This window comes from Balaenoptera physalus (genome assembly GCF_965194825.1).
Source record: "Balaenoptera physalus genome assembly, chromosome: 2".
Taxonomy (NCBI): Eukaryota; Metazoa; Chordata; class Mammalia; order Artiodactyla; family Balaenopteridae; genus Balaenoptera; species Balaenoptera physalus.
This window is the reverse complement of record NC_138883.1, coordinates 10,486,881-10,558,303: the sequence shown is the minus strand read 5'-3', so window position 1 is coordinate 10,558,303 and position 71,423 is coordinate 10,486,881. Positions and strand designations below refer to the sequence as shown.

The 71,423-nt window shown below is 45.5% G+C and overlaps 2 protein-coding genes and 1 pseudogene across 5 annotated transcripts in view; all 3 read right to left on the bottom strand.

Annotated features, from left to right (window-relative positions):
• Positions 1-415, bottom strand: part of SERPINA6 (serpin family A member 6) — a 21,161-nt gene extending 20,746 nt beyond the window's left edge. For 2 of the 3 annotated variants that reach the window (XM_082449211.1, XM_082449210.1), the window contains exon 1: positions 1-414. This exon is cut by the window's left edge and continues 10 nt beyond it. The gene's annotated coding sequence lies outside the window, so the exon portion shown is untranslated. The other variant, XM_082449214.1, reaches the window with a different exon arrangement.
• Positions 416-26,265: 25,850 nt separating this feature from the next.
• On the bottom strand, positions 26,266-51,857 carry LOC309656000 (alpha-1-antitrypsin pseudogene; annotated as a pseudogene). The gene is made up of 5 exons (XR_014268819.1): positions 51,801-51,857; positions 30,609-31,211; positions 28,924-29,101; positions 26,977-27,734; positions 26,266-26,913 (listed from the first exon to the last, which is right to left on the bottom strand). The product of XR_014268819.1 is annotated as an alpha-1-antitrypsin pseudogene (transcript).
• LOC309654778 (alpha-1-antitrypsin-like) lies at positions 40,951-49,905 on the bottom strand. The gene is made up of 5 exons (XM_082449209.1): positions 49,797-49,905; positions 44,138-44,796; positions 43,203-43,473; positions 42,094-42,241; positions 40,951-41,222 (listed from the first exon to the last, which is right to left on the bottom strand). The coding sequence occupies exons 2-5, from the start codon at positions 44,790-44,792 to the stop codon at positions 41,031-41,033; spliced, it is 1,266 nt and encodes a 421-aa protein (XP_082305335.1). The 5' UTR covers positions 44,793-44,796; positions 49,797-49,905; the 3' UTR covers positions 40,951-41,030.
• Positions 51,858-71,423: the final 19,566 nt, after the last annotated feature.

Here is a 71,423-nt window from a genome sequence, read left to right as displayed (position 1 = left end):
GGGCTCAGGCTGCAACTGCTGGCTTGGTCCTGCTGTCCTGGATCCTGTCATGTGTACAGTAAGCCGGCGGGGCAGCTGCTGCTAAGTCTTGTTTGCCAGCTTTCCTGCTGGTTAATGGTTAGAGGGGGGCCAGTGGCCTTCACCATTTGGTGGTCTCCTCCCCCCAGTCAGGAACCAATGGGAGCCTTTTCCAGGAAATTTGAGTAAACACAGCAATACTGCGAATTAACTTTCTTCGGCATATAGTTCCCTGAGGTTTTATTTTTTGATATCAAAATGTGGCTGGAGTTGCGTCAGTGTTTGTGGTTGCCCAGGGGCAGCTGGCACAGGAGCCACAGGTGCCCTTAATTAGCACGATGGTGCTGACAGCTGTGAAGAAGCAGGTGCTGAGCTTGGGCGGGGAATGAGACCAGCAAGGTCCTGCCTTCAGGGGGGGCAATGGTCTGATGGGAAAGACAGACATGGAATAAAAGCAGCCCGGTGCTTCCCATGGATTATCTCATTTAGTCTTCACAACGACTCTATGAAGTGGATACTATTATTATTATCACTCTTCTCTAGATGAGGAAACTGAGGCACATGACGCTTAAGTGAGCTGCTCTCGACATTCGAATCCAAGACCATTTAACTCTGAAATCTAGCACCTTCACTTCCCTCTTCCCCACATTTTTATTCATCAGTTCTCTTTTGATTGCAGGTGACAGACGAAATTCAAACAGCTTTAAAGCAAAAAAGAACATTTATTGGATCTCCTGAAGGAGAGTTCTGAAGTGTGGAGGGGGGCGCTTCAGGCCTGGCTGGATCCAGAGGTCCCAAGATGGTCATCAAATCTCTGTCTCTTTAAAAAAAAAAAAAAATTCTTTCTTAGTTCTGCTTTCCTGCTTTAGTCTCTCTGTGGTGGAGACAAAGGCGGCCACTGCAGCTACAGGTTATTTGGGTCTAACTGGTTATTTGATATCAGAAGGAGAGAGACTCACTTTTTTTCAGTGTTCATATCAGCCCCCCCAAAGGACATGATTGCCCATCCTTGGACTGATACAGTGTGCAGAAGAATAGGGCATTGTGAATGGCCAGCTAGGGTCCCGTGCCCTCTGCTGGGTTGATGGTGCCATTACTACCTTGCAGGTATGAGGGGAGATGTTCCCATGAGGCCCACAACTGTGTCAAGAGTTTTGGGGGCACTTCAGTTTTATTAATAGTTATTGGTCTTTTCAAGTTTTTTATGCCTTAAGCCAATTATAGAATTTATAACTAGGAATTTACTATTTTTCAAATCTCTGTCATATCTGTGATTATTTTTAATTTTTGTTGGTTCTATGTTTTATTTATGTATTTCCTCTCTCTCTCTTTTTTTTTTCTTGATGAGTCTTGTTAGTCTATCTAGCTAATTAATCTTTTCAGAGGTCCAGATTTTAGTTTTGTTAATCTTTATTGGTTTTTTAAAATCTATATTTCATTGATTTGTGCTTTTATTTTTATTTTTTACCATCCTTTCACATTCTCTGAATTTTCCTGTTTGCTCTTTTTCTATTTTCTTGAGTTAAATGCTTAGCTTTCTTACTTTTTAACATTTCTGCTATCCATATAAATATATTTAAAGTTTTCATCTAAAAACTGACTTAACTATGTCCCACAAATATTCTCATTGTTATTTTTTTCTAAATATTTCTTAATTTCCCTTATGGTTTCACTTTTAACCCAGGGATAGTTTAATAATATGTCATTTTGTGTATTTAGAATTTTAGGCTACTCTCCTGTTATTAACTTTTATTTATATTTCATTATGATAAAAAATATCATGTATATGATATTGAACATTTGGAATTTATTGAGGTTTTTTTGCATATGGTCTCTTTTTGTAAATATTCCATATTTTCTTATGAAGTATCGGGCGTTAACTGTTTGATATGCATATATATGTATATGCATAATGCTTAAGCTTATTATTTTATTCAACTCTTTCATATCTATGTGGATTCCTTATTTACTTGAGCTTTCAGGTTCTCAATAGGGAATGTTAAAATCTCCAATCACAATTGTTCATTTATTTATCTGTCAGTTGTTGGTTGATATACTTTGCAATGGTCACATTGTGACAGAGTGACTCCTGTCACTCTTTGTTCTGGCAATATTCACCCTTTGAGTTTATCTTGTTCTTTGTCCTTGGAGCACACCACACAATTCTTAAAAGTCGTCAGCAAGAAGCTCCTCACAGGGTTTGGGGTGGTCCCTGAAAGACCAGCAAATCATTATCCATGACTTAATGCAGTGCCGAGGTCCTTAACTGGAGGAAACGTGCTATGAGGGACATTATTGGGACAATTGACAAAACTGGAATATGGATGGTAGGTTAGAGAAAAATATTGTACCAGTGCTAGATTTCCTGAAGTTAATAGCTTTACTAAGAAAATATATCCCAAATTCTTAGGAAATGTACATGGAAGTATTTAAGGGTAAATGGTCATGATGTATAAAATTTACTCTCAAATGATTCTTTAAAACAAATATGTACACACACACACACACACATACATACATGCATATACACACATGGGGTTGCTGTGAAGGCTGGACTGTACCGTGAGCCTAGCACAGCAGAGGGCACGTGGCAAGGCCTCATTCAAGAAAAGTGTTGCTAGAATTGTTATTTTATCTCCCCCCGTCCCCATGGAGTGTGGGATTCTGTTTAGATAGTGCCTGACTAGAAGTCCTTTTCTTTAATCATCAACCCTTAGCCCCTTAAAATAGAAAAATAATTTAAAAAAATAGAAGAACATTTTTCAGAAGCACTGTTGAGTCAAACGTCCGTGTGTTCCCAGTTCCCTGCTGGTCTGTACCCACCAGGCCCTAGCCAGTGGCCTCCAGGTGAGTGGGACCTGCTCCCTGCTTACCAGGAGGCCCACTTCAGTTGTTCCCTCTGGGTTAGTCACTGCTGCATCTGGGTGTCATTTGGGAAAGATGTATCTTTCAGGGTTCACCCCAAATCCAGGGAGAAGCTTCTGGCTGAAGCCCTCTTTGAACGAGCATCTCCTCCTCTGAAATTACCCCATTACAGACGTGTTGCTCTTGGTTCCTCTTTCCCAGTTCTGCCAGCCACAGAAGTGGTGACTGGGAGGCTTGCTCAGGGCCTCCTAACTTTTTCAGCTGTGTGGATAAGTGCTATTTGGGATCCTGCCTCCAGGAAAACAGGGCCCTGCCTGGCGTGTGACAGGTCCCATCAAGCCAGAGACCTGCAGTGATGGGACTTGCCAGGCAGGAGCCTTGGATGGCCTTTGCTGAGCCTTGGCCGGCTGTTTACCTGAGGGATCATGAATTGTGTTGGCAAAAAAGGATGCCAACCTGTACTTGTGGCCAGCATGGAGGTGGCGTGGGTAGGTTGGGTTAAATCTTGGGGTTCAGAGGCTGGACTTGAGGCGATCCTCGCTGGTCCTAGGGCCTGTCTCTGTTGTAGATCAAGGGAACTGTGCGGCTCCCTTTCCTGCAGCCCTGCAGGCCCTCATCACTGGGGCCACCTGTCCCGCCCGTAGGCTTAGCCTTCAGACAATTCCTGGACCAAGCAGGACTCTAACACCCCCTGGGCCGTCCTCCTCCTGGACAGGCAGGAACACAGCCCAGAGGCACCGTTACTTTGCTGATAAGGTTCTGCATTGGCTGGCTCACCCCTTTTGTCTCCCTTCTCACTTCCCCGCCACTTCCTGCTCTGCTCTGGTATCACAGCCCTATGTAAAGCACTGGGCATGGGGTCTGGCTCCTGGTGAGGGTAGTAGCTGGTATTTATTGCGCCGTCGCTGGGTACCAACTCTGGTGTTTCATGGATATTTACCGATTTGATTCTCACAAGAACCCAACCAGGCAGGTATTATTATCATCTCGGATAGGATAGCTGTCAAGAGCGTGGAATCTGCGTTTGATTCTAGACCTTAGGAGTGTGACACCAGGCAAATTACTAAGCTCTCTATGCCTCAGCTGAGAAATGGAGATTCTAGTATCTAGAATCTCTCTAGGTTGTTGTGAAGATGGCATATGTCGAAAGAGCATAGAACAGTGCCTGCTCTATTCTAAGTGCTGTATGAATGCTAATGATTACACGCATACCTCGTTTTATCGCGCTTTGCTTTATTGCACTTCGCAGGTATTGTGATTTTTACAAATTGAAGTTTTGTGCGTCCTGGAAGTCTCATCAGCGCCATTTTCCCAACAGCATTTGCTCACTTCATGTCTCTGTGTCACATTTTGGTAATTCTGGCAATATTTCAAATTTTTCATTATTATTATATTTGTTATGGGGATTTGTGATCAGTGATCTTTGATATTACTATTGCAAAAAGATTTTGACTTGCTGAAGGCTCAGATGATGGTTAGTATTTTTTAGCAATAAAGTATTTTTTAATTTACGGTATGTACATTGTTCTTTTAGATGTAATGCTATTGCACACTTAATAGACTACAGTATAGTGCAAGCATAGATTTTATATGCCCTGGAAACCCAAAAAAATTTGTGTGACTGGCTTTATTGCAATATTTGCCTTATTGCAGTGGTCCGGAACTGAACCCGCAATATCTCCGATGTATGCCTGTATTGCTATTCTCATTTGGCAGACTGGGAAACTGTGGCAGAGAGAGGTTAGAATGTTGCTGAGTCCAAGCTCATACTGCTTGCCATACCACAGGCCAATGAATGGACAGACAAGATGCTGGGGCAAGGAACAGAGACTTTATTTGGAAAGCTAGCAGACTGAGAAGATGGTCCCAAGGAACCATCTTCCTAGAGTCAATTCAGGCTTCTTTCTTACTAAAAGGGGAGGGTGTGACTTCTTACTGCAAACTTCTTGGTCCTGGTTGGACTCCCTGAGGGGAGGTGATAATCCTTTGTTTTTGCCGCTGTCCATGTAGGTCTACTCATCATGTTCCTGTAAACCTCCAACAAGACAAATGTTATTTTCTGTAAAAGCGTTACACCTTTAAAGGTCAAGCCTGGGAGGCAGAGCCTTGAGCATGGGCTATCATGTACATTTCAGGCTATAAGCAACATTCTTTTACAAAAGGTGCAAAGCCAGCATGACTAAGCACAGGCAACAGAGCACAAAGTTGAGAGCTAAAGGAATAGCTCCAGTATGGAGTCAGGTTTGTTCTCTGTTGCAAGAAGACTTACCTAAAGTTACACTACTAAGGAGAGGAATAAGAATGGCAACCCACATACCTTAGCTAAAGCCCTTATCAGAGTTCCACTGCCTCCGTCTTCCCTCATTCCTTCCCTGCCTCATCCCACATCAAAGGAGAAGTTATGGGCCCTCTTGTCTTAACACTGAGCAATTCCACAGGGCAGTTCTGGGTCCCAGGGGGCCAATGCAGGTGATGGTGATACGGATGCCCCTGTTGGTCCAGGTGTGGCCTATGGATTCACAAGTGGGCGGTAGCCTGAAAAAGTTTGAGAAACATGGGGTAGGACAGGCATGTTGTGAAGGTACCCTCAGGAGAAGCTTGTAGGGGCCGGGGCTGAGCCCCAGCTCTGCCTCTTGCTCTGTCACCAACTTGTCCTGTGACCTTGGACAAGTCGCTGGACTTTGCTGAGGCTCAGCTTCCTAACTTCCTGCCTTCCCTGAGGGCAGAGGAGGCAGGAGATTAGAAATAAAACACTGCAAGAGAAACTGTCACAGGCTTTGCGTCTGTCAGACCTGTCTCCAGTATCTCTCCAGCTGATTGCTGACTGTGTGATTTAGGCAAATCCTCTACTCTCTGCAAACCTCAGTTTTTTGATTCATTAAGTGAGGAGAAAGGATCGTGCACACCTAAGAACATTACTGTGGTGATGAGTGGTGGTCAGTAGTCGGTGAGTTTCTTTTGTCAACGAAAAATTAATTAATAGTCAATCCAAGAAAGAAATTGAAAATTTTATTTGAGCCAACCTGAGGATTATAAGTCGGGAGACAGTCTTTCAGAAATCTCTGAGGACTGTTCCACCTCAGAGGTCAAGGCACAGTTATATGTTTTTTTTTTTTAATTGGAGCATAATTGCTTTACAATGTTGTGTTAGTTTCTGCTGTAGAACAAAGTGAATCAGCTATACATATACATATATCCCCTCCCTCTTGAGCCTCCCTTACAGCCCCCCACCCCTCTAGGTCATCACAGAGCACCGAGCTGAGATCCCTGTGCTATACAGCAGGGTTATACATCAAAGTGACATACTGACAGTTTACACAGTCCAAGGCAAGTAGTGCGTCATCATGACTCCTTACAGGACTGAGAAAGGAATGTCATCTCCTAAGGAGTTACCTTGCTGGTGCCTGGAGGAAACTGCTTGTTGTTTTGTTTTTGTGAGTAGGAAATCCTGTGTCTTCTAAGGGGATCCAGTTAATGTGTAATGCAGATGCACAACGCACACTAAAGGGAAGGGGGGTAGTGGCTCAAATGGGCAGAGAGAAAATTTTATGTTTAAAAGTTTTCTTGTCCTGCCTTAAAATAATTTTATTTCATCACCTTTTTACTACTGCTCTTGCCAGGTTTGCGTGTCAGTGTCATGCTGGCCTCATTTAACAAGTTGAGGAGTATAGTCTGTTACTCTAAAATGTGGAAAAGTGCATAAGCCTGACATTATTTTTTTCCTTAAATGTTCGGCAGTATGTGCCAGAGAAATCATTTGAGCTTGGAGTTATCTTTAGGAGAAATTTTTTATTTATGGATTTAATTTCTCTCATAGAGAACTATTCAGATTTTCTACTTCTTCAAGCAGTATTTTTTTAAGAAGAAAATTTGCCCATTTAATCTAGCTTTTAAAATTTATGTATATAAAGTTTTCATAACATTCTTTTATTACCGTTTAACATGTTCCAGATCCATAGTAATGGCCCATTTTTCATTTCTTTTTCTTTTAATTGAAGTATAGTTGATTTACAATATTATGTTAGTTTCAGGTATACAACATAGTGATTCAAACTTTTTATAGATTATACTCCATTTAAAATTACTATAAAAATTGGCTATATTCCCTGTGCTATACAATATATCCTTGTAGCTTACTGATTTTATACATAGTAGTTTGTACCTCTTAATCCTCTACCCCTATCTTGCCACTCTCCCCCTTTCCCTCTTGCCACTGGTAACCACTAGTTTGATTTCTTTATCTGTGAGTCTGCTTCTGTTTTCTTGTATTTATTTATTTTTTTAGTGATGGCATACAGTATTTGTCTTTCTCTGTCTGACTTATTTCACTAAGCATAATACCTTCCAAGTCCATCCATGTTGCTGCAAATGGAAGAATTCCATTCTTTTTTATTGTTGAGTAATATTTATATATATACTTATCTCTCTCTCTCTCTCTCTCTCTCTATATATATATATATATATATATCACATCTTCTTTATCCATTCAACTGTTGATGGACACTTAGGTTGCTTCCATATCTTGGCAATTATAAATAATGCTGCTATGAACATTGGGGTGCATGTAACTTTTCAAAATAGTGCTTTTGTTTTCCTCAACTATATACCCAGCAGTGGAATTGTTAGATCATGTGGTAGTTCTACGTTTAGTTTTTAGAGGAAACTCCATGCTGTTTTCCATATTGGCTGCATCTATTTACATTCCCACCAACAGTATACTAGGGTTCCCTTTTCTCCACATCCCTGCCAAAATTTGTTGTTTGTAGACTTTTTGATGATAGCCATTCTGACAGGTGTGAGGTGATATCTCATTGTGGTTTTGTTCTGCATTTTTCTGTTGTTAGTGATGTTGAACATCTTTTCATGTGCCTGTTGACCATCTGTAAATCTTCTTTGGAAAAATGTCTATTCAGGTCTTCAGCCCATTTTAAAATCAGGTTGTTTGCTTTTTTGATATTGATTTGTATGAGCTGTTTATATATTAATAGCTTCGATATTAACCCCTTATTGATCATATCATTTGAAAATATTTTCTCCTGGTCAGTAGCTTGTCTTTTCATTTTGTCGATGGTTTCCTTTGCTGTGCAAAAGCGTTTAAGTTTAATTAAGTTCCATCTGTTTATTTTTGCTTTTGTTTTCTTTGCCTTAGATCCAAAAAAGAAAAATTGTTACATTTTATGTCACAGAGTGTTCTGCCTATGTTTTCTTCTAAGATTATTATGGTTTCTGGTCTTACATTTAAGTCTTTAATCCACTTTGAGTTTATTTTTGTATATGGTATGAGAAAATGTTTTAATTTCATTCTTTTACATTTAACTGTCCAGTTTTCCTAGCACCACTTACTGAGGAGATAGTCTTTACTCCATTGTATATTTTTGTCTCTTTTGTCGTAGATTAATTGACTATAGGTGGGTGGATTTATTTCTAGGCTCTCTGTTTTGTTTCATTGATCTATGTGTCTGCTTTTGGGCCAGTACCATACTGTTTTGATTACTGTAGCTTTGTAGTATAGTCTGAAGCCAGGGAGTGTGATACCTCCAGCTTTTTGGTTTTTTCTCAAGATTGCTTTGGCAATTTAGGGTCCCATTTTTCTTTCTTTTTTAAAAATAAATTTATTTATTTATCTTTTTATTTTTGACTGCATTGGGTCTTCGTTGGGTCTTTGTTGCTCACATGGGCTTTCTCTAGTTGCGACGAGCGGGGGCTACTCTTTGTTGCGGTGGCTTCTCTTGTTGTGGAGCACGGGCTGTAGGCGTGCAGGCTCAGTAGTTGTGGCACACGGGCTTAGTTGCTCCGTGGCATGTGGGATCTTCCTGGACCAGGACTTGAACCTGTGTCCCCTGCATTGGCAGGTGGATTCTTAACCACTGCGCCACCAGAGAAGCCCCCAAAGTTTTTTTTTAAACAGCTTTATTGAGATATAATTTATATACCATACAACTCATGCATTCAGTGTATGATTCAATAATTTTTAGTAAATTTACAGAGTTGTACCAACATCACCACAATTCAATCTTGGAACATATTTATTATTGCAAAAAAAAAAAATACCATGAACCTTTTGCAGTCAATTCCTACTTTTATCATTAACCCTAGGCAACCATTGACCTGCATTATGGCTCTATTCATGTGCCTTTTATGGATAATTCATATAAGCAGTGGAATCATATAATATGCAGTCTTTTTGGTCTGCTTCTTTCACTTAACATATTATTTTTGAGGTTTATCCATGTCATAGTATGTATCAACAAATTATTCCTTTTTTTTTTTTTTTGGATAGTATTCTACTGTATGGATAAGCCACATTTTGTTTATCCACTCACCAGTTGATGGAAATTTGGATTATTTCCAGTTTGGGGCTATTAGTTATAGAAGCATTCATGTACAAGTCTGTTTTTGTATGATATATGTTTTCATTTCTCTTTGGTAGATTCCTAGGAGTATAATTGGTGGGTCATATGGTAAGTTTATATTTGACTTTCTAAGAAAGTGCCAAAGTGTTTTACAAAGTGGCAGCACCACTGTGCTACCCCATCAACATCGTGTGAGAATTCCAGGTTCTCCAAATCTTTGCCAACACTTGGTATTGTCTGCTTTTTTGATTATAGGCATCTTTTCTATATTAGTGAGCTATAGTTATATCTCATTGTGGCTTTAATTTGCATTTTGCTAATGACTAAAAAGGGCACATTTTCATATGCTTATTAACCATCCATATGTCTTCTAGGTGAATGTCTATTAAAGTCTTCTGTGATTTCTAAATTGGGGTAACTTGTTTTAAGAGTTAAGTTGTTATAAGTGTTCTTTATATTCTGGATACAAATCCTTTGCCAGATATATGACTTGAAATTATTTTTTTCCTATCTGTACCTTGCCTTTTTTCCAATACATTTTAAATTTTAGAACAGTTTGAGATTGACAGAAAAATTGCAAAGATATTGCAGAGAAGTCCCATAAACCCTACATCCAGTTTCCTATGCTATTAACAGTTTTATTAGTATAATACATTTGTTACAATTAATAAAACAATTTGATACATTATTTTTAACTAAAGTCCATACTTTTTGCACATTTCAATATGAGTCTTTTCTACTTTTATCCTTTTTATGTTCCAGGATCCCATCCAGGATACCACATTACATTTGGTTATCATGTCTCCTTAGGCTGCTCTTGGCTGTGACAGTTTCTCACACTTTCCTTGTTTTTCATGACCTTGCCTTTTGGAAGTATAATGGTCAAGCAATTTATAGGATGCCCCTCTTATGGAATTTGTCTGATGTTTTTCTCATGATTATACTGGGGTTGTAGGTTTTTGAGAGGAAGACCAAAGAGTTATGATTTTCATTACATCATATCAAGGGTGTGTACTGTCAGCATGTTTTTTTTTTATTTATTTTTTTTCTTTTTTTAAAAAAATTAATTAATTTATTTATTTTGGGCTGTGTTGGGTCTTTGTTTCTGTGTGAGGGCTTTCTCTAGTTGCGGCAAGCGGGGACCACTCTTCATCGCGGTGCACGGGCCTCTCACTATCGCGGCCTCTCTTGTTGCGGAGCACAGGCTCCAGACGCGCAGGCTCAGTAGTTGTGGCTCACGGGCCCGGTTGCTCCGCGGCATGTGGGATCCTCCCAGACCAGGGCTCGAACCCGTGTCCCCTGCATTGGCAGGCAGATTCTCAACCACTGCGCCACCAGGGAAGCCCAGCCTGTTTTATTATTTATCACTGTTGATATTGACCTTGATCACCTGGCTGAACTAACGCTTGTCAGATTTCTCCACTGTAAAGTTACTCTTCCCCTGCCTTTCCAGACTGTCCTCTTTGGAAGGAAGTCACTGCACAATCCACATTTGAGGAGTGGAGAGATATGCTCCACCTCCTTGAGGGCAGAGTAGCTACATAAATAATTTGGAATTCTTCTGCACGGAAGATTTGTCTCTTCTCCCTATTTATTTATATAATCATTTATTTATATCAGTATGGATTTATGGATATTTATTTTATACTTTGGGTTATAATCTACCATATATACCTATACTATTAAAATCTACGATGATACTTTATTTCTTTTTGTTCAAATTAGTCCAACTTTGGCCATTGGGAGCATCTTCCATTGGCTCCTGTGTTGCTTTGACATACCCCCCCACCCATCACTGTGGATTTTTTTTTAAAGCACTTGCTCACTTTCTGGCAACACAGGATGCTCTGGGCTCATCTGGTATATATCCTGTCCTAGTCTTAGAATCAGCCATTTCTTCAAGGAGTCCTGGTTCCTTTCATTGGAGAATGGTGTTAGAAACCAAGATTTGGGCACTATGCCTGCTTGTTGCTGCTGGGGTTCGTTCCTTCTAGAGCCTCTCAGCTGACAGAGCAAGGGAATATACATATGTACATTAACCTCTGTATATATACATATCTATAAACATTTCTATGTGTAACCATCTGTGTCTATATTAAGCTAAACATGAGTTCAGACTGATGTCTCCAACTCCAGTGCATAGATCATTTTAGTTCCCTCCTGCTTATCTATAACCTCCTACTCCAACCCGGCTCCCAATATCCACCATCCATTTACTTCATGTAGTTAATTGTTGAGTTCCTGCATACATGTAGGACAGTTTCAGAATTGTTAACCTGCACGCTTCTGGAAAACAACTTTACTAACTATAATACAGAGCTTATGTACAATTTCTTTTGCCTTTAGTCTTACATACTTCACTCACTTCTAAAGTTACTTAGGTCAGCTTTCCCCCTGCCCCTACTCACTCACCCATGCTCCCTTCAGTGAAGTTATTTCATGCATTTGTAACCCATTTAGATTGTTTAGTCACTTCTACTTTCCATTCTGGGATTCTCCAATTTCCTAAATGAATTTTTCTTCTAATTTGCATATTTTGGGTTTAATATTCTGTGCTGTAAATTTCTTCGAGTTTTGACAAATGCATAGTGTTATGTATCCACAATTACAATATCATACACACTACTTTCTTGTCCTAAAAAAATACATTGTTTCACCTATTCATCCTTCCCCCCTCTCCCTGAACTCCGGACAACCACTGATCTTTCCAGAGTGCCATGTAATTGGCATCATATTAGTATGTAGTCTTTTAAGACTGGGTTCCATCACTTATAACTATGCACTTAAGGTTTCTCCATGTCTCTTGTGATTTCACAGCTCATTTATTTTTATCACTTCTCCTTTTTATTAGTGAATAGTATTTTATTGTATGAATGTACCACAGTTTGTTTATCCATTCACCTACTGAAGGACATCTTGGTTGCTTCCCGTTTTTGGCAACTATGAATAAAGCTGCTATAAACATTTTGGTGCAGGTTTTTGTGTGGACAAAATTTTCATATTAGCTGGGGAAATATGTAGGAGCATGATTGCTGGATCATATGATAAGACCGTGTTTAGCTTTGTGAGAAACTTATGGCTTATCTTTTCATTTTTTAACAATATCTTTTGAAGTGTAAACATTTTACTTTAGTGAAGTCCAATTTATTTTTCATCCCCAGGCAAACCGGATGGCTGGTCACCCTAATTTGGAGACAGGAGAATAAATAAGTTTTTAAACAATGGTGTGTCAGCCAGAGGAGGAAATGATCTATCTTTATCTCTATCTCTTTCATCTATCTATCTGTCTGTCTATCTATCTATCTATCTATCTGTCTATCTATCATCCATCCACCCATCCATCCATCTATCTTAAGATGGAAGAAATTGTATCCTGGTAGTAGATAGGGAAGATTTGTGATTGAGGAGATGATAAAGGGCAGGGTTGCTGGTGTGATGTCCTTGAGGGCCTGAGATAAAATACAAATACAACCAGTGGTGTAGGTAGAGGGATGGCCTCAGCTAGGCCAGGTGCTCCATTGTGACAGAAGGGAAGGCAGACACATTAGCAGAGCTGCAAGTGGGTGGGAAGATGATTGCCTATATTTTGCCAGTGAAAGGAAGTAAGGTCCCCAGCCCAGGGTGATTCGGGGCAGGAGGTGTCAGAGGTTTGCTGAAAGGTGAAGGTAGGAAGTATTTACTTAAGACAAGAAACATGAAAGGGCTGGAATAGAGCGTGATTGCTGCCCAGGATCAAAGGCTCTCTTGAGGTTCAGTGATCATGAATTTAAAATGAGACCAGTCAGTGCTTTGGTGTTTTTCTCTAGCTACATCCAGAAGTTTGAGTGTAGACATGGAATAGGGGGAGAGTTGGAGGGTTTTGCCACAAAGCTATTGTAAAGGCAGAAAAGGGCAAAGGAGCTGAGGGTGTGATTGATCATGGAACTTAAGCTGGACAAGGAGGGAGCAAGGACCTGAGGGAAAAGAAGGAGGTGAAAACGAGCAGGATCAATGGATGGTGCATCCCTGAGGGTTGTATACCCCAAATAGAATAGACAATGGATTGAATTGATAGCATGCACGGATTAAACTAAATTTTCCCCATGGATTTGAAAAGCCATCATGGTCTTATGTAAAATTCCATTAATCACAGATTCTTCTAGACATTTTATATGGTGTATACATGTATATTTTGTATATTTTGCAAGGCAAGTCATTTGTTTTTCTTTTTCAAAAATCATCAGCTTTTTTTTTGTGGATTTTTCCCATCAGGTGAATTTTAGAATCGATGTGCCAAATTCAAAAAATCTAGATGGGATTTCAATAAGAACTATTAATTTGAAGGCAAATGTCTCCCTTTCTAAACGTGAATCTTTTAAGCCAGGGATGTGGTATAGCTCTCTAATATGTGGTATAGCCAGGGATGTGGTATAGCCAGGCATGTGGTATAGCCAGGGATGTGGTATAGCTCTCTAATAATTTAGGCCTTTTAAAAATAACTTTTTTTATACAGTTCTTGCTTTTCCTGTTGCACTAACATTCCATGCTGTATAGTATATTTGCACCCATGTTTTCGTTGCAATTGTAAGTTAGTTTTTATAGATGCGTTCTGCACCTCCAGTCCCTCTGATGGTCTGGAGCAGGCAGCTGATCCAGGACAAACAGTCTCTTCCTTCAGAATTTGTCCTGGGACTGAGAGAGACTGCCCCTGTCTCGTGGCTGACTCCTTTGTCCTATGAGACGGGGGAACGGTGGTGTCCGTCATCATTTGGATGGGAGAAGCTGGCAGCTGGTCCAGAGGGAGAGGGGTGGGGATGGGTTGGGCAGGGTCCATGGGAGATGGAGAGAGAGGACTCCTGGGTTTCCCACAGCACTGTCAGAGAGGCTGAGGAGAAAGGACAGGTGTCTGTGTAAGACAGATGTCTTACATGTGGGGAAAGTATTTTCCCATCCTCCCATCCATCCATCCATCTCCCATCCATTCCATCCATCCATCCATCCATCCATCCATCCATCCATCCATCCATCCATCCTCCCATCCATTCACCCACTTCTGAAGCACTTGCTATATGCTTAACGCTGGATGGGCATTGAGGGGAGATGTAGAGTAATTGTATTACTGCCTTCATGAAGCATATCTCATATGAAGCCATGGATGCTTACCGTCCCCACACTTAAACACCTCAGGGATGGGGAGTGGAGTGTATAAAACTCTGGACTGGGGAAACCCTGACTTGACTGAAAGAATCCTGAGTCGACAGAGTTTATGTTGAATGAATAGAACTCAACTAGAGTTAATAAGATTAAGCTTCCTCCACCAGACAGAGTAGAGGCTCCATATTCAGTGGAGGCTCCTGTAAGGACGTGGACTTGAGCTGAGTTCTGAAGGATGGGCAGGATTTGGGCTAAGCAACCTCTGAGCAATGTCTCAAGTAGAGACAGAGTCCACTGTGGTCACCCAGTACTCCTCCAGTTTGTCATCCATCTTTAATCCCCTTTGGCACTTCTTCAGACATATTTCTCTGTGCAAAAACTCAAGGACAAACAGATCAATATAGAAGTAGTATTAATCATGATAGTCATACATGCAAGGGTAGCAGCTAATCTTATTTATTTGTTGACTGTCTTCCAGGTGGTAGGATATGTGCTATCTGCTAAAATGACCCTATGAGAAGGCATTAGTCCTATTTTGCAGATGAGCCCAGGAAAGATTGAGTAACTTGTTCAAAAGCAAACAGTTTGTAGAGATTGAGGCAGGCTTGGCACACAAAGCTATGTGACACCCAGACCTGTATTCTACTATGATAGGTGACTTCTTGGGAATGGGCACATTCTGAGGTTGCTGCAGAGGTAAGAGGAGAAGTGGAAGAGTAGTTTGGAGGCTCAGTCATGAGTGTTGAAAAGAAAGCTATTCATCTGGCACTGGTTTGAAACTGATCTCTATAAATACACATACAAACACACATAGAGCTAGTTGCTTCTTGGTTTAATAATTTGTTCTCGAGTTTCTTTGGACATACTTTCTTGGAACGAAATGGCCAAGAGTTTTTATCTATATGTCAATTTCAAGTAATTGGTAAGGGCTGCCTGGGAGACTGAGTTGAAAAGGCAATTGAGGGACTTCCCTGGCTGTCCAGTGGTTAAGACTCGGTGCTTTCACTGCTGTGGACCCTGGTCAGGGAACTAAGATCCCACAAGCCACGCATGGCATGGCCAAAAAAAAAAGGCATTTGAGACTCCATCTTTCTGTGTCAGAGTGCCTTAATCCATTAACCATGACTGTCGCGGGCATGAGCAGAGGAAACCAGGTTATTAAAATAATGGAGTTACCAAAACCTAGGATGCTGGTGAAGATGTTGGGCATCCAGTCTGGGAGAAGGAGATGTGGAGCAATAGGACAACTTAAGATGTAAGACCCCAAACGTGAAATATCCCAAATAATTTCCCCATGAAAGTTTTGGAGGATGCAGAGTGAAGTCATGTCTAGCCAAGAGAGGAATCAGGCCCAGAAAACATAGGAACTATAAGGCATTTTAGAGATCACCTAGGATAGGACAGTAAATGGTTTCCATCTGAGCTGCCATCTTGGATCCATCATAGTGGATTCTGAGGTTGTGCCTGAATGAAGATGAAAATCAGGCCATGGTTGATTGGTGATGTCTGCTGTGGATGTGAGATTGGAAGCAGTTGCATATGTTTGGCCACATGTTTGCCATTTTTAGTCTAGTCCAACATTCTCATTTTATAGATGAGGAAGTAGAGGTTGGGAGAGATAACAGGGACTTACCAAGGGTTACACATCCTGAGAAAGAGTGAGAATTAGAATCCCCTCTCTTTCCTCATGAGCATGTATTCCTTCTACTTCACTGTACATTTTCTCAGGATTAACAAGAAATCATAGCCAATTTTCACAGAGTCTAATGGGACTAAACACCTGATGTTAGCCGAGTAGTGATTTTGACATCACAGTCCTGCTGACCTTCACCTGCAGCCATTTGTTTATTGAGCAAACAAGCCTTTGAGCCTGTTTATCAGTCCTCATGAGGCTTATCTCCTCCTGTCTCTGGATTTTTTCTCTCATTTCTTATGCACATACTATGTGCTTAGAGCTTTACATGTCATATTTTACTTAATCCTCCCAACAACCGGTGTCTTTGTGAATGAGAAGGTAGAGTTCAGGTGGCTCAGCCAAGACGATGTAGCTCGTGAGTGGTTAGTGCCAGGAATAGAGCCCAGACTCCAACCGTCGTTTCACCATACCTGGTTACTTGGGTTCCTGTGGGTTTTTAAACAACGTTGTCTTATGTCTTTATTTGTGGAATGTTATTGTGTCAAAAGTCAACAGTGGCAAAAGCTCTTTGCTTTTAGTTCCATTATTGGACATGAGCTGACCTTTAAATACCAACGGGCAGTGATTTCTCTTCATTGTCACTCATTTCTTCCTAAGGTAAGCATTAGCCTGTGGTCAGTTCCCAGCTCCTCCATACTTTCAGTAGGAAGTCTATCTACTAAAACACTGCCCAAAGCCCTCCTTACATTTGCGTCCACTCTGGGAGTTCAAGGAGGCGATCAGGATACCGCCAGCCTTCAGGGTGCCTCCCTCTGTGCAGACTAAGAAAAAGCATCTGCATTAGGGCTGCCATAACTAAGTACCACAAACTGGGTGCCTTAAACAACTGAAATTTATTGTCTCACAGTTCTGGAGGCTAGGACTCTGAAATCAAGCTGTTGGCAAGGTTGGTTCTTTCTGAGGGCTGTGAGGGGAGGGTCTGTTCCAGGCCTTTCTCTTTGGTGTGTAGATTAACCATCTTCAGTCTCACCTGGTGTTCTTGCTATATCTTCATATCATCTTCCCTCTCAGCTCGTGTCTCTGTGTCCACATTTCCCCTTCTTATAAGGACACCAGTCATATTGGTTTAAAGCCCAGGCTAATGACCTCATTTTAAGTTGATTACCTCTGTAAAGACCCTATCTCCAAATGAGGTACTGAGGGTTAGAACTTCAATGTATAAATCTTGGAGGGACACAATTCAACCCATAACAGCATCTCTTTGGCTCATACATAACTCATGAGGAATGGCATTCTAACCCCCTCCACCATTTTATTATGACAGTTTTAAGACCTGGAGCAAAGTGGAAAGATTTTTACAGTGGACACTTTAAATCTATCATCTAGATTCTTCCATTAACACTTTAATATGCTCATTTTATCATATGCTATCTGGAGTAACAGCATCTTTGTGCAAATTAAAAAGAACATCTTTTAACCAGATTGATGTCACCACATGCCAGGGTGTACCAATTGGTGAGTGTAGCTGGGATGGATTTCAGGCCCCATGCTATCTCTGCCAGCACCCATGTGCAGTGCACAGCGTGTACCATTGTCCTTATTGACCCCGAAGACAATCCTCTGAAAGAAGCAGCAGGGCAATAGAGTATCTACAAAGCCCTTGCTTCTTTTTACAAATAAGTTTGTAATTCGAAATTATTCACCGAACTTACATGGAACTCACACCTAGCACGATGTATAGCCCAGGACTGGCATGTGGTTGGCACTTAGTACAAGATGGTTGAATGAAAGACTGATTGGTTGACTGAATCTACTTCTTCATAAGCTTAGCTTATTGAGCAATGACAGGAATCAAAAATGTATCCAGACTCCAGTGACAGGGAATGCCCACCAGGAAGAAATACATTCTTCTTAGAAGCAGCTCTGATGGCTTGATTATTGAAATGGCTTAAGGTGACAATTGTCCTGAAGGCCATTGGTTGGCTGTTCATGTTTCTTCTGCTGGGTTTCTGCTCACATTCGGTCCTCCACCTGGTACTGCCCTGCCCCATGGGAGGCATGGTCGCCAACATGTAGCCACAGGGGATGAAAGCTGCATATTTGTGGGGGGCTCAGCAAGATTACAATCTAAGGCCAAGTGAGTATCATTGAAGATCTAGCCAACAACTTGAACAAAACAACGTTTATCAGGGCAGTGACTTTGGGGATTTCTGATGCTTCCCTAGGCTGGAGATTGAGTTAATATTAACAGGCCCAAGGTGATGTGAGCTTGTGTAATCAGGGCCTGACCACCTCCTCCCCAGCCAACGATCCTGTTTGTCCTCTCTGTTCATTGCACCTCAGCTGCCCTCCAGTTAATACCCAGGGAGGAGGCTGGTGTACTGGGTCTCTGGGCAGCAGCATGTGGTGCTGTCCCTCTGAACCAAGAATGTTAAATGCCACTCTGCTGCATCAGTGAATGCCAGCGTCTCAGAGTGCAGGGGCATCTGGTATTTGAATCACTGTCTCTGGGCACAAGGACATTTTTGCCCAGAAGGGGCAACAGGTCTGTGTGACGAGAGTGTAAGCTCTCAGACCTCCTTATACCTCACCCTGCCCTGCCAACCAATTCCCCTGCCACTGCCTGGGTGAGCCGTATAAAGGCAAACATGCCTTCGCCACTACCCACCCTCAAGAGCCTTCTCACCCACAGCAGCATTTTACAAAGTGGATTCCGTGGAACCCTAGAGATGATTTGTTAAAAAAAAAAAATGGGTTCCATGGTCAAATAATTTTGGGAAACACTGCATACTCTCTCTCTCACTTGGATGGTAGTATTTGAAAGGAGCTGAGAAGTCCCTCAGTAAAGACTTACCCAGAGTTTTCCAAACCCATTTCACCAAGGAACCTTCCCCACTCCCAGGTAATAGAAATTAAGACCCCAAGGAAATGCCTTAAGGGTAACATCCTTCTTCAGGCCCCATGCCCTGCTTCTCTGTCTAGGACAGAAGTGCCTCTCTGACCGTCCACTTGCCACCATCCCCTTCCATTTGATTCTTAAATTAATATTCAATACTTTTTAGATACATAGAAAACTATAAAGAAGCAAACAAAATGGTGGGTGATCTGCCTCCTGAATCTTTATGTGATTCTGTCAAAATATAAATCACTTCGAGCCTCGGCGGGATACCCTTTTTGGGCTCCAGGTCACTCAGAATGAAAGCTAGTCCATGCATGTGTATGATGTACAAACCCGTACCCCACTCCCTCCCCAAACCAGGTGCTGTAGTCACATCTCTGTCCTCTTCTGCTTCTCTCTTTCTCTCCTGCCCTCCACTGCTCTAGGCGCACTGCTTTCTCCTTGCTTCCCTTGAACATGCCAGACACATTCCTGCCCCAGGGCCTTTGCACCTCCTAGTCCCTCTGCCTGGCTGCTCTTCTCTTAGATGCCCGCATGGTTTACTCTCGCACCTGCCTTGGGTTTCAGATGCCACCTTCTCAGTGAGGCCTTCCCTGACCACTCTGTCCAAGTGTGTCTCACACCCTAGCACTCCCCATGCCCTGTCCCTGCATTATTGTTTTGCTGTTGGACTCATCACCTTCTCCTATTCTATACATGGTATTGATTTACCCAGATCATCCCTGCATCCCCCACTGAGTTCCTGTGGACAGGGATTTTGTCTGTTTTGTTCATAGCTGCACAGCCATGACTGGAACATAGTAGGTGCTCAGTAAATAATTGTGAGATAAATGAACGTATGTGTTTACAGAAGAAATCATACTATGTATACTCTTCTGTATTTTTTGCTTTTAGAGACTTTCCCCTATCAACCTATGCAGAACTGGCCTTATATTCAATACTTTAGAAAGGTTGTGTGACACTCTATCCAATTTTATATAATTAATTTCCTATTATTATGGACATTTAAGACTTTTTGCTCTTCAAACAATGCTGTAGTTAAAAAGAAGACTTTTTTTTTTTTTTTTTTTTTTTTAACATTTGCTGTTTGTAAATGTTTCCATGGGATATATTCCCAGTAGTGGACTTCCTGAGTCAAAATTAGTTTTTTTTTTTTTTTAAACTTTAATAGATGTTACCAAATTATCTTCCAAAGATCTTGCACAAACGTATACTCCCCCAGTCTATTGTATGAATGCCTGTTTCCTCACATGTAAATCAGCAATGAGAATTGTCAACCTCGTATGTTTATTCCAATCAGAGGTGAAAAGTGGCACTCTGACTTGTGTTTTTAAAATAATGAGTGGGTTGAGAATTCTTTCATATTTCCATTGGCCATTTTTTAAAAATAAATTTATTTATTTTTACTTATTTATTTTTGGCTGCATTGGGTCTTCGTTGCTGCGCACGAGCTTTCTGTAGTTGCAGTGAGCTGGGGCTACTCTTCGTTGCGGTGCGCAGGCTTCTCATCGCGGTGGCTTATCTTGTTGCAAAGCATGGGCTCTAGGCACGCGGGCTTCAGTAGTTGTGGCTCACGGGCTCTAGAGTGCAGGCTCAGTAGTTGTGGCACACGGGCTTAGTTGCTCTGCGGCATGTGGGGTCTTCCCGGACCAGGGCTCGAATCCGTGTCCCCTGCATTGGCGGGTGGATTCTTAACCACTGCGCCACCAAGGAAGCCCTCCATTGGCTATTTGTATTTATTTTTTTGTAGTCTGTCTGTTTAAATCCTTTGCCCATTATTCTACTGGATTACTTACTGTCTCCTTATAGATTTAAAAGAGTTCTTTAAAATTAAAATGATTCTCTTTGTCATATCTGGTATACAGTTTCTCAGCTTGTTCTTTGGCTTTGTTTATGGCATTTTTTTGATATGGTGTTGAATCTATATTTTTAAACCAATTGATGTGAAATTACCATTAAAGCCGTAGGATTATGAGTTATAACTCAAGGTGTTTGAAATTTCACTGGCTTCTTTAGAAAATATTGGTTATACAATTATTATTATTATTACATTTAAAGATAATTTGTATTATTTTGTTTTTAATTGTGGCAAAATACATATAACATAAAATTTACTGTCTTACCAGTTTTTTTCATGCAATTCAAAAGAAAATTTATTACTTTTTATTAGTGCTATTTATGCCCACTTACTATAGAATAACATTTATTTTATTTTATTTTGCCATGAAAAAAAATTCAGAAAAATTTTATTTTATATTGGAGTATAGTTGATTTACAATGTTGTGTTAGTTTCAGGTGTACAGAAAAGTGATTTAGTTATACATACACATATATCTATACTTTTTGGAGATTCTATTTCCCATATAGGTTATTACAAAGTATTGAGTAGAGTTCCCTGTGCTATATAGTAGGTCCTTGTTGATTATCTATTTTATATATAGTGGTGTGTATATGTTAATCCCAACTTTTTAAGTGTTCAGTTTAATAGAATTAAGAACATTCACATTGTTGTGCAACCAATCTCCAGAACTCCTTTCATCTTGCAATCTCCAGAACTCTCTTCATCTTTTCATCTAGCAAAAAACTGCAACTCCATACTCATTAAACGTCAACTCCCATTCCTCCCATGCCCGCAGCCCCTGGCACCCACCGTTCTGCTTTCCCTCTCTATGAATTTGACTACTCTGGGTACCTCATGTAAGTGGAATCATACAGTATTTTCTCTTTAGTCACTGGCTTATTTCATTTAACATAATGTCTTCAAAGCTCATCCATGTTGTAGCACGGATCTCCCTCCTTTTAAAGGCTGAATAATACCCCATTGTATGCATAGACCACATTTTGTTTATTTATTCAGCTGTTGATGGGCATTTGGATTGCTTCCATCTTTCGTCTATTGTGAATAATGCTGCTGTGAACACTAATATACAAATATCTCCTTGAGACCCTGCTTTCAGTTCTTTTGGATATATATCCAGAAGTGGAATTCTTGGATCATATGGTTATTCAAGTTTTAGTATTTTGAGGAACTGCCATACTGTTTCCTTAGTGGCTGCATCATTTTACATTCTTACCAACGATGCACACAGGTTCCAATTTCTCCACATCCTGGCCAACACTTTTTCTTTTCCTTTCTTATTCTTTTTTAAAAAATAGCCATCCTAATGGTGTGAGGTGATATCTCACTGTAGTTTTGATTGGCAATCCCCCAATGATTAGTGATGTTGAGTGTCTTTTCATGTGATTGCTGGCCGTTTATATATTCCTGGAAAAATGGCTGTTCAAGTTCTTGGCCCATTTTTAATTGGGTTGTATGTTTTTTATTGTTATTGAGTTGTAAGGGTTCATTATATTTCTGGATATTAACCCCTTGTCAGATACATGATTTGCAAATATTTTCCTCCATTTCATAGGTTGCCTTTTCATTTTGTTGATTGTGTCTTTTGATGTATAGATGTTTTTAATTTTGATATAGTACAATTAACCTATTTTAACTTTTGTTGCCTATGCTTTTGGTGTCATATCCAAGAAATCATTGCTAAATCAATGTTTGAAGTTTTCCCCTATGCTTTCTTCTAAGAGTTTTATAGTTTAACTCTTTCATTTAGGTTTTTGATCCATTTAGAGTTAATTTTTTTGTATATGGTATAATGTAAGAGTCCAGCTTCATTGTTTTACATGTGGATATCTGGTTTTCCCAATACCATTTGTTGAAAAGACTGTCCTTCCTCCATTGAATAGTCTTAGGATGTTTGTCTAATATCATTTGGCCATATATGTGAGGGTTTATTTCTGGCCTCTCTATTCTATTTCATTGGTCTATACGTCTGTTTTTAAGCCAGCATCACACTGTTTTGATTACTGCAGCTATGAGATTAGGAAATGTGAAACCTCCAACTTTGTTCTTCTCTTTCAAGATTGTTTTGGATGTTTGGGTCCCTTGAGGTTCCATGTGAATTTTAGGATGGATTTTTCTCTTTCTACAAAAGATGCCAGCGAGATTTTGTTAGAGATTGTGTTAAGTCTTTAGATTGGTTTGGGTAGTACTGACATTGTAAAAATATTAAGTTTTCCAATCCATGAACATGAAATGTCTTTCAATTTATTTGTATCTTCTTTAATTTTTTTCAGCAATGCTTTGTAGTTTTCAGTGTACAAGTATTTTACCTCCTTGATGAAAGTTTATTCCTAGGTATTTTATTCTTTTTGATGCTATTGTAAATGGAATTGTTCTTGAAATTTCCTTTGGAAATTTAATGTATGAAATACAACTGGCTTTTGTCTGTTGATTTTGAATCCTACAACTAATAAATGAATACATTTATTAGTTCTAACAGTTTTTGTGTGTGTGAGTGTGTGTGTAATCTTTAGAACTTTCTATGTATAAGATTGCATTGTCTTTGAACAGAGGTAGTTTTACTTCTTCTTTTCCAATTTGGACGCCTTTTATTCCTTTTTCTTACCTAGTTGCTCTGGTTGGGACTTCCAATACTATGTTAAATAGAAGATGCAAAGCAGGCATTTTTGTCATGTTCCTGATCTTAGAAGAAAACTCTCATTCTTTCACCATTGAGTATGATGCTAGCTGCAGGCTTTTCTTATATGGGCTTTGTTATGTTGAGGTAGTTTCCTTCTATTCCTAGTTTTTTGAGTGTATTTTTTTTTTTTTATCATGAAAAGGTGTTGAATTTTGTCAAATATTTTTCTGCTTCAACTGATATAATCATGTGTTTTCTCCTTCATTCTGTTAATGTGGTGTTTTGATTGATTTTTCATATGTTAAACCATCCTTACATTCCAGAAATAAGTCCCCCTTAGTCATGGTGTATAATCCTTGTAATGTGCTGTCGAATTGTATTTACTAGTATTCCATTGAGGATATTTGCATCAATATTCATCAGTGATGTTGGTCTGTAGTTGTCTTTTCTTATAGTGTCTTTGTCTGGCTTTGGTATCAAAGTAATGCTGACCGCATGAAATGAGTTAGGAAGTATTCCCTTCTTTTCAATTTTTTGGAAGAATTTGAGAAGGATTTGTGTGAATTCTTTCTAAATATTTGATAGAATTTCAACAGTGAATGCATGCAGTCTTGGGCTTTTCTTTGTTGGGAGGTTTTTGATTATTGATTCAATCACCTTATTAGTTATACGTCTGTTCATGTATAACTAGTATCATGTATAAATTTTCTATTTCTTCATGATTTATTCTGGCTTGGTTGTGTGTTTCTAGGAATTTATTTATTTTATCTTGGTTATCCAATTTGTTGGTTTACAATTTTTTCATTGTATTCTCTTATAATCCTCTTTTGTAAAGTCACTCATAATGTCCCCTCTTTAATTTCTGATTTTATTTATTTGAGTGTTCTCCCTTAGTTTCTGTCAATCTAGCTAAAGGTTTGTCAATTTTATTGATCTTTTCAAAGAACCAATGCTTAGTTTTATTGATTTTCCCCATTTTTAAAACTATTTTGTTGAACTCTGCTCTAATATTTTTTATTTCCTTCCTTCTTCTAGCTTTGAGTTTAGTTTGTTCTTTTTTCTAGTTTATCAAGGTGTAAAGTTAGGTTGTTGGTTTGAGATATTTCTTCTTTGTAATGTAAATGCTAATAGCTACAAATTTCCCTCTTAGTACTATTTTTACTGCATCTCATAAGTTTTGGTATGTTGTATTTTTATTTTCACTTGTCTCAAGATATAGTCTAATATCTCTTGTGATATCTTTTTTGACCTATTGGTTGTTTGAGCTGTTTAATTTCTATACATTTCTGGATTTTCCAGTTTTCTTTCTGCTGATTTCTAGTTTCATTCCACTGTGATTAGAAAAGAGACTTAGTATGGTTCCAGTCTTTTAAACTTTATTAAAACTTATTTTGTGGCCTAACATAGGTCTACCCTGGAGAATGTTTCATGTGCACTTGAGAAAATTGTGTGTTCTGCTGTTGTTGGGTGGAGTGTTCTGTATATGTCTGTTAGTCCGAGTGGTCTATAGTGTTGTTCAAATCTTCTGTTTCCTTATTGATCTTCTGTCTCGTTTCTCTATCAATTATTGAAAGTGGGGTATTGATTCTCCTACTATTATTGTGTTGCTGTCTATTTCTCCCTTTATTTCTGTCAATGTTTGCTTCATATATTTGGGAGTTCTGATGTTTGGTACACATACATCTATAATTGTTATGTCATCTTGGTGAATTGAATTACTCTTTTTTTATTTTTTTTGCCATACAGCTTGATTTTATAAAGTCAAATATATAAGTCCTTATATTTACAACTTCTTAGTTTTCAGTCATGTTTAGAGAGGCCTTATCCACTTCAATATCCATAAATTAATTAACCAATACTTTCTTCTAGAACATTTATGCTTTTTTGTGTGTGTGTGTTTTAGTGTTTGATCTACCCAGAGATCCAAATACTATTATTTAATGTGGACTTGAGCCTTTAACACTCTGAACTGACTGTGATCCCTCACATAACTGCAGACCCTGTAGCTCTCTCCCTGTTTTGTGGTCTGCCTGGCTTAGCCTTGCCTTACTCTTGCCCTCTGCCTACCACTCTCCTACCAAAATCTAATCAATTAATTGTCTCCACCTGCCTCCAGAGTGGTCCGTCTCTGTCACTGTTGGATTTCCATATCTGTAAAATAAATTGTGGGCTTCAGCCAACATTTTATCCTTGCCTGGTGCAGTGCCTGGACAGTGTAAATATGTAATAAATATTAAGTGGATACATGAAAGATTGCTGTGACCTGAATTCCACGCATATCCTGTGGATGTGAAGAGAGACTAAGAGACAAGAAGGTGAGAGATTTACATGTCACACACAAGCTTGGGCCAGGTCAGTCATTCTTTAATGTCATCTAAGGAGGGGACCTGGTCTGGGAATGGAAGGCTGAACCCAGAGAGGAAGTTATTTTTGCATGGGATTCACCACCTTTCCCATGAAGAGGGGAATGTTGGTGTTTTCATCCTTGATGATGATTAGGAAGGGCATGTTGAAGTTGATGGTCAGATGCTCAGACCAGGCACTCTCTTCTGAGAGGGTGGCTCCAGCATGTTCTGTCCCATTCTCACTGATGCTCATCACAGCCTCATGAATGGCCTGGAGGGGAGAGAGGACAGAGACCTGTTTGAGACAGAGACAGGCTGCACCCTTCCCCAACCCAGACCTGGAGCTAAGGCCCAATGTGGTGAGAGCTGTCCTGGGGCTAAAGGAAGAGCTCTCTCCAGAGGATTTGAAATAAAGAACCACAAGATTCACAACTGAATCAACATGGCATAGTGGAATGAACATGACTTTCCATCACAAGGATCTGGGTCCAAATCCAATTTTCCCCACTAACTCATTGTGTCACTAAGGAGAAAACTATTCTTTTTTTTTTTTTAACATCATTATTGGAGTATAATTGCTTTACAATGGTGTGTTAGTTTCTTCTGTATAACAAAGTGAATCAGCTATACATAAACATATATCCCCATATCTCCTCCAAGACTATTCTTTTTGAAACCTCAGTTTCCTAAATAGGAAAATCAGACCCGAGGGATAGGATGACCCAGGGCCACTATGGTGCTGCATGTGAGGAACTTGACTTAGTGTAGGTGCTCAATAAATGTGTGTGAAGGTCCCCATAGAAGTGCACAAGTGTGTGCATGTGTGACAGGTGCGCATTTGTGTGTGAGTGTTTGAATAAGGACAACAAGAATCAAGATCTTTATCTGGTAATTGTAAGCCTCCATCAACTGGTCACACCTACTTACCCAACCCCATCCCACACTCTTATTCTTAACCCTTCCCTCGCTGGGGAACTGGTCCCTTCTCTGTGCTTCAACACCATACTCATGCCTCTCTCATTGCCTGTCCTGTCCTTCCCCATCCCCGTCCTCCCCTCCCTGCAGGAGACACACAAGGCTTGGCTCTCAAGGCTTTTGTCTGACCCACGAGGGGACCCTCACCTCTTCCTGACCAGCCTCCTCAATGTCCCTGGGAAGCAACCCACCACCTTGGGAGGTAGATTTTCTTGTACTTTGTCTCCTTGGCTCCTCACTTGTTTGTAGACCAGATTCTAAATTCCTTGGGGACCAGGGCTTTGATGGGGACCTTCACATGCCTCATCCCCACCCAGGCACTCAGCTTACAGTCAGTCACTGAACTGCATTTGTTTCTCTGGGCACCTGTAACTCTCCTGCGTAAATGGCATCTTTGGTCGAAATCACTCTGTAACTCAGACTCAGTGATTCACCAGTAGCTCCTGGTGTCACAGGCGCAGGGCCAAAGGTCCTTTGCAATCCCTGAGCCTAAGCCTCTTTCTGTAAATAGGGGTTTATCAGGACCCAAAGAAGGGAAGTCCCCGGCCAAGGATGAGACAGAGGGTGAGTGACACAACCTCAGAGGAGGTCCTTAAATAAAATGCACCAAGCATGTGAGGTCACCTCTTCCCCTCCATCATCCGACCACATTGCAATCTTGGTGGAGTGATAGCATTCCTCAGGGACCTCAGTCTGCAGGTGTGCCTGTGTCCCTCTGTCCCTTCCTCAGCCTCACCCTTGAGCTGCAGCCCCCGTGCACATTCTGACCTACAGAGGTCAAGGAGACATTCACCTTGGACAGCTTCAGAGGCACTTCCTCAGTGATCCCTGAGAGGTCAGCCCCGTTGCTGAAGACCTTGTGATGCCCAGTTTGCCAAGGACAGTTTTGAGATCGTAGGTTCCAGAAATGGACAGTTTGGGCAAATGTAAATTGACAAACCTGTCAAAATGGTTAGAACACAAAGGACTTTTACAGGATTGAAATATTTCCTTTTCTGGTTGTTCCTCCCACTTGGCGCCCTGTCCCCCTGCCCATGCAAGGATGTGAGGTCAGCCCTGGTTTATTCTACTTTTAGTTCCTCTACACGTGGGGTCAGAGAATGTTAGAATCACAGGGATCCTCTTGTCCTGCAAAGCCTCTCAAATGCCACCTCCTCTGATAAGGCCTCCTGTGGGATCCAGGGTGTTCTCTGGAAGGACTGTGCACACTGCTTCCCTGCAGGGTTTGGTCACCCCCCAGACTGAGACTCCTCCGGGGCCAGGATCCCGGAGGACCATGGGGTGTGGTGGCAGGTCCTGAGTGACATCTGTTCCATGAATGAGTGACTGCACAGGACTGGAGCTCAGCTCTAGTTTTCGCTGGGGACAAGGTGTGGCCCCGAGCAGGGTCTGACTGGCTCTCAGGCTCTGTTTGACCTGTTCTAGACCAGTTCCTCCTGTTCTCTGCTCTCAGCCTCGGGTGCAGGGAACGTGGGCGTGGGTGGAGCGGGGAAGAGGTATTAAAACTTCTATTCGCTTTTTAACCTAATACTTCTCTGTATTGTCATGTTTGCTTTATATTGTATGTAATAAAATAGCTCATCCTGGCATAGGCATATTTACAAATACAGAGACATGCACTAATTTGGGGTGCATGACGGGGACCTGGTCAAACCACCCTCATCTAGTGACAGAGGATCCAGAACCAGCGTCAAATGTGTCCTGGAGTTTCCCGCTCTGGGCCTTTGCTTTTCCAGCCTCTCTGCGCAGGTTTTCCCCCCTCTTGCCGTCGACTTTCTGTCCTGAAACTCTACACTCAACTGCCACCTTTGCCAGGAAGCCCAGCTCTTCCTTCTGGGTTTGCCCACAACATGGGCTGGCGTTGCTCTCCCTGCACGGGGCACTGGCCACCGGGAAGGGGCAGTGTCCCGGCTGGGGAGGAGGTCCTCAGGGGCAGGACTTTCACTCCTCACCCCTGGGCACCGTCCCTCTAACAAAGCCCAGTCCGTGCTTCCTGAAAGCATGCTCTGTCTGGGAGCATAAGATTATGCACCCTCCCCGCCTTGGGCCAGGCCCAGTGGGGCAGCTCTTGGGTCAGCCCTGGCCTGGGAATCACCGTATCTCAAGGTATTTGAGGATTTTGGCAAGGTGCTTCTCAGAGAGCCCATCCCTCCAGCAGCTGCATCTTCCCCATGTTGGGCAGAAGCAGGAAGGCGGCCATTCTGCCCTGGTAGTGCTGTACCAACACCCAGCAGGAGAACTCATTGTCTTGGTACAGGTGGAACTGGAACATGCCCAGGTGGTTGATCACGGGCACCTTGACCGTGATCTTCTCATTCACATGGAAGTCTCCTGTTAGGAAGCGCTGAGCCTCGAATTTATCCTTCCCTTTGCCTGTAGAGGAGTAAGGTGCACAGCAGCTAGGAGTAGGAAAAGGTTTAGAAAAGTGTGCTAGAAAAAGGAGCCCTGAGGCCCCCTGGTGAGATGCTCGTCTCTGAGCCTCAGCTTTGCCCTCTGTAAATTGGGGCAAAAATGAAATCGTCAGGCTCCTGGAGGGCTTTGTGAAGATAATTTGAGGCTAGAGGAGGATCCAGAGTTTCTGTATTGCAGAGGCTAAATGGCATCAACCTGGGTGGGCAGAACAAACATTTTTACTTAGATTTGATGTTTATTTAATGCATGGTCTGAGGCTGAAAATTATTGGGAGTGGTTGGTCATACTGGGCACCTCCCATCTGAGTCTTCCTGCCCCTTGATAATTGGTGCTTCTTATTATTCAGGGAAATCACTCTTGTTCCTACTCTAATGGCCTTTCCCTGGACCAACATGTGAAATGCAGATGCCTGGGAAGTGCCCCCTCTGCTCTACCAAGAGAACGTCACCATCCTGCTAAGACAGGTTGCCTCGGGGACCCCAGGGCCCAATTTTCCCATTTGTTGGGAGGAAGAGAGTGAGGCTGGGGAGGGGACGAGAGCCACGTGAAGTCCCACGGCAGAGCTGGGACCTGGGATGTGCTCACTCCAGCCTCTACGCTCTCCATCACACTTTTCTCTCTCTAGAGCAAGGGGCCAATGGTGTGAAGGAGGCAACCCCTGGCCTTGACTCTCACCTCCCCTACCCTAGGCTATCTCCATGGACTGTTTAAACTGTCTTAGAATGCCCTCTGGGGCCCACAGGTCCTGACATTCTCATCACTCAGAGGGAGGAAGGGAGGCTGGGATTCAAGTTTAGTTGAGCACCTACTATGTGAGCGTATAGTCCCATGTTCTTTGTAACTTATTTTTTCTTTCTAAAATTCTGACAAGAAGGGCATTATTATGTCCATATTACAGGTAGGAAACTAGAACCTCAAAGAGGTAAAATGACTTGCCCATAGTCAAACAACAGCTAATAGGTCATAGAGGCAGGATGTGAGCTCTGGTCTTTCAGTCTCCAAAGCTGTCACTATTTCCACTACACGAAAGCTGTCAGAAGTGTCTTCTGTGAAATCCTATTCCCTTCATATGCTCCACCAAAATTTGTTTTTATGGCTCTCTATTTTGGGATACTGCATATTTTGCCTCTCTCCCTGGTAGGGATTTACAATGCACATTAGGACATTTAAGGCTCTGAAAAGTCTTGCAGAGAAATGATGATTTGACTATTTAACCCACTATTTCCTAACCTTATTTGATCATGCAAAGTCTTTATTTATTTATTTTTTGGCCGTGCTGCATGGCATGCAAGATCTTAGTTCCCTGACCAGGGATAGAACCCATGCCCCCTGCAGTGGAAGTGCAGAGTCCTAACCACTGGACCATCAGGGAATTCTTCATGCAAAGTCTTTTAATGGTTGTGTGTAGAAAATTGAATAACTGAGATCCATAGCTACATTCCATCCACTGCCAAGGAAAATCTAAAGAACTAGTTCAGGCTAGTTGTACAACCTTAACCTTCAAAAATTATGTAGTTCACCAGAGCAAGAGCCGTGTCTTCATCAAGCTCTTTGACCAAATCCACAATTATTCCTTGAGTTCTTATCTTTATTTGATGGTTGATCTCTTTCTTGACCTCTTTGATGTTCCTGAAGTTGATGGAGAGGGCTTTTGAGTGGTACAGCTTCTTGACATTGTACAAAAACTCAGGCTTTTGCTTCAGATTCTTATCAATGATTAGCATAGTGCTGGTGGTCAGCTGGAACTGATTGTTTGGCTGCTTAAGGGTTTCAAGGAGACTCCCTAAGCCTTTGTGGATATCAGCCTTAGGCACCTTCTTAAACTTGAAGCCTATGCCCTTCAGGATGTGGGTGTAAGTATCATCTTTGTTTCCCAGGGAGAACATCGCAAAGGCTATAGCGATGCTCACTGGGGAGAAAATGATTTTGTTGTTGGACTGACGGGCCAGTTCATGGTACAGGCTGAAGGCGAAGCTGGAGAAGTGTGGGAGATCGTAGTGATAAATATCAGGGCTGGACTGACGCCTGGCGCCAGGGACTTGACTGCACAGGCCTGCCAGCAGGAGGAGGCCCCACGTGATGGAGGATGCCATTGTCCTGCAAGAGAGAGAAGGGTACCACACCCGGGTCAGGCCACACGATGAGTCCCTCGGCCACCAACTGACGCCATGTCAAAGCAACCACAGTTTATCGAGCATCTATGTGCCAAGCACTTTCCTACATCAGCATCATTGAAAGACTCAGAACAACAGCAAAGACTTTATGGCAATTACCATACACCAAGTTCTGTTCTAAGCACTTTACTGTCTTATCTCATTGCATTCTGGCAACAGTCCTGTGAGGTAGGTCAGGCGACAATCCTGGGCTTACAGATGAGGAGACCAAGCTCCTAGAGGTTAAGTCACTTGTCCAAGGTTCCAGAGCAGTAAAGTAGCAGGACCAGAATCACACCCCCAGGTAGTCTGGGTCTGGAGTTCACGCTCTCGATGGTTCCACTAACATCTGCCATGACCCCGAGGTGTAAGTGCCACAGCCCCTACTTTGCAAAAGAGGAAACTGAGGCACCGGAAGTAGATGACTGCCCAGGAAGTGGGCCAGATCGGGCTTAGGGAATGATTGGATCTGGAACAGCCCTAGGAGGACTTCCGCTGAACCCTGGTTTTTAATGGACAGAGAGGCTGCTGCCCAGGGTGGGAAGGATCTCGCCCAGTGACACCCAGCCAGAACACAGAAGAGCTTGCCTGATTCAGGCCCAGATTCTCCCTAACTCCACACACTTCCTCCATCTCCTTTTTCTTGAAATTACTACAGCTCTCACTTTATAGGCCACTTGAGCCTGGAGTTGATTATCATCTGATTCTATAGTTTTCTAGGCCTGGAGAAGGCTGTTGAATTAGAGCACATGAGAACACTCAACCTCACGGCACTCACAGACATTTGTCTCGTGGAGTGTTTTGTTATCTTCATTTTGCAGGATGTGAAACGTGAAGCTCGGAGAGGGTCATTAACTTGCTCGAGGCCGCATAGCTGGCCAAGCAGAGCCAAGACAGACAGGCCTCTGTGCTTCTGGCCCGGTGTTCTGTGTCCAGGGGGCTGTTCATCTGATAACCACCTCCTGGAGTGGGAGCTTGGCTGCTTCTAAGGGCTGGGCACAGAGGGAGTCAGGGGTCTCAAGCGCAGTACTGTTTCTGGGCTGGAAAGTTCTATGCTGTGCTGCCCTGTGCATTGTTGGGTGTTTAGCAGCATCCTGGATAAAACTAGACCCCAGTAGCCCCTCCCCACCCCCTGGTGTGACAATAAAAAATTGTCCAGGCATTGCCCAGGGTCCCCCAGGGCCAAAGCACCCTTGTGGAGCTCCCATGTTGAAGGAGGAAGGGCTCAGAGCACGAGACCCACTTGGGAGGCCTCCTTCTTCCTGGTTGACCAGACTTTTCTCATTTCGGAAGGGGTTTGGGTCAAGTGATTCCCATTGGAGTTTGCTCACTGGGGCCAAAGAGTTTAATGGACTCAGTCATTTTGGGGTGTTCATTCCTCTTGGGTGGGGACCTTGTCAAGGGACCCCAGGATTCTGCTGTGGTAAGTTGTGCGAGGCCTTCAGGAGACCACAGAAAAATCTCTTTAGCTGTCAGCTTGGGAGCTCAGATGCCTCTGTGGTCCTTTGGCTACCAGGAGCTTGATGACCAGCACCTTTAAGAGGCTTAATGACAACAGCCCCTGAGTATCAGGGCCGCTCCAGCTAGACACTCACATGCAGCCTCAGCCCCGAAAAGCCTTTCTTGAGCTCTCGGGGGGGAAGGGGACGGTGGGTTTTGCCAACTAAAGCTTTTAGGATCAGTGAGGGGCCAGCAGATAGAAGACGGGGCCGTGAACCCAGATAAGAAAGGGGAGGAGGTGACAGAAAAGCTAGCAGGGTTATCTGAGGAGTTAATGAATACACCTCAACCTTTCAGAGGAGCAGTTCCAACAATGAGGTCAAGGCCAGGGGTCCACTGGGGAGCAGAGGGGGAGACCTTGGGCTGGCCTCTGAAAATCTGGGGGACAGGCCATCACCGGGGATCAGATTTCTCCAGCAAGATAGTTAAGTGCTGGGGCATGGAAACTACCAGGCCAGGCCAAAGACTCTGGCTCTGGCTGGAAGTGAAAAGAACAAGGTAAGAAAGGAGAATCTTCTCAATAAAAAAAAAAATAAAGAAATAAACAACAAAGAAAAAGGAAATAATAGTATCTACCTCAAAACAGAAACAAAAACAAACAAGCAGACGAAAAAAAAAAAAGAGGGAAAGATCCTGAGGCAGAGAAGCATTTTAGAGAATGGGGCACGGGCTGCAGTCCCTCCAAGGGGCCTGGTTCCTGCCTTCTACAGGGGGGGAGACGCACAGGTGAAGACCACCAAGGCCACGGGGTTATGTCCAAGCCTGGGGAGGGTGGGAGAAGGAGAAAGATAACCCCGAAGCAGCCCTGCCCACCAGCCTGTATTATTATAGGGGCCTCCTGTGTGCTGGGACCTTTTTTTTTTTTTTCTTTCAGTTAAATATTCAGCTATATTTTCTTCAGGTTGTGGCTACACTTTTTGCCTTTAACTATTTTATAACATTTACTTCCTTCCCCCCCCAACTTTATTGAGATTTAATTGATTTATATCATTATGTAAGTTTAAGGTGTACAATGATATTTGGGATTAACATATACACACTACAGTACATAAAATAGATAATCAACCAAGACCTACAGTATAGCACAGGGAACTCTACTCAGTCTTCTGTAATAACCTATATGGGAAAAGAATCTGAAGAAGAATGGGGGTGGTTTGAATGATGTTGTTCTATCCTCCCCACCGACTGTGCTGGGCAGAACAGCAAAGGCTCGACTGCCCGCCTTCAAATCCTGACCCTGCAAATCGGAGCCAAACCTGCCTGTGCCTCAGTTTCCTCCTCTGTCAAGGTGGCCCGGCCTCACGCACCCGTGTCAGCTCAGGACAGGGCTGATGGAGAGCTACTCACTCAGTGCATGGAAACGTCTTCTTCCTCTGGGAGGCTCACTGGGCCGGACTCACCCCACAGGCTGTATCACACTGGCACATGCCTTCGCCTACTTATAGGGCAGTCTCAGGGCACTGGAATGCTCAGTCCTATGGGGCCCTAACCCCCACACCCTGAAGGAAATAAGCCTGGGGAGCCTCCAGAGCTCAGCCAGTGCCTGATATCACCTGAGGGCCTCGCTGTTCTTCCCTGAAGTGGTCTAGTCCAGCGGAACCGGCAGGTACAAGGCCACCTGGGAGGATGGGGTGATGGGAGGCTTGTGACCATGGAAGACCAAGGATTCATCTCTCCTTGAGACTCGTCTCCCAGAGTTATTGAGAGGACTGATTAAAATCTGTCCAGAGCCTAGAACTGTGCCTGATGAATGGTTGACCTTCTTTTTTGTTTTTTTAATTTCTTATTTATTTATTTATTTATTTTTGGCCACGCCATGCGGCATGTGGGACCTTAATTCCCTGACCAGGGATCAAATCTGCGCCCCCTGCAGTAGAAGCACGGAGTCCTAACCACTGGACCACCAGGGAAGTACCCCATGGTTAAACTTCAGTAAATGTCAGCTGCCTGAAGTCACCGGGTTTGTCACTGCCAAGGTCCCAGCCCTAGGAAACCTCACACTAGGAGCTAGAGTCTGTGTTCTTTGGGCTCCAAAGCCCATTTTTCCAGGCACAGAAGGGAGATAACAGGCCAAGATAACAGGTGCCAAGACTCAGAGGAATCACATGAGAGAATGACATGGGACCATCCTGATGGAGTTAGAATATTGAAGAATGTCAGGACCTCAAGCGACCTTAATGCTCACATTTTTGCTGGTGATAAAACAGAGGCTCGCAGAGGGGAGGTGATCTCTCTAGCTCCTGGGGCACGTGAGTGGTAGAGCTGAGAGACAAGATCAAGTGAGGGGAAGCTAGTCCCCAAAATATTACTTTTGGAATCTGCAGTCTTGATTAATGTTTAATATTTGGTAAGAACCAGCACTAAAAAAAGACACTTTGCACAATCATCCAAAGAAGGAAACGAGTGAGTTAGGTCTCGTTATCCCCATTTTGCAGGAATGGAAACTGAGGCACACAGAGATCAAATGGCCTGCTCAGTGTTTCACGTTCATTAGAAGGCTGATTTGGGATTGCTGGATTCTCTTTACTTTGTTTATACTGCTGTTAGCATTTTCGTCCTAACATTGCTGAAAGTCACCTCAGAACTAAAGGAAATTGCAACGATAATATTGATAATACTCAGACCATATTTCAAGGCTATTGACGTCTGAGGACTAAAGAAAAAAATCATTTTTTAAAAACTTAATATGTATTTCTAACTTGCTCTGGTCACTGTGCTCTTTGTGAAAGTCACACCGTGACATTAAAAAAAATTCTCATGGCTCTGGTTTCTCATTATATGATGTTCCCGTTGTTCTTAGATAACCAAAGTGATACCTAATAGCAAGGAAGCACCTGACCATGGAAAGGCAGCTTTGCCTTCTGAGAGCAAATGTCCTGGTAATTACCTGACAGCTCCACCTGGGTCAGGCCCTCCCCTGTGGGACTGACCTGCTGGTACCCTGTCTCACGTGACTCAGCCCCACATCCCCCAAATTTCCTGGCATGTGCTCACCACCGCACCTGGGCTGTCTTTCCCTGGCATTTACTTAGTACCCCTTTCTGGCACCTTCTAGTGTGGTTCGCTCCTGAGGGTTGCTCTTCAGCCTTCCTTTTCAGTCTTAGTCATCACTTCAGGCTTGCTTCTTAGGTGAAGACTTCTTTGAGTGCAATTTCTCGAATTCTAGTTGTATTAGTTAGAATGGGCCGGGTTCCGCTGCAGTAACAAACAAGCTCAGAACCTCAAGGGCTTAACATGGCCAAGGTGATATCTCATTCACTCTATGTGTCTCCTGTGGGACATATGCAGGGGCTCTGCCCATCACGGCAAAACTGGGACCAGGCTGCAGGAGGCTCCAAGTTCCTGCTTTAGTTCTTCCGACTCTAGTTCCTTTGCTTGTTCCTTATGTAACCATTGCTACAGCAAGCAGGGCACCAACAGCACCCGTCACAAGACGACAGCTACCATCAGAGTGCCTGCTATCGGCGTCGTTCAAGCTTTATTGAACATCCTTATCCTTCCTGCCCAAGTGCCAAACCAGTTGAGTGAAAGGACAAAAATAAGGCCTATGGGGACATATAGCACCTTTGTTTCTGATAAAGCTGATCTTGGAACATGGGGCTTATTTCTGTGGGACAGTGGGCTTCCAGAAACCTGCGCCTGAGTTAGACAGCTCGCACACCCAGAATTGTGAGACTGAGGCCAGGTCTCCCCATGGCCTGACACCCAGCCCACGGACAACTTCTGGGCTGCTCAGGCCCAAAACAAGAGCCATTATATTGATAGAAATGAGCCATTTCATAGAGTCCAGATGGAAACGCTGCAAAGTAGATACTCTTTTTCACTTTTTACAGATGAGGAAACCGAGGCACAGAGAGGTTGAGGAACTCTCCCAAAGGCACACAGGCGCTGTCTCCTAATATCTCTCATGTTATGCCAGAGTGAGTCTCATACCACCCTGGGCTTCTGGCTGTGTCCTCGCTGGGGAGGGAACCATCTTGGTGAGAGTACCTTTCTCTGACTTCTCCACCCAGGGGCACTTCTTTTGTTCTCCCACACTAGGCTCAGACTTCATCAGAAGCTGTCCTGGCAGGGCCTGGCTGTGAGGGAGGCTGCGTGCTCCGCCTGCCGCACTGAGTGTCAATACCCAACAAAGGACAGAAGCAGAAAGGCCCCAGCCTCTAAAGGAGCTCTCAAGCTGTCCACGTTGTTTGTGGATGTTTGTGGATCATTCCTAACGGCTCTGGAAGGGATCTGAAGGTGCACCATCACCACGCAGCCGGGCCTTTAATGATTCTGCACCCAGTTCCAGCGTGTGTGGGGTTTGCTCCACACCAAGCAATTCTCCAACCCCAGCTGGTTGTCTTACAATTCAATTCTGACACCATGTACCTGGGACCAGCATCAGCTACCACAGGTTAAGGGCTCAGTCCTGCAAGACTGCCCCACCCCGTCTTCAGACACCAATCTCAAATCCAGGATGTCACCTGTGCTTCTGACCCACAGGCTATAGATTGGAGGTTCCCATGATCTCCTTCCTTGGGTTCAATTGATTTGCTAGAGCTGCTCACAGAGCTCAGAGAAACCTTCTGTTTACTAGATTACCGGTTGATTAAAAAAGATTAACTCAGGAATAGCCAGATGGAAGACATGCGTAGGGCAAGGTATGGGAAAACTGAGTGGAGCTTCCGCGTCCCCTCCAAGCTCATCTCTCTCCCCAGTCTCCACGTGTTCACCAAGCCGGAGGCTCTCTAAACCCCATCCTTTTAGCTTTTTTGGAGGCTTTATTACATAGGCATGATTGATTAACTCACTGACCATTGGTGATTGAACTCAATCTCCAATCCCTCTTCCCCTCCTGGAGGTTAGAGGTTGGTTTCCCATGGCAACCAACCCCCATCTTTAGGGGACCTGGGGGCTTTCCAAAATCACCTCATTAACATAACAAAACCCACCTTTCTGGTGCTCATCACTTAGGAAAATCCAAGGGTTTTAGGATCTCTATGCCAGAACTGGGATGAAGACCATATATATATATATTTCTTCTTATTGATCATGATATCCCAGCCTCATTCATTACCCATTATCCACAGCCATAGACAAGTGTTTTTTGAGGGCGGGTCTCCTCCCCATCCCTGGGATATTGCAGACACCCAGTAAAAGTTTTCTTTTCCTTGTTGAACTAATGCCCACCCCACGGGCCTGTGGAGAGGATCAAGTGAGCTCCTGGGATGAAAATCAACATGTAATTAGTATCTCCCATTTCTGAATTAGTGTGCATGTGTGAGATGCCAGAAGTATCCCTGACCTTTGTCTTCATTTTATGAATGGATCTCAGATGACCCCACCAGTCAAGGCAGAGCTTGCACATAACCACAAAGGTTCATTTATTTATGCTTAAAATCGAATTGGTATGACTTTTTCCTGCAGACTGATAGGGGGGTGTAAATGTCCCTTCCACGTTGTCCCTGTCCGAGCCTGGAGCCTGCTTGTGTGTTTCCCTCTCATCTGTCTCAGAGCAGAGCTGGGTCCCTGCCTGGAGGGGCCAACTGACCTGGACCAGCCCAGAACCCCCAGCAGCTGTGCTTCAGCTGGTGCTAGGGCAGAGAGGTGGACCCCACGTGGACCGGGAGGTTGGCATTCTTCCTAAGGTCTGAGATGGATTGGGGAATATATGGCATTAGGGCAGCCCGGGCTGAAGTGTGAGGGACCTGCCTTCCAGGACTGTGCTGGGCAGGTCTCCCAACCGGCCATCTCCCAATCTGTACCTTGGGGATAACGATTCCCAGCTGGGTCCTTCAAGGACCGATTTTTGAGGGTCAGACCAGGCAGTGGATACATTTTGAAACTCTAAAGAACAGGTAAAGCCGAGGTTTATGGCTGTCCTGCCTGGTTTGTGGCACACTCTTGTCCTCCTTAGGACAAGGTTGCCCTGATGCGTTGCCCCCCCACCCCCCGCCCCAATGAATGGACCCTGTTGGTTCCCATATGAACCAAGGAAATCCCCTCTGGGGCTTGAAGTTTGAATTGGGGCTTTGCCAACCCGAGTCCAGACTAATGTAAGGACAGGCCATTCTTTGATGTGAAATGATGGTATCTTAGGTGAATTCCCTGGACTCTCAGGAATTCCCAGTGGCCTTTGCATCTGACCCTTTACTTCCCCGGAAGCCGGTGTTGGGGAGCATGCCGTGCTGCTTGCTCAAGGCTGTGAGCTTTTTAAACTCAAGTGGGAAGAGCTCTAGAAGATCCGGGGACTGTTTTTCTTGCAGAGGCATCCAGCACTCCTCACGCTTCGAGGAGGGATTTCTCTCTGCCTAAGTCCCACGTGGCCCATCTGGTGTGATGTGGTGAGGTTTGGAGGAACAAGGAGAGCCTCGGAAGCCAGCTCTGCCACTTACCATGACCTTGAACAAGACAGTCAGCCTCTCTGAGCCTCAGTTTCTTCATCTGTAGAACGTGCTGCATATAAGAGCAGAGCAGCTCCACTCCCAACATCACAATCCTCACAGCCATGAGGATTCAGTGAGAAAATGCTTGAACGGCCCCTCCCAGGGAGCCAGGCTTAGAGAAGGAGCTCATAAAGGCAGCAAATGTCGTCCCTTACACCAGCGCCCTCCTCTGCTGTCCTTTAAAATCCGTTTTAACACTCTGATGTGACCCTCACAGCAACTCAACATAGGTTTTGTAACCATGATGAGGATATTGAGGATCAGAGAGGTTTGGCAACTTCACTAAAGTCACACAGCAGGGAAGTGGCAGATTCTGAACTTGATCCAGGTCTTCAGACCCTCAGGTTTGGCATCATTCTAAGTGCTGGAAGATGTTTGTATCATTAATGGAATTTGTAGAAGTTGGAAGTCTCTAGGCAGAGAAAACTCAAGAGGATAGAGACTTATTTGGCAAACAGTCCAATTGTATCCATTGTGTTATGTGAAATTGCACAGATGTGGCCATTTTGACATAAACGGTGTAAATTTGACATGACTCAAGCCTGTTCTTTCGGTATACATTCATCCCAGTGAGAGGCTCGATGGTGATTACTGGATTTGTGTAGGATGGGGCGGTCCTTCCACGGGACAAGTGTATTTCCGCGAGAGTTCAGGGAGCTGGCTCCTTCAGGCTGGGCTCCAGCCAGGCCTCCTGACTGCAGCAGCCCTCCAGCAGGGGCTTGGAGGACCAGAGGGACTCACGTGGCCCTTAGTGAAAAGGTCTGTTCCTGGGACAGCCTCTGACTGTGGCCCAGGGAGCTGTGGTTTTCCTCCAAAGACCACAGGGAGGGCCCTGGGGTAGGGACAAGGCAAATGGAAATGTGGTCCCTGACACAGCTTAGCTAAGGGAGGGCAGGTGGGGCACGGGGGGTCTGCTCTACTTTCTCTCCTATAGCCAAGGAATCACTGTCGAGACTTTCCAGAGCCCTCTGTGTCACCTTGGCTGTGTGATTAGGGAAGACAAGAGGGCGTAGGGTAAGTGGCCTTGGGGGCCTGACATCCTGGGTGAGTCTGAGCAAGTGATACAGACCAAGACCTTCGCTTCACTGGGGAGATGAGACCTGCTTCTAGGAGTGGCACGTTTGAGGGTCTTGGAGCAGAGATGGAGTGACAAAGACAGAAGTATGTGCTCCCAGTCCAGCCCCATGGGAAAGGGTCCCTGGAAAAAGCAGCCAGAGCCTTTTGCAGGCAAGACCTGTGAGTGGTCAGGGCTCAAGCCTGGCTCAGGTGACAGTGTGGGACAAGAAGAGGACCTGGTCTTCTCCTTCTGCTGCTGGTGACGCGGCGGCCCAGCGTCCCCGTGTGAGCTGAGGGCTCTGGGAGCAGTGGCAGCCCTGCAGGGTGAGGGGCTCTCACCGGGGGTCGCAGTGAGCACCAGCGGGGGGTGGGGCGCTGAGCAGAGGACCTGGTGGACGCTGGGTGGAGGTGGGGCCCACGGGCTGGATTCCGAGCCTGTGCGATTTCCCCCTGGGGGTCCCAGAGGAGACTGGAAAGCCTGGAGGTTTTCCACTGTGACTGGGGAAGGGTCAGTAAGCTGTGGGTTTTAGCCTACATTTCATCCTGGCCTAGCACAGGGCTGGATGGTGTAAATGCTAGTAAACCCTAACGCAGTGCACACTTGAAAGATCACCATGGCCTGGATTTCACACACATCCTGGGGACTTAAAGAGAGACTCAGACGCAAGAGGATGAGGGATTTACACGCCACACACAAGCTTGGGCCGGGTCAGTCATTTTTTAATGCCATGGAGGAAGGGGACCTGGCCTGGAGGGGATAGCTGAACCCAGAGAGGCAGTTATTTTTGGGTGGGATTCACCACCTTTCCCACGAAGAGGGGAGCCTTGGTGCTTTGATCGTAGATGATGAAGAAGAAGGGTCTGTTGTACTCGACTTCCGGGGGAATTGACATGGGGATGGCTTCCATAATCGTGGTCCCCGCAGCTTCTGTCCCTTTCTCATCGATGGTCAGCACAGCCTTGTGCAGCGCCTGCAAAGGGGAGAGCACAGAGGTCCCATCTGAATGGAGACAGGCTGCCGGCCCCCAGCCAGGCCTGGGAGCAAGGCCCGAGGAGAGCCTCGCCCAGGGAGGGGTCCTCTCTGGCCTCTCTCATCGCCTGGCCTGTCCTTCCCCATCCCCGTTCTCCCTTCCCTGCAGGAGACACACAAGGCATGGCTCTCAAGGCTTTTGTCTGACCCATGAGGGGCCCCTCACCTCTTCGTGACCAGCCTCCTCAACATCCCTGGGAAGGAACCCACCACCTCGGGAGGTAGATTTTCTTGTACTTTGTCTCCTTGGCTCCTCACTTGTTTGTAGACCACATTCTAAACTCCTTGGGGACCAGGGCTTCTATGGGGACCTTCACACGCCTCATCCCCACCCAGGCACTCAGCTCACAGGCAGGCACTGAACTGCAGTTGTTTCTCTGGGCACCTGTAACTCTCCTGCGTAAATGGCATCTTTGGTCGAAATCACTCTGTAACTCAGACTCAGTGATTCACCAGTAGCTCCTGGTGTCACAGGCGCAGGGCCAAAGGTCCTTTGCAATCCCTGAGCCTAAACCTCTCTCTGTAAATAGGGGTTTATCGGGACCCAAAGAAGGGAAGTCCTCGGCCAAGGATGAGACAGAGGGTGAATGACACAACCTCAGAGGAGGTCCTTAAATAAAACGCACCAAGCATGTGAGGCCACCTCTTCCCCTCCATCATCCGACCACATTGCTGTCTTGGTGGAGTGACGGCATTCCTCAGGGACCTCAGTCTGCAGGTGTGCCTGTGTCCCTCTGTCCCTTCCTCAGCCTCACCCTTGAGCTGCAGCCCCCGTGCACATTCTGACCTACAGAGGTCAAGGACTCACTCACCTTGGACAGCTTCAGAGGCACTTCCTCAGTGATCCCTGAGAGGTCAGCGCCGTTGCTGAAGACCTTGGTGATGCCCAGTTTACCCAGGAGAGTTTTCAGATCGTAGGTTCCAGAAATGGACAGTTTGGGCAAGTGTAAATTGGCAGAACTGTCACGATGGTTAGAAAATAAAAAAGTTTCACAGAATTGAAAGTGTTTCTTTTTCTGGTTGTTCCTCCCACGTGGTCCCCTATCCCCCTGCCCATGCAAGGATGTGAGGTCAGCCCTGGTTTATTCTACTTTTAGTTCCTCTACACGTGGGGTCAGAGAATGTTAGAATCACAGGGATCCTCTTGTCCTGCAAAGCCTCTCAAATGCCACCTCCTCTGATAAGGCCTCCTGGGGGATCCAGGGTATCCTCTGGAAGGACTGTGCACACTGCTTCCCTGCAGGGTTTGGTCACCCCTCAGCCTGGGACTCCTCTGGACCGTGGAGCGCGGTAGCAGGTCCTGAGTGACATCTGTTCAGTGAGTGATGAGTACTTCTTTGTGTTTTTGTTTTATATTGTATGTAATAAAATAGCTCATCCAGGCATGGGCATATTTACAAATACAGAGACATGCACTAATTTGGGGTGCATGACGGGGACCAACCACACTCATCTAGTGACAGAGGACCCAGAACCGGCGTCAAACCTGTCCTGGACTTTCCCGCTCTGGGCCTTTGCTTTTCCAGCCTCTCTGCGCAGGTTTTCCCCCTGTCTTGCCGTGGACTTTCTGTCCTGAAACTCCACACTCGACTGCCACCTTTGCCAGGAAGCCCAGCTCTTCCTTCTGGGTTTGCCCACAACATGGGCTGGCGTTGCTCCCCCTGCACGGGGCACTGGCCACCGGGAAGGGGCAGTGTCCTGGCTGGGGAGGAGGTCCTCAGGGGCAGGACTTTCACTCCGCACCCCTGGGCACCGTCCCTCCCACGGAGCCCGGCTGGTACTACCTGCACGGACGCTGGCCTCTGTTGGAGGCACAAGGTCACGCACAGTGGTCATGGCCATGGGATGTGGGTCTACCCCCCACCTTCAGGCTGGACCTATTGTGGCAGCTCCTGGACTGGCCTGTGGTTTGGGAAGTCACCTTGTGTATCTCTTTTCCAGGACCTTGGCGAGAAGCTCCTTGGTGAGCTTGTCCTCCAGATGCTGCAGTTTCCCCTGGTCAGGCAGGATGAAGAGGGCGGTGGCGTTACCCACGTAGTCCATCAGCAGCACCCAGCTGGCGAGGTTGTCGCAGTAGTGGAGGTCATACATGCCCACGCGGTTCATCATGGGCACCTTCACGGTGGTCTCCTCGTCCACGTGGAAGTCCCTCTCTGTGGTGCGCTCTGCCTCAAAGGGCTTCTCCCATTTTCCTGGAGAGAAGGGACAGCGGACGTCAGCCAGGGGTGGGAGAAGGTTTAATAATGGTGGTAGAATAAAGGAGCCCTGAGCCTCCTGGTGAGATACTTCTCTCTGGGCCTCAGCTTCACCATCTGTAAAATGGGGCTAAAGCGAGCAATCAGTCTACAGAAAGGTATTCTGGGAGGATAATGCAAGACGGGAGTAGGATCCAAAATTTCAATTGTGTAGAGGCTAATAAGTGGTAGAGGAAGGATTTGAATCTTGGTCCTTCTGACTCCAAAGGTGTCACTGTTTCCTCTATACTCGAGTTGTCAGAAGCGTGTTCCAGGAAATCCTATTTCCTCTGTACACTCTGCCAAAATTTGTTTTTCTGGCTCTCTATTTTGGGAGACATTGCATATCATACACCCCTCCCAGGTAGGGATTTACAATGCACATTAGGACATTTAAGGTTCTGAAAAGTCCTGCAGAGATGATGATACTTTGACTGTTTACTCCATAGTTCCCTAACCCTATTTGATCGCAGAAAGTTTTAGTGGTCATGTGTGGAAAATTGGATAACACGTGCAGAGATGCATGGCTATATCCCATTCTGCACTGCCAGGAAAGTTAAGAACTGAGTGTTTGAGAATATTTTCGGGGTGTTTCTGTTTCAGGCTGGCTGTGCGGCCTTACCTTTAAAGAATATGTAATTCACCAGAGCAAAAACTGTGTCTTGGTCAAGATCATCTACCAAATCCACAATTTTTCCTTGGCTTCCCTTCTCTACATAATCGTTGATCTTTTTCTTGGCCTCTTCAGCATCCCTGAAGTTGATGGAGAAGGCTTCGGAGTGGTACAGGTTCTTGACATCCTCCAGAAACTTATTGACTAGCTTCGCGCTCTCGTTGATGAACAGGCCGTTGCCAGTGGTCAGCTGCAGCTGGTTGTCTGGCTGGTTGAGGGTGTGGAGAAGATGCTGGAAACCTTCGTGGATCTCAGCCTCTGTTCTTGCAGTGAGGTTGAAATCTAGGCCCTCCAGGATCTCGGTGTGAGTGTCACCCTTGGTCCCCAGGGAGAGCATCGCAAAGGCTGTGGCGATGCTCACTGGGGAGAAGAAGATGTTGGTGGCGTTGGACTCATGGGCCACTTGGCGGTACACAGTGAAGGCGAAGTCGACCAGGTTGGGGGCGATCTTGTGGCAGGCTGCTTCCTGGTGGTGCTCATGATCGTGCTGGGATGCATCTGTCTCCTGGACAGCGTGTCCCTGGAGACCCTCAGCCAAGGAGATGGGGACCAGGCAGCACAGGCCTGCCAGCAGGAGGAGGCCCCACGTGATGGAGGATGCCATTGTCCTGCAAGAGAGAGAAGGGTACCACACCCGGGTCAGGCCACACGATGAGTCCCTCGGCCACCGACTGACGCCATGTCAAAGCAACCACAGTATATCGAGCGTCTATGTGCCAAGCACCTTCCTACATCAGCATCACTGAAAGACTCAGAACAACAGCAAAGACTTTATGGCGATTACCATACACCAAGTTCCGTTCTAAACACTTTACTGTCTTATCTCACCGCATTCTGGTAACAGTCCTGTGAGGTAGGTCAGGCGACAATCTTGGGCTTACAGATGAGGAGACCAAGCTCCTAGAGGTTAAGTCACTTGTCCGAGGTTCCAGAGCAGTAAAGTAGCAGGACCAGAATCACACCCCCAGGTAGCCTGGGTCTGGAGTCCACGCTCTCGATGGTTCCACTAACATCTGCAATCACCCCGAGGTGTAAGTGCCACAGCCCCTACTTTGCAAAAGAGGAAACTGAGGCACCGGAAGTAGATGATTGCCCAGGAAGTGGGCCAGATCGGGCTCAGGGATGATTGGATCTGGAACAGCCCCAGGAAGAGTTCTACTGAACCCTCGTTTTTAATGGACAGAGAGGTTGCTGCCCAGATTGGGAAGGATCTTGCCCAATGACACCCAGCCAGAACACAGAAGAGCTGTGAGGGAACCCAGCTGGGAGGCTGCACCCCCTTAACACTCACAGTGAACCTCAGCCCCTAGTAGACTTTCCTGAGCTAGAGGGCTGCGCTCAGAGTGAGTCCATGGCCTCAGACGCAGGAATGGGCTGCAGTCAGCTTAGCTGCTCATCTTGCTCGCCACCTGTGTCCCAGCTCTGTGCTCAGCATGGATGTGGTGTTAGAGGTTCTGGTTCCTCCAGTCAAGTGGGGTTTGTTTGGCAGGGCAGGGGTGGGTAAGATTTGAAAAAGCATCCCTTTTCTGTTCAGACAGACCTGGGTTCTAATCCGGGTCTCTGTCACTACCAGCTGTGTGACTTTGGCCGAGTCATTTAGTCTCTCTGGCCCTCATTTTGTCACATGTAGAAAGTAAGATTGTTGGGAGAACTTAGTGAAATAAGTCTAGACACCGAGCCTTACACTGAAGGCATCTGAGAGAGATTACATTGAGGGGAGGCTGGTAGGGGTGCAAACTAGAAACCTTCCGAGGATGGCAGGGAGGGAGGTGAGTTCCATGGCTGGGGGGAGACAATAGGGAATGGCAAAACTTGTGGCTGACCCAGCAAGGTCAGGCTCTATCTAGTGATAGTCAAAGTCACTGTCACCCGCAGCAACACAGGGCCAGTTCCGCCCCACAGATCTCCCTCTACTCCATATAGATCCCAGCCTTGGGCCACTAGGCTGAGACCTCCTAAGTACAACCCGCTCTCTTCCCAGATGGAGAAACTGAGGTCCAAGCAGAGGAGAAGGGTGCGTCTGCTGCTAGCTATCAGTCATATAACTGAAACCATCACTTTAATAAAATACAAAGACAAAGGAGCCCTTGAACTTGGCATATGAGAACCTGAGGGGAAAAAGTTGGAAATAAGGAATGCTGGGTTTCATCTACCCCTTGGACTTTTAAAAGTTTCCTTCCAATGAAACAACAGGATGAAGCACAAAACTGGCTTCTTTCCACCACCTTTCTTTCTGGCCTTCAAACCTCTAACTTATCCAAATAGAGCAGACCACGCATTACGTAATACTTGTTTATATTTTTCTTAAACTAGCCAGTGGTTTTAGAGCTTATGATCGTGCTAAGATTAGTTCTGTATATTTCCATTGCCCTTGGATTTCTCTCTACTTCTCCACTGGATTTTGCTGTGGTCCTTCATGGTTTATGGAAACTCCCCATCTTTGCAGGGCGCAGAGATCATGAGGGATTTGGGCTTCTGCAGGGTGGGGCACTAAGTATGCTGAGTGGCCTCAGGGCCAGAGGCCGTGGCTTCTAGTCCTGACAGGGCCACTTCTGTCCACTTGGCCTTGCGCAAGCATCTTCTTGCCCTGGGGCCTCATTCTCACCAGCTGTATAAATCGAGGCGGTGGGGGGGGGATCTAAATGAGGTCCCTGTGTACCAACGCTGGATTTTTAATTAGAGGGGTATCTGGCTTTGGTGGCACAACATGGACTGAGACTTCCCATGGGGGATGGGATGCGGTGCCCTCCTGCTGAGAGGGTTGCTGGCCTTAGGAAGGCAACAAGACTGCTGTGGAGCTACAGCTGGGGTGAGCACATCCCCGGCCCCCACCCAGTCTATCTGCCAGGGGGTTACATCACCTACTCTGGCTTCCTCCTTTGACAGTAAACGGCCTGAGACCAGGAAAGGGTCAGGGCCTTGCCGAGGCCACACAGTGAGTCAGGGGCAAAGCTGGCTTGAGCAAGCCTTGGTTTTCCCACCACTCGAACTACAGATGGGACAGTATGTCACCAGGTCTCAGACCCTGTAAATGTCAGAGTTAGGTCCTGAGGACTCTGACATTGACCTTGAGCCCCTGTTGGCTTCATTTTGCCTCTCAGTCTGTTCCTTACAACTTCGGGGGCCTAAGACTTTTCTCTCCTCACCCTTCTATCAAAGGCAGCACCCCACACCCCCCAAATTCTAGTGCGGGAACCAAATGGAGATGAGAAAGTAAATGGTGACGTGCCCAGAGGTGTAGGGACCAAACTTTAAACCAACAGAATGAAGATGTCACAGTGACACTTCTGGAGTCTGGGGCAGGTCAGGGAGAGTCAAGTGAGCTGTCCCTTTGCCTCATCTCATGCCATTTCCCCCAGGACATAAAATGAGTGACCAAGAGCAACCTAGTGGGGTCCAGGGAAGTGACTGTGGCCTAAGGTCACAATCTGCTGACACCTGGCACTAAATAAGCTCAGGTGTGACCCAGCCCCGCCACTTACAGGCAAGTGGCCTTGGGCAAGTGACTTCACTTCTTTGAGCCTCGGCTTCCTGTAAAGTGGAGAAAAGGATCTCTTGAAGGGCAGATGTGAGGAACGAACAAGGTGATGGGTGGGTGGGCACCGAGCAGGTGTGGAAGGCCTCCCCGTACCTGAGCACAGGTAGGATTCAGGCTTGAGAATAGGCAGATTTCTTCCTGGCCGGTTGTCACACTACCCAGGACCAGAGAGGGAAATGCTGATCAGCAGATAATGGCCTCTGAGTTTGGAATATGTTCAATTCAATTCTCCAAGTCTGTATTTAATGCCTATTAGCTGCCAAACCCTATTCCAAGCAAATGCTATCACCAGCATTCTCTTCCTCCTCCTCATCACACTGAGTAAACAGCAGGCGTTTCCCATGCACTGTCTCATATTATTTCTTCATTTTATAGATGGAGAAATTGAGGACTACAGAAGTTAAGTAAATTACTGAAAAAAATCACAGAGCTGGTTGCTTACAGAACTGATTTTTTTTTTTGGCCATACCGCGCGGCCTGCGGGATCTTAGTTCCCTGACCAGGGATCAAACCCACGACCCCTGCAGTGGAAGCACGGAGTCTTAACCACTGGACCGGCAGGGAAGTCCCTACAGAACTGAATTTAATCCTAGGTATTTCGATTTCTGAATCTGGCATTTAACCCTTCTCTGTGTATAAAGCTGAAGGCAGAGGCCTTGGAACAGAAAACTCAGGTGGACTGGCTAAATGAAGAGAGGCGACATCACTTTGTGGCTAAGATCAGAGGCTACGAGGCCAGAATGCCCAAGTTCAATTCACTATCAGCTGTGTGACCTTGGACAAGTTACTCAGCCTCTTTGAATCTCAGTTTTCCAGAGATGATAAGGGTGTACTTACCCCATGGAGCTATTATGCAAATGAAATAGGTGCAAAGTGCCAAGAAATGCCTGGCATGCAGTCAGCTCTCAGGAGGCATCAGTCGTTACTGATACTGTGAATCTTTCAGAGCCCTCTCGGGGAGTCTGATTGCCTTGGCCTTGGTCATCTCTGTAGGCCCCATCTCCAAAAACCAATGATGGAAAAATCATATCCTTCCTAAACTCCAGAGATCAAGGCCAGTGGGAGTGGGGTGGGGTCAGGGGGACAAAGGTTATCTATCCTTTGCCCAAAAGGACAGAGAGGTTGAGCAACTTTCTAGGGTCACCCAGCATGAGAGGGGGCTCAAGGCCAGCCCAGGCTTCCCATTCTCCAGCTGGTGCCTGAGGCCAGAGGGAACCATGTTGGCAGTGGACCTGTGGTCGGGAGCGCGGATTCCGGAGCGAGGCGGCCTGAGCTTGAGCTTACATGGTGTGTGATTGGGAACAAGTGATGAACCTCCCCGTCCCGGACGTCCTCGTCTGTAAAAGGGGAGCGCCATGGTGACCACGTCAGAAGATTGCCATGAGGCTTCAGTAGAAGCTGCCTGGCCAGAGCGAGGGCTCAGGAATACAGCTCAAAGCCCCCCGATGACGGTGCCCGTCCCCAGCTTCCCATCTTCTGCTGCGTACGAGGATGCCCAGAGGCCCACAGTGCACAGGGGGGCCCAATTTGGTACCTCCAGGCTGAGACCTGGTGCGGTCCTGTTCTGGGCATTTCTGGAGAGGATGGAGGCCTGAGGAGCAGCTGAAACTCTGGGCTTCTGGTCTGGCTTGGCCTCCCTACCAGGTCCCTGCGTGAGCCTGGGCTCCGCACTGTCCCCCTCTGAGCCTTATCTTTCTCATCTGTAGAAGCGGAAAAAGATACACACCCGAGCGGTAGGGGAGGTGCTGAGACCTACAGAAGACAACCTACGGGAAAGACACAGAAGCTGTGCCAGCAGAAATGTACTCCTTCCTCGGTCCCGGGACGCCAGAGCCAGCCCCCCATTTCCACTTCTGCCCACAGAGGGCCAGTTTAATCACCGGAAGGTATTGGGGAGGCCCTGGACAGGCTTGGGGAGCAGGAAATGACCCCCAGGGCTGCTGTTACTATGACAACAGGAGGCCAAGCCCCAGCCCTCTCCATCCTCCTTGCAGCCCCAGGGCCTTCCCCGGGTAGCGCAGGGACCCGGAGGCCTCTCTGGAGGCTCTTGCCAGTGGAAGGCATACTTACGATTCACTGTCCCAGGTCGGGGCTGGTGACCACGGCTGGGGAGACAGAGCCCTGTCCTTGCCTGTATTTAAGCAGTGGATCCAGAGGGACGATGTGGGAGGCTGCTGGTGAATATTAACCAAGGTCACCCCAGTTATCAGAGGAGTAAACAGGGACTAAGTTCACTGACAGGACGCTAAGCCTCCTGCCCACGCTGCTCATATGTGCTCCTCCTGGGCGGCGTGCAGCCCTCTGTTCCGTATAACAAAGGGAGTCTTTGTGCCCGGCTCATAAACCACAGCATCTGTCTCCAAGCTGGCGGGGCATGTGACTCACACGCTTTGGGACAGCACGACTTTGCGGGCCGGTGCTCCCACTGGGGGGTTCTCAGTGGCTGCCCCCCTGGTAGCAAGAGCTACCATTTATAGAGCCACCTTGAAAGGCCCACTGCTGAAGATGCAGGGGGTGAAGTAGGTTATGAGTCCAATTGGCAGATGGGGAAACTGAGGCCCAGGGTGAAAGGCTGCTCATCCACTCAAAGTCACCAAGCCAGATACAAAACCTCTCTCGACTTCCCTGGAAAGAAAATGGGGCTTGACCGCTGTTGATACAGCCGCTTAAGGCTGGTATGGGTGGCCGTGGGCAGAGGCCGGGAGTCAGAGAGTAAATCTATGAAGAGCTGTGCAGCCTCAGGCAAGCTGCTCCATCTCTCTGAACCACGAGGTATTTTTGTTTGCATCGTAGGGCTTTGGCGGTCCCACTTCCTAGCACGGTTGTCAGTGATACACAAGATCACTTATGTAAAGCGCCGGGCACACACTAGGCTCTTGATTTTGGTCTGCACAGCCCTCTGTTCAGACCTCTCCAGGCTTCTCCGGGCAGGAAGAGGCTTAGTTCCTGGCCAGCCTCAGGCCCATGTCTGTTTCCACTGGGTGCGGCTTCTGGCAGACTAATGCGATCCACAGGCTGCCTGAATTTTCCTTGGGACTGTTGCTCCGTGCAGGAGCTACTGCAGGCTTTTGGGGGCACTGGTGGTGCTTGGGGGTGTTGGTGCAGGGTTGAGGCCAGTGGGGCCGTACTTGACCCTGATCCATTAAAAAACCCAAGGCAGTTGGCATCACACTGTGTGCACCGTCCCACGCCCCACTGGCAAGCAGTGGGTATTTTTGAGTTGAGTGGATATTTGTTGAGTCAGTGGACAAGCACGTCTTTGTCCTTCTCTCATTCCCCTGGTCCCAGCTGTGGGACTCCTCCAGGTGAATAGCCTGTAGGCTCCTCTAGCTCACAGGGTCAGACCAGGGAACCCAGAGCCCCCATTCATTGGCTGTGTGATCTCAGGCAAGCTGTTTAACCTCCCTGTGCCTCAGTTTCCCCATCTGTAAAATGGGGATGGTGACAGTTCCTACCTCGCTGGACTGCTGCGAGGATTAAATGCAGCAGTTTCAGGTAAGCTCAGGGCCCAGGGGCGCACGGTGAGCCCCCTGTGATGTTGGCATCCCCATGCCAGTGGGTCTCGCTGGTGTCATTCTGGGTGGGCGGGTGGGGGGGAGCCATCCAGGAGCTTCCCTCCAGGACTCCCTCATTCAGTACTGTCAGTTCCCCCTGTGAGGGGAGTATGTACCACCCCTCATATAGAAGCAGAAATGAGCTCAGGAAGGGGTGGACTCCCCGCTCCCATACCTCCCGACTCCCCGGTTCCACAGTCTGGCTTCAGAACCCTGACTCTTTCCCCTGAGCTGGCTGAAGGGCCATCTCTCCCAGGGCTCTACATCTGCCCACAGCTTGGAGGCCTAGGGTGTGGTGAGGTGAGACCTGCCCTCCGTACCTTCTGGGCATTTCTTCCCCTCTCCATGCCTCAGTTTCCGCATCTGTGCAATGGCCTCCTTCCACGCCCGGCTGCCCCTCCCAGCTCTCGCACTGAATGGGCGAAGGCAAGCACCCAGGCTGTCGCCAGGTGCGACAACCCTTTCAGCCCGGTGGCTTGGGGCTGGTGGGAAGGTGCCGCCCCCGCTCCAACCCCCCTACCTTCAATTCCCAGTTCCTGCAGTGGAAGGAACTCCTCCTCCCCCTGGGGCTCCTGGCTGTAGCGTGGAGGCTGTGTGCCCCTGAGTGCAGCGCCTGGGCTCTGCCAGCACAGGAGGAAGGAAGCTCTGGGTGACTCAGGCAGCAGGTCTGGGAGGGGCAGGGACCTAGGGCAGGAAGCTGCCTTGCGCAAAGCTGCCAGGAGCCGGGCAGATGACAGACTGCCCTTCACGGCCCAGGCAGTCCTGTGTGTCACCTGCTGTCCCTGCTGTGTCTGGCTGTGTGAGCCAGGATCACCCAGTTTCTTTGAGCCTCTGTAGGCGGGCTGGTAGCACCTGCCAGAAGAGATTAACGGAGATGACAGATGTCATCCTTTGGCCCAGAGCCTGGCATCAGGGTCCTGGCAGGTTTCCAGGGCCACCTGTAGAGAGACGAGGCCTGAGCCACCTCTGAAATGCACAAGAAGAGCCCCGCAGATATTGAGATGGGACTGTGTGTATGGGGGAGGTGTGCGTCACAGACCCTGGCTGTGGGATGAAGAGGTGCAGGATGTCGGGGGGACTGGGCACTTGGAGGTGGAGTGAAGAAAGAGCATGGGGGGAGAGTGGGAGAAAGCGGGGCTCGGAGTTGGGACCTATCCCTTCTGAGTCAAGGGCTCCACACTCAGCCCTTCTTTGTCTCCCCATCCTCACACTCCCCTCTCCCTTAGTATTTCATGCTGTGGAGAGCTCCTCTAGACAGGTATCCTGGGAAGAAGGGGTGGAATGACCTGGAAAAATGAGCAAGGACAGAATGCCCGGGGTGGGGGGCACCCAGTGGCCATTCTCCAAGGCCCGAACCACAAGCCAAGGTGGAGGAAGTCCTGTCCACTTGGTCACTTCTAGAATTGTCGATTGTAACATCTGACTGATCCCTGGGACTGAATATATCCTAGAAAGATGCTGTGGGCTGGCTGTGAATAAGGGGTGTCTGGGGAGACCCTATCCCCCCATTGGCCTGCCGAGAGGTGAGGGAGGGATGGAGAGAGGCACGAGAGCTAAGGTGTGGGGTCTGCAGCAAGAAGGGAATGAAAGGGAGGGGTGTGCGAGGGGCCCGGGGCAAAGCAGATCAAGGACCAGAAGCCCTGACTGGTCCAGAGAGCGATGGTGAACTTCAGGGATGTTACACCTGTTGGTAGAGTTCCCCAGAAAGTGTGGAAACCAGCCTGTACTGACTGCCCCAGGCACACACACTGACATGTCACATGTACGCCCACACTCAGATCCCCCCAGACTCACTATGGGAGCCCCCCTCCAGGCACCAGCTCCCTTCTTCAGGGGGCAGTGTGGTTCAGTGGTTCAGGCATGGGCTCAGGGGCTGAGCACCTGGGTTCGACCCTTCACTCCACCATTCTCTCTGGGAGACCTTAGCCATTTAACCTCTCTCTGCCTCCGTTTCCTCACCTGTGAGATGGACGATAAGAATGGTCACTTCTACCAGGATTGTGAAGACCCAGTGAGATGATGGTACATAAGACTGAGGGTGGCCTCAGGCACAGATGGGCCCTAAGTCAATGCCAGCTGCTTCTGATCTTCGATGTCCTGAGCCTGGGAAACCTTTCAGATGGGTCCCAGGGGCTGAGCAGGAGAAAGACTTGGACAGCAGCACGTTTGTCCAGGGACACCTCTTCAGATTCAAGCTTCTGCTTATCCCCAAAGGCTACTAGTCCCCTCTCCTGGGGGCTGGGCTCCTTTTGCTTCCTGAGGGCACAGAGCCAGGTGTGATTAGTGTCTTTCTGAGCACCTGTGACGTGCAGCAGGCCGAGTTGGGTGAGGGGTGGATGGAGCTGGCGGGGGGGGGGGGAACTTGGATTCAGGGGAGGACCTCGTTTCAGCTCTCTGAGCCTCAGTTTCCCCCTCTGTAAAATGGGCACACTAAGAGTCTCTTTTTTCATATAGTTGTTGTGAGGCTTAAATGTAGGGATGCTAGGTGAGGTGTTTGACATCAGGCCTGCTCTGTTAGCATAACTGGCACTGTGTCTGTCTTCTCATAACTTGGTTAAATGAGTAAGGTTAGCTGCACGGTCCAGGTTTTTAAGTCCAGGAAATCGACTGAGTTTGCATCATTAGTTTGTCTCCTCCTAGCATCTTGCAAGTCTACCAACTTGCAACACCCTGGTGGACCCTCTTTCCTTCTGTACACAACCTCTAGGGCTGCTTCCTGTGCACGGTTCAATTCTTGCTTTTTCTGGAACTATTTGACTTATTCACAGCTTCTTGTTTCACTCTTCATCCTTACCTGGAGAAAAAGAAGGCAACTCCATGCACTGTAAATGACAATACGGTTACTAGAAGGAATAAAACACCCAGCTATTACCTCCGGCCCTACGTGTTAAAATTAATAAAAGTAATATTTTTATTACCACTGTTTTTTTCTACACTTTATTTCAACTTTACCCTTTTGAATGTATGGACCATTATGGCCTTTATGGACTTTCAGCTTTTAGGAGGCTCAACCCATGCTGTTTAACGATAATTAGTATTTCCTTTTGGACGGTCACGTGGTCACACTTTGGCCACTAGGAGTCCCTTTAATTTATCTCTTTTCTCTTTTCAGCAGCCCTTGCTGATATCTCAGAAAGCACACACTTGTTTTCTAGCAGTGACACCATGTCCCAGACCCATCTTCTTTTTCTTCTGCCCCAAGACATGGTGTCAGTGACCCTCTCTGGGAGAGGAAGACAGCAGGGGTGGCAAAGGTCCTCTGGGCACCACAGGGAGGGCTGGATGTGCAGGAGACCTTGAAGGACTTTGGGACTTGTTTTGCAGAGGTATAAACCCTGTGTGGGTGTCTCAGATAACAGAGAGCAATAGGGCTCTTCCAGCTTGCCCAACATAGACCTTGGGTTGCAATGGTTCGATTTACCTTGTTGCCTTCTATCCTGTTGACTTTAAACATTTCTGTTTGCTTGGTTTTCATGAGTCTCTTGCTGCTTTCATGTTACAATACAACCCCCCAAACTAACTCCAACGTGTGGTCTGTCGCTACCTGCATCACATCATAGCTGATCCTTTGTGAGCACTGACTACCTTCCAGGCTCTGTTTTAATCCTGTGCGGTGGGTACCATTAATATTCCCTTAGTACAGATGAGGAAACTGAGGCACAGTTACCATGACGCTGACAGTGCAGCCCTCAGTCTCGCTCCCTCCTCTGCTCCTCCCTTCTTTCCTCTATTTATAATCGGCTTCTGGGCTCATCTTCCTTAATTTCCTCACCTACTAATGCATCTGTTCATTTGTTCATTCACTCGCTAAATATTACGTATTGATCACCTATTGGCTCAGAGTTTGTGAAGGTGAAAAGATGTGGTCTCAGTTGCTCAGAAACTCACAGCCTGGTGGAGGCCCGAGCCCCTGGGAACCGCAGAGGCCCTTTCAGATGTCCCGGTGAGGGAGAGATGGAGAGGGGGGACGGGTGTGAGAGATAAACAGGAGGCAGGAGCAACAGATGAGGGTTGACATTGGGGGTAGGTGGCAGGATGCACGGGCAGACCTCAGGGTTCCCTGGAAGCCCTGCTGGAATCCACGTTTCCTGACTTTCTGTTCAGTTCTCTTTCCGCCAACCCTCCCATCCCCCAGGTAGAGTCTCTCCCAACCCCCATGAAAAGAAGCAGCAAAGACTCCAAAGACAGATTCACAGCCAGCTGGCAGGCCCCGGAACACAGGGGGATTTCACAGCATCTTTCTTTTTTTCCTCTTTTCTACCCCATCTCAGCTCTGGGGCTCAGGCCCCCATCATCTCACCTCACAGTCTCCCCTCCTCCCATGTACTAATCAAGTAGCTGAGACCCAGCTTCCCAAGAGACCTTGCTTCCCTGAAAGTCCTCTCCAGTAGGGGCTCTTTATTCTCCAACACACCTGCCACGAGAAGATCCAATTCTTCTGGCCCCATCACTGCCTCCAAACCTTTCCGCCCCCAGCAATGATGTAGCCACCTCCCTGGACAGTCCCACCTTCCCCCAGCCTTATCCCTGACATCCACAGGCCCATGGGTCACATCCTACATCACAGGAGAAGGGCATCTGGGCCCAGCCTGGTCCGTTCTGCATCACTCACCATCCTTGCGGATGGCACCCGGAGCCCCTGGCCCCTCCCTTCCGGCCCTTCTCATCTCCCACGACCTCCTTCACTCCTCTCCACCCACACGTGACCCACCTTGACCTTCGATGTCAGGTTGGAGGCCTCTTTTATCAACTCTTCATCTACGGCCCCCTCTTGGTTGCCCCTTTCCCTCTGTCCCTGACCCTAATGAACTGTCACTGTGGACACATGGAGGTGGTGTGGTGTCATCTGCTTAAACCTCATGGTCCATTTCTGTCAATACCTTTGTCATCAATAGAATAGTGTCCCCAGAGATGCCCATGTCCTAATTCCCAGGACCTGTGAATGTGTCACCTTACATGGCAAAAGGGATGTTGCAGATGTGACTAAGATTAAGGATCTTGAGATGGGAAATTATCCTGAATTATCCAGGTGAGCCTAATGTAATCACAAGGGCCCTTATAAAAGAGGGGCAGAAGGGTCGGAGTCAGAGAAGGAGACGTGACAATGGAAAGAGAGGTCGGGGTGACATGAGGAAGGGGCCTCGGATCCAGAGATGCAGGTGGCCTCTAGAAGCTGGAGAAAGCAAGGGAAGGAATTTTCTTCCAGAGCCTCCAGAAGGAATTTAGCCCTGCTTCCACCTTGATTTTAGATTTCTGACCTCCAGGACTGTAAGATAATAAATCTGTGTCGTTTTAGGCAAGTAAGTTGCGGTAATTTGTTACAACAGCAACAGGACAGTCATACAACCTTCAACTCCCTTTGCTTTTCCTTTGTGCCCACCCAGCAAACCCTAACTCTCCATCCATCTAGTCACCCTCTGTCCCCCTCCCCTTCCCTGGTACTGCGGACCACAGCTTGAGCCCCGACACTGGCTTCTTGGTGCTGTAGCTTCCACCGCCCGGCCCATCTCATTTCCCTGGGCTCATCCCAGCCTCCCCTCCATAGGGGTAGACAAACAACGGCCCACAGGCCCATCCGGCCTGCTGCTTGCTTTTGTATGGCCAGCAAGCCAAGAATGGCTTCTACGTGTTTCAAAGCTTGAGAAAAAAAAAATCAAAAGAAGCATCATATTTTGTAACACACACAAAAAATGATATGAAATTCAGTTCTCAGCTTCCACATATTATGTTTTACTGGGACATAGCCACGCCCGTTCGTTCATTGTCCAAGGCTGCTTTCATGCTCCGGGGGGCAGAATTGAGTAGTTGTGACAAAAACCGTATGGCCTTCAAAGCCTAAAATATTTACTGTCCGGCTTTCCCAGAACAAACATGCTGATCCCTGACCAAGACCCCAGTCACGCTCACACCTCCATCTCACTGTCACATTGTCACTGGCCCGGCATTGCCTCCTAGGCTGCCAGCGTCTGCCAGGCTGCTCTGCATGTTGTGAGGGAAGCACCTTTCTCTGCCTCCTTGCCTGGCTGACACTGTGTGTCCCTCTGCATCCGGGTCCAGGACAGACTCATCGATAAGCCTTCCTGATCCCCCACCTTCATATCCTGGTGTCCCTTCTTGCTGCTTCCACAGTGCTTCACCCACCTCCTTTGTAACGTTTATCATAATAGCTGACACTTACCGGGCAGGTCGTGCGTGCCAGACACCATCTTAGGCATTTCAGAGAGATGAACTCTTCTTATCCTCACAATATGCCTAACGAGGTGGGTACTTTCGTTACCCCCATTTTACAGATGGGGAAACTGAGGCTCATAGACGTCAAGCAACTAGCCCCAGATCACAGAGCTGGGGAGTGGTGGAGCGGAGATTGGAACCAGGCTGTGTGACTTCAGGGCAAGGCACAAACCCCGCGGCTCAGCTCTACCACCAGCCTGCGGTTGACTGAGGCCAAGGCCCTGGTCTTCCCGTCGCTCTGACTCTGCACTGAGCGCAGAATGGGTGCTCACAGGGTGCTTGATGAACCGAGTTAAAATAAAGGAGGGAGAATAGAGATGGAGCGTTTTTGGTTTTGTTTTATCATCAGATGGTTAAGGTGCCTTGTTGGGGTGCCAATGTGAAAACCTCCAGGATGCTAAAAATTTGCATGGGGCATGCAACTTCTTAGATTAAAAAACAAGCAGCTGTTTTGTCTATTTGAGGCCACTCAGAAGTCATCATCTGAGGACCCTCCCACGTGCCCCCGCCATGGGAAGGCCGAGGGGAGAGGGGTGGCCGGCTGCCCCTTACAGCCTGGATGTAGAGCCTGGTTGTCCTGCTTGCCACGCCTGGCCTCCCCCATCACCCAGAGCGGCTTCCCCATCTGCTTCCTCCTCTGCCCCACGAGAAAAGGGGAATGGTTCATGGGAGGTCAGCAGAGCGGAGGCTGAGCTGTAACGGTGAAATGCCACCCAGGGAAGGGGATCGCGTCATGCCCGCTGTCCCCTCCTTCCGTTTTCCCTGAGGCTCAGCCTGGCCTGTGCGGGGGCCTCTCTTCTTGGCCCGCCTGCCCAGGAGCTGACCCTGCCATTCCCTGCCCCAGCTGCTCGCAGCATAATCCCAGCAAAAGCTCCCCATTCTCTGCTTGGCTACTGGGTACCGCGCACTGTGTACACAGACTCTCATCTTCCCGTCGGCTCTGCAATAAAGATCTTGTTATATCCACTCTGCAGGTGAGGCTTGGAGAGAATAAATAGACAGAATTGATAAAACCTCTTTCTTGAACCCTCTTCTCAATTGCTACCACCTTGATACGTGCCGTGCTCGCTTCCCTTACTTTTTATGTATTTATTTTCACCAAGGTGTTATTCACATGCAGTAAAACCATAAATCCTGAATGTACGGCGCAATAAGTGTTTACAGTTGTGTACCTCTGTGTAACCACCACTCGGATCAACATGTAAGGAACAAATCCCTCAATCCAGGAAGTTCCTTTCCATTTACCTCCTCATCTCCCCCTGAAGGTAACTTCTGTTTGGGTGTTGGTCTCCATAGATTAGTCTAGCCTCTTCTAGAAGGGCATGTAAATGGGAGAATACATTCTGTACATTTTTTGTGTCTTTTGTTCAGCAGCATGTTTTTGAAATTCATACAAGTCGTTGCTTCTATCAGCAATTTGCTCGTGTTTCTTGCTGAGTACAATTCCATCGTGGGGATGGACCACAATCAATGTATCTGTGGAGAGGTGTCTGGGTTGTTTCTGATGTTGACTATTAGGAATCAGGCTCCTATGTGCATTCACGTGCACGTCTTTGTGTGAACATGTTTTCATTTCTCTCGGGTGGAATGGCTAGTGATAGGATCTTCTACGTGGAACTTTATAAGGAACTGCCCTCTCTCCCCTCCACCTTCCCCTTCCTGATGTCCAAAAGGCTTCCAGGTTTGGAGCAGAGAAGCAGTTCAAATCCCAAACTTGCCTTTAGGAGCTGAGAACCTGGATCCATTTACTGGTTTCATCTACTCTGTGGAATGGGGATGATAATTTCCCCACCACGGGGTTCCAGGGAGGATTGATTACCTGAGATACCAATCATGAGAAGTCTGGTTCAATAAATATGATTTCCCTTTTTTTTTTCATCCTTGGAGCTGTGCTGTGGTGATTTTCACAGCAGGCAACTAGAAATGAAATAATTCAGTGAAATGACTGGGAACAAAAACACAGTTGCCTCCAGAATTTCGGCAAAATCAATGATTTCCATTCTACTTACACAGGCTTTGGGGCCTCGTATTCAACCGTCCACCTTACAGAGTGTTGGGCAAGTAAGGTAAACACAGCTAGGTCAACACTGCCTCCTGGGAAGAGGGTCTGCACAGCGCAAACAGTGAGGACGTGTGTTTTCCGGGCCTTCCTCTGCCCTTGTCCTCCACCTCTGGCCTCCAGGGGGTAAAAGGGAAGCAGGTGGGGGAGGCTGTGTAAGTGACTCAGCTTCGGGTGCTGGAAATTGAGGGGAAGGGGCTCAGGGCAGCGTGGCCTCCTCCCGTGGGCTGGAGCTTCAGGCTCATCAGGGAGGCTGGCGCCGTTCAAGGGGTCGAAGGCAAACACTTTGCGCATGCACGCGCACACACATGCACGCGCGCACACACGCGCACACACGTGCACACACACGCAGACATGTTATCCCCATCCCCACATGGGACTTGGGGCTCCCCTTTCTTGTACGCAGAGCTCTGGAAAAATGGTGGTCCTGACACTGCTTGGGTCAGTGTGGACTTTGGCAAGAAGGTGGGATTTGGGGACAGTCAGAGCTGGCTTCAGCTCACTGTGGACAAGTTACTTAACCCCTCATGGCTTCACTGTCTTTATCCGTAAATGGAGATTTTGGTTCCAAGGTCGTAGGGTGACTGTTAGGGTAAAAATCAGTGAATATATGTAAAGGGCTGGCATGTCGTGGACACTCAATAAATATTGATTCCCCTTCTCTTCCCTCTTGGTCTTTTGGTTTGGTTTGAACATGAGGAAATAAGAGAATAATGCCATTCACAATACACTGTAGAGGGTAAGAACCTATATATGTAGCAACTAAAGAATATGCATAGAGGGCTCTGGAAGGAGATAAACTCCGGATTATCCTGGAATGATGCACACTTACCAGCTGGGGTGACTTTTACTTCCTCTTGCTGCGTATTCCTGTGTGTTGATGTTTTCACAACAAGAATGGGTGGCTTCTATGAAAAAAAATACATCTTTGGTTCTTTTTAATTTAACAACCAAACAGAAGGATGCTGTATTCACATAGGTGACAGTTTCTTGCAGGGTCTTTGAAAAACGAGATTGCCCCAGGACATCTCTTTTACTACTATGGCTTTCTTCCAAATGCCCTACCTCTTGGACGTCTGCCTGATGGAGTGGAAAGGCTTCCATGCGGAGTCAGATGGTACAGGGTTCAATTCTAGTCAACTGTTCACTAACTGTGGGACCTTATGAAAATTACTTAATCTCTGTGAGCCCAGCAATGAAATAGTGATCGTGTCTACTTTAGATTGTTTGGGGGACCTCTGAACGAGATGCCGGTGTACAGCCCAAGCGTATAGAAGCTCCTTAATGAATGCAGTGGCAATTTTCTTCCCATACAGTGTGTAGATCACAGTCTTTGTGGATATTGCCTCTGGCAGCCTCACAACAGCCCTGTGAAATAGTCACTGCCCGTTATCATCTCGCTATGCAGATGAGCAACTGAAACTCAGATAATTTAAGCGACTTGCCCAGTTCTGCCCTGGAACACCAGCAGCGTTCCTCCTTCTCTGTTTGTACGTTACAATGTATATATTATGCACACTATGGCCATGTCATATTTTGGCTTTGACCCTGGTGCCTGGAGAGGTTGTAAGGTCTGTGTTTGTCGTTCACTTGTCCTCTTGCAGTTTGCACCACATATGTTCCTTCTAATCAGAGATTGGAGACCTCCTTCGGATTATTGTTAGCCTCATTAATAAGGAATGACTCTGGGAAATCCAGTATTTTTGCATGTAAAGAACATCTTCAAAATGCAAAATCAGTACCCATCAAGATCCTTGTTCAGATTTTTTGTCATATCTAATTGTATTGGCCATCTGGTCAACTAGGAAGGTTGGAGCTGTTCTCCCAAACTGTGGGAAGCCATGACTCACAACGACATATGTGACAAAGGCTTGAATAAACCTAATGGGCTGATGCATCTCTATTAGTAAAATGAAAAAGTAGTACCTCCAAAATATGTTTCTTCATTTATTTATAAATTGTATACATGTATGACTACCCTGATGCATTATTTGCCTTAATGAAACAAATAAAAATAGACATTTTAAGGAGGAGATAAAAATATTCATAAAATTTTACAATATTTTTTCTGGGCTTTAACAGATCCATTGGATCTATTTGGGTACCCAGGGATCAGGCAGGGAAAGCAATGTAAAGCTGCAGAAATCTAGAGCTGGTGCATCAAAGAGTAAGTGATATCACTGGAAACCCACATGGATATTAACAGGAACAATGCGACATGTGACTTTAATAAGTTCTATTTGCTCAAAAATGCATGGACACAGCTTAAATCCAAAGTATAAGGTCAGTCAAATCATTGGGAATATAGATTTGGGAGCCTAAATTATTTTCCAGAAATGTGAGTTGGCCCATCTAAGCCCAACCACAAGTTTTCCTTGCAATTGGTGGATCTGCCATTTCCCAGAGTTTGGGCACAGAGCCTGACTTGCCAGAATGGCTTTGGTACTTTCCCTTTTTGGCCCCTTTCCCTAGAATATTCTCCCTGTGGGTGTCCTCATGGATGGCCCTATATTGCATTGAAGTCATGTCTCAAATGGGCCTTCACAGAGAATGCTTTCCTTGGCTACCCCGTCTGAAATATCAGCCCTCCTGATTACAACACAATGTCCTTGACCTGCTTTGTTTGTCTTCATGGCACTTATCACTACCTGACATTATACTGTATATCTATATTTACATTATGTATTTTATTTGTTAATTGTAATATATATATTTGTTCATTTGTTTACGCCTGTCTCTCTCACTGGGCTATAAGTGTTTCATAAACGTGACACATTGGTCTGCCCATTGCTGTATCCCCTAGAACAATAACTAGTACATTGTAAGAGTTCAAAAAATATTTATTGCGTGATTGTACTAGTGGAATTCAACTCTTAAATGCCAATGTAATCAGGCATAATTTGTTTTCAGTACCATACCCTGCACTTAAAACTCAGTTTAATAATTTTGGCACAATCTGAGGTCTGAATTCTAAAGGCAGTTGCAAAACCTGAGAGCACCATTCCCACTAGAGTGTCGCCTCCAAAGGCAAAGACCAGCTCTGGATTGTTCTGCCCTCAGTCCCCAGCCAAGATCACCAACACTAGCTGTTGCAATAACTTCCAAATCCCAGGGTCTTAGCACAAGAATGTTAGGGACCCTTCTCCATATCATAGTCACACCTTCTGGAAACATGGCCTCCAAGGGGCGGGGAAAGAGAGAGCAGGCACACTAGCTCCTAACTCCATTGGCCTGGAAGCCACACACTTCACTCTGCTCACTGCCCATTGGCCACATGACCCACACGTTACTGCAAGGGAAGCTGGGAAATGAAGAGGAAGCTGTAGATACATGTGACTGTTAACATCTTGGCCACACCCAGCCTCTAGCCCAGTGCCTGGCACATCTATCACAGCCTTTGGAGAAATTATTGATGAACGTATTTATAAGCTTTAACTTTCATGCATAAACTCTTCTGAAACTGTGACTTGTTTTCTACCCAACACTTTGGTAATTCTTGAGGATTTGCCATTCTCCTGAGCTCAGGGCAGTTCTGAAATAAGTCTCCAGGTGTGGTTTTCTAAGTCATGACTGCAGATTTAGTGTGAGTTCCTGCATGCCTGAACTCATGAATGAATCAACAAAAAGTGCTCTTGGTATTTTCCCCTGCAACTTTAAGTTCAGTGTATTAAACCATCACATCAGGACAGAACTATACGTCTGGGAGTCATTAGGATTCTAATGGGTTGGATCTCTCAGAGCCCTGGAACTATAAAGCCTTTAATCTGAGGAAGTCGCTGAGTAAAATACCTTTATTCCACAGCCTAAAATTTTCTGTTTTGCTCCAACTTCTTTCCTTTGCTCCTTAAATTTGGTTTTAGTAAAGGCCCTAGCCAGAAACCAGCTGATTATCTTGATTTTGTCTACCACGCTGCAATCAGTCTGAGCAGCGAATCTCTCAGTGTATCTTTCCAGATGAATTTTCCCATGGATGCTAGGAACACCAACTTGATCTTATGATTTATTTGAAATTATTATTATTTCACCCTTTTAAAGTGTACTGATGGGCTTTAGCATATTAGTTGTGCACACATGATCATTTGAAATCTCCATGTCCCTTTAGTTTTTTGGGTTAGTCGCATCCTGTGATGGGCTGTGAGTCATTACGGTAAGTTTAATATAGTTGGTGTGTGGGTACACACATTCATACACACACACATATGCACAGGAGTTTAGTGCCTAACATTCTAAGCACCTTGGAAATTACGTCTACTCTGCATTTGTAACTAGGGGAGAAGGCTGGCTGCTCAATATGGGCAGCAAGGAAGTGTGTAATGGAAGAAAAGGAGCAGCGACATATTGTCCTCCTAGATGCGCTATGTCTGGTCTTGATGTCAAGAAGTTTAGCAAGTGGTAAGAGCCAATTCCAGAATTCCCCTGCTTCCTAGGTCTAGCTAATGGCTGACTTTACATCCTTTCCTGCTGGCAACTGGAGGAACACGTGCATCACAGACATGAACTGAGCAGCATTTATAAGGCTGGGCCACTTTATGGGCAAAGGACCTGAAGAGACATTTTTCCAAGGAAGACATACTGATGGCCAACAGGTGCATGAAAAGACGCTCAACATAACTAATCATCAGGGAATGCAAATCAACACCACAATGAGATATCACTTCACACCTGTTAAATGCCTATCGTCAAAAAGATAAGACATAAATGTTGGTGACGGTGTGGAGAAAAGGGAATGCTCATGCACTGTTGGTAGAAATGTAAATTGGTGTGGCCGCTTTGGAAAACAGTATGGAGGTTCCTCCAAAAACTAAAAATAGAGCTACCATATGATCCAGCAATTCCACTGTTGAGTGCATTTCTAAGGAAATGAAATCAGTATCTCAAAAGGATATCTGTGCTCCCATGTCCATTGCAGCAGTATGCACAATAACCAAGATATGGAAACAACCTAAGTGAGTGTTGACAGGTAAATGATAAAGAAAATGGAATATATGTGAATGTATAGATAAACCTGTAACCAACTTACATGAGAGAGAAATTTTGTCATTAAGTCACTGCAATTGTGGAGGTTGTTTGTTGCTGAAGCATAACCTAATCTATTCTGACTAATACAGTATGACATTGATAATTTTCTGAAGCCACCTCATGCTACAGCTTGGTTCTTCTTGTCACTATAGAATTCCTGTTATTAAAAATGTCATTTTAATTAAAATAATAAACCTCTTATTTACCTGGAAGTTGTCAGGGTTATTACTTTGGCTTTCAGCAAACCAAAAATAGGAATAATGATTCCTTATGTTTGATGTAAGACTAGACCCTAAGCCTTATTAATTCATTCATGGACGTATGATTTCAACTTTTACATTTTAAGATAAAACCTCTCAAAATTATTGTACCTGCAGGTGAGATGGTTCTATTTTACTGTGTGATGGCTTCTTAGGTAATTAATTCTTTTTCCATAGACTCTGAGGCACATCACACTTGGGGTTAGATGGCCTCTATAAAAGTTGTATAGGATCTATTTTAACAACTCCCCAAGTGACGCTGATTGTAAAGTGTCTGGACCATGAACAAATATTTGGGAACAGCTAATGTAGGTGATATGTCTGGAAAAGTGAAGTGAGGGCTGGCTCAAATGTCAAATGATTGATTCCTGATTTATGTTCCAATCTGTCGAACTTCCATCTCCCTCCGTGACAACTCTTCTTCCTTTCTGCCTTCCCTATTCCTGTGAACAAGGCCACTGACATTCATCAGCTCACCCCTACACAGTTCTTATGTGTACGTCATAGTATGTTAATCATTGGCCCAAGCTGACTCTTGAGAAACACTCTAAGTTACGTAGCTGCCATTGCTCCATCAGTTTTCTCAATTATTTTACAAGTACCAAGTCAGAACCTTGCAAACCGACATCCACATCTGGACATCTGCTTGTAAACACTGGACACTGCTTTCTAGCAGTGACGACCCTTGGCTGAATCTTCCTGAAGGTATTAGCCTCCCAGTTGCAGTCTGAGCCGTGGCGGTTAAGTAACTCAGTTTGTAGATGTGCACAGAAAACACATCATGGCTGGAACTGAGCTGCACTGGTTGATAAATAACCAAGACAGACTTCTCAAGGTCGACCAGCAAAATCTATGTCTCAAACACAAGTGAGGCTTGAAGAGCACTGCAGTGCTTAGATCCCAGCAGCCAGGGACCTTACTCAATGACTCTGGGTAACAACTGTCATGAAGTAACTGCAAACAGTGTTTGACTCCAAGTCCTGCCCTGAGGAATGGCTGGAATTCCAAAGATCCCCACTCAGTGGCTGACCTTCTATCTTTCCGTTGGCAGTGAGCTAGGTGATTGGCACATTGTTCCTGGAAGCTATGAACCCCCTAGTGAGAATCAATGCCTCTCTTCTCTGCTTTAAGTTACGGTGATGCCTCTTTGGCATGCTCTCATGTCCTGGTCTAATGCTACCTCTTTCGTGTTTCCTCATCTAGAAGAGATCACACCAGTCTCTGAAATCTTAGTAGTTTCATTCTGAGTTGTTTTATGAGTAACCTGAGTTCAGGGACTAGATGAGATACCAATCCCTTAGCAGATTACCAACATTAGCCCCACCTCTTCCAGGGACCTCGGGTCCCTGTTCTGTGTGTTTGCATCCTGGGTCCCTGGATGCCAACCCCTTCCCCATGGGATGAGATTGGTTCCCTATTTAGCTGAGCAGGCTCACTCTTCCTACAAGGTGCCTCCATTTTCTGAGGGAATGATGGCCAGGAGAGACCAGAGTGAAATTACTCAAAACTTTTCTAGTATGTCTTGTGTGTTCCAATGTTGTGTTCCGCACATTGAGCTCCTAACTCCACCTCCCATCACCCCACGGAGAGAACAGAGATTCCCTTTGTCTCATATCACAAACCACATTATCATTACATAAGGGAAAGGATGACTTCAGGAACCTGCTTATTCACCTTTGTGCATCCCAGGGTACCTGCTGCAGAGTTTGGCAGGAAGATGTCATGTTTGTTAGCCGAGGGGCATGATCAAGTGGAGAGGGAAACATTGATGGCGCAGGAGTGAGAGGAGAGAATTGCTGGAGCGTGGTCCTTGGATTGGTGAAGGAGGTGGGTCTGGTACACAAGTAGAGGTGTTGGCCTTGGCTGGGAGCGTGGATACTTCATCCACAGTTATACTATGGGGAAGGAAGAGTTTAAGGACATATTTGTAAGAAAGTAGAAGAGTGTTGAGCTGGAATCTTGTAGAAGTTCTGTTTTGATTGTTTCAATTTTCTCAATGCGGCAAGAAATAAAGTCATCAGCCTAGAACCACAATGGGGAGATTGTTTTAGAAATCTTAGGAGAGAGGTGAAAGTATGAAATAGTCACAGGAAATGGGAAAGAATGGATTAGAGATACATAGTGTAATTTCTGAGTGGTGTTAAGGGTCCCTTGTGTTTATAGAGTGTAAAGTGGAGGAATGGCCAGTCACTATGGCCATGTGTGTTTTTTTCCATCTCCTTCAGTTGTACAGCTGCACACAAGAAGTAGACGAAAGGCAGGATTTGATTTTGCTAGTATGGCAAAGAGAGAAAGGAGTGTGTTAGCTGAGTGATTATAATGAAGATCACACAGTCATTGGTAAATACGAGATGAAGAGCATGGCCATGGGAGTGTGTGTCTTAGACAGAAGGGAGGGAAACATCATTGTAGGAGAAGAGAAGGTCCAGGGACTGGAAAGTTCAGCTTATGCAGATATTGAAATTGTCAAGAATTTAAAAAGGAGGAGTGTTGGAGTGACAATGAACCAGTAGTTAAAAAATATGTAAGAAAGATAAACAGATAAGATAAATGTTATGTCATGAAGGAAATTAACAAGGGACTAAAATGGACAGTAAGGGTGTGTATGGGAATCCACTTTTGGTCAGGTGTTCAGGGAATCATTTATGAAACAGTGAAATCGAGTCAATACCTATGGGATAAAGACTGAAGGTGAAATAAGCAAAGGACAGAGTAGCAAGTGTAAAGGCCCTGAGGCAGGACAGAGGTTATGCCAGGACTTACAGGAAAACTTTTGTGGCTGGAGCATAATTGCAAGTGGGAATATGGTGGGAGATACTTGTTGGAGAAACGAAAAGCAGAGAATAGCAGTACACATTGTGAACCCCATACTCCAATATGGATTTCTTTAAACTCACCAAAAAAAGCCTAACAAGCGCTGGGCCTTCTTTTTCATGGTAGGCGGTTCAGTGTGCAGCAACTTGTCTTTGCCTTGGAGAGGGTATCGTGACATGGGCCAGACCACTGAGTGCCCAGAGGCTCCTATGTGGTGGCAGGCCTCTGACTGCCTGTAGTATGCATGTGTATTACTAAGGCAGCTAAAATACTTGCTATTTCCTGCTCATTGGATGCAGTCAGCATGGTGTCATCAATGTTATGAATCAGGGTGATTATGTTTACAGTACTCCAGAGTCATTCTCCGACATCCATTTGACTTCTGCACAGGCCAAACTGGGGAGGAACTGGGTCTGGAGTCAGAAAACAAGCATCCCAGTTGAGCTCTGACACTCGTTCCATGGGTAACCTTAGCAGGGTGCTTCCCCAGACTGGACTTCAGTGTAGAATTGGGTGAGTCTTCAGTGGTGACTCCCACTTTGCCTACATGGAAGAGCATCCCCTGCTGGAGGGATGAGGGAAACAGAGGAAATATTGCAGGAATTTGGCTGGGCAGGGACCAGGGTATCTGGATAAGACAAGGAAAGGGCCTGAGAGACAGCCTGCACCTACCCTTGGTCACCCGTTTCATTTGGATGGTGACAAAAGCATTCCAATAGAGATCAACGCAGGAACTCTTCTGAGTCAGAAATGAGTTCAAGCCTCAGCTCCAAACACTAACAAACTCGGAGATCTTGTTGAGTTTTGAAACCTCCCTGGACCTCATTTTTCTCCTTGGGAAAATGAGACGACAATAATACTTACCTCTTAGGGTTGTGTGAGGATTAACCAGGAGATCACGCAGGTAAAACATCTAGCGGGGTGCAAATTGTCAACTCTTAACACATGGTAACTATGGTGGTTGTGGTCTCCCTGCCTCCCACTTAACCTTCCTTTCAATCCATCCCCCACCCTGAGGTCAGAGATCTTTCGAGAATGAGTACTGCTCATTTACCACTACCACTGTCACCCCACCACTTCAAATCTCCAATGATTTCATTTAGTCGAAAGAATCTAGTCCAAAATTCTCAGCGTCAGCAGCCTTGTTGGCAGGACTTCTGGTTCTGACCGTGATGGAGGAGCTGGCATTACATTTACCCTTCCCCCCATAACAAAAGCACGATAAACATTTATGTAGAAAAAGAAGCAACTAATCACTGCAGGACTACAATCTTTATAACCCTAAGAGATGGGAGGCAAACGACACGAGCCCACAGTCACTCCAGTTTTCTCCCCAACACTATTTTCCAAATTATTATGCAGGAAACAGCCCAAGGAGTGATGGTTTCACTCCATGGACAATACAGAAATTTGGATTAAGGGTTGCCAGGTTGGCTGGGGCTTTTGGATCAGAGTTAATATTGTACAAATTCAAGTAAAAATGCAGACACTTTGCCCTTGAATAGGTCCATTCCCCCTCATCCTCACACACATCACGCTGTTATAGTCATTGTGATATAGTCATTATATGTCATCCATTATATTCTACCTACACTAACCCCTACAAGAAAATGTTAGAATTTTAGCTTTAAATAGGCATAGCTATTTTGAAGAAATTCAGAGGAAAAAATAAGTTCTTCTGTTACCCATTTATTTACAAGTTTAGAAGATTTGTTCCTGAAGATCCAGTTTCCCTCGGGTATCATCCTGAAGAATTCCCTGTAGTTTCTGGTGGCAATGAACTCTTTTAGTTTTTCTTTATCTGCAAATTTCATCATTTTGCCTTTATTCTTGAAGGATGTTTTCTCTCTATCTACAATTCTGGGTCAACGATCCTTTTCTTTTAAAGGTTGTCTTAAAATCCTTTCCACTGTCTTCTTGCCTCCCTGGTTCTGATGAGATGTCTGTGAAAATTCATATTGTTATGATGTATCAGTTTGTTTCTGGCCACTTTCAAGGTTTTCTCTCTAATTTTGGTCTTCAGCAGTTGGACTGTTATGTGCGTAGGCATGATTTATTTATTTTTGATTCTTACTCATCCCATTTGAAGTTCATGGAGATTCTTGACTCTGTACATTCATGACTTCCACCAAATTTTGGAAATTTGGGCCACTATATATTTTCTGTTCTATTCTCTCTCTTTCTCATGCTTCTGGTACTCTAATTTTTGATATCTTAAATCTTTTGATATTGTAACAAAGGTTCTTAAGACTCTGATCATTTTAAAAATCTCTTTTCTTTCTCTTCATCAGATTGGATAATTTTTACTGATATATTTATTTTCAAGTTATATATGGCTTATCCCTCTGTCATTTCCGTTCTGCTATTAAGGTCATTTGGTGAATTTTAATTTTAGATAGTGCATTTTTCAGTACAAAAATTTTCATTTTGTTACTTCTTACTCTCTCTCTCGTTCCTGAAATTTCCTATTTTTCATTCCAATTGTCATTTTCCTCCGTGAGCATCATTATACTAGCTGCTTTAAAGTCATTGGCTCTTTGTGTTTTGAGTAATTTTGGATTGTATCCCAGACATCGTGAATGTTATGGTGTGAAGACATTGGATTTTGTTATAGTTCTCTGAGAAGTGTTGTGGTTTTGTTTTAGTAGGCAGTTAACTTTGTCAGACCTATGATACCATAGGTGAATCTCACATATATAATATTGAGTGAAAGAAGCTTGACACAAAATGTTATGTATCGCGTTATTCCATTTATGTAATGTTCAAAGCTGGTCTAAGTAATCTGTGCTTAGAAGTCAGGATGCTTGTTAGCTTTGAGGGAGAATTAATGATTTGAATGGAGCACAATGGGGCAGGGTGGGAGTGTCTGGAGTGCTGGTCATATTCCATTTCTTTTTAAACAGATTTATTGAGGTAAAATGGACATATAGTAGCTGTATATCTTGAAAGTATACAATTTGATAAGTTTTGACATGTATACACTCATGAAATCATAACCACAATCAATAAATATGAACATAACCCACCCCCCCAATGGTCCTGGTGTAACTCCACTTCCATCCCTGTCTTCTACATGCCCAGGTAGTAACTGACTTGCCCTCCATCACTACAGATTAATTTGCATCTGCTAGGATTTTTATAAATGGAATTGTACATGATGTACTCTTTTTTGCCTGATTTCTTTCATTCAGCGTCTGTGTATCTTCTTTGGTGAAATGCCTGTTCAAATTCTTTTGCCCATATTTTTAATTGAGATTTTTGTTTTGTTTTGTTTTCTCATTTTTCAGTGTTGAGAGTTCTTATATGTTCAGGAGAAAAGTTCTTTATAGATATGTGATTTATAAATATTTTCCCCAAATGGCATCTTGTCTTTCATTCTGTTATTTTCCCCAAATGGCATCTTGTCTTTCATTCTGTTAACAGTATTGTTCAAGGAGAGAAGTTCTTAATTTTGATGAACTTCCATTGAATTCATTTATTCTCTTATGGACTGTGCTTTTGGGGTCGTATCAAAAAAATTCTTACCTAATCCAAGGGTACAAAGTTTTTCTATGTTTTCTCTTGGAAGTTAGTGGTTTAAAGTTTTAGATTTAATTCTATAATACATTTGAGTTAATTTTTGTATAAAGTGTAGATATAGATCAAAGGTTTATTTTTGTCAAATTGTTTCAGCACCGTTACTTGAAAAAAAATCCTTTTGACCATCGACTTGCCATTTGTAATTTTGTCAAAACTCAATTGAGCTTATATTTGTGGGTCT

Excerpts from the sequence above, each read along its gene's own strand:
- LOC309654778 (XM_082449209.1), bottom strand. The coding sequence starts at position 44,792 with ATGGCATCCTCCATCACGTGGGGCCTCCTCCTGCTGGCAGGCCTGTGC. Across the intron at positions 43,474-44,137 it reads GAATTACATATTCTTTAAAG|GAAAATGGGAGAAGCCCTTT; the intron begins GTAAGGCCGCAC and ends CCTTCTCTCCAG. Across the intron at positions 41,223-42,093 it reads TGCCTCTGAAGCTGTCCAAG|GCGCTGCACAAGGCTGTGCT; the intron begins GTGAGTGAGTCC and ends TCCCCTTTGCAG.